Below are 72,089 nucleotides of genomic sequence, written 5' to 3'. Positions count from 1 at the left end.
GCAAGCGGGGGCCACTCTTCATCGCGGTGCGCGGGCCTCTCACTGTCGCGGCCTATCTTGTTGCGGAGCACAGGCTCCAGACGCGCAGGCTCAGTAATTGTGGCTAACGGGCTCAGTTGCTCCGCGGCATGTGGGATCTTCCCAGACCAGGGCTCGAACCCGTGTCCCCTGCATCGGCAGGCAGATTCTCAACCACTGCGCCACCAGGGAAGCCCACTATTTCACCTCTTGAAGTGTTAATTCTTAAGCCTTTGGCCAGCTACCTCATTTGTTTCCAAGTTTATGAATTACCTTTGTTCCTTCTCTCCAAATTGCTCTTAATTTAAAAAATTGAAGTATGCAAAATGATAGATATATCTATAGTACCACAGAATGTCAACTACACTCTCATTTGTACATCATCTACTCAAATGATCTGGTTGACCTTTTTATTAGTGTATATGATCTCACTAAAATTAGGTTAGAAATGATGCCTACTGTTCTCAGGAATTTTTACAGCACTTCAAAATAATAGAAAGTATAGATGCTGGCACAGTGTGCTTCTGACCATAGTTAGTTAATAGTAATCTGTGAAGAATGATTACTGATAGCTTAAAATGTAAAACAAAAGTACTTCATAGAAAATGCCAAGATTTCAAAAACTTCTTTATTGCCTGCAATTAGGCAAGAGTCAACATAGATTTGGATCTAACTTCCAAGAGCTTTCTTTCTTTCTTTTTTTTTTTTATTGTAAATTAAAAAAAAATTTATTGACATATAGTTGATTTACAATGTTGTGTTAATTTCTGCTGTACAGCAAAGTGACACAGTTTATATATATATATATATATATATACACATATATATATATGTATATATATATGTGTGTGTATATATATATATATATATATATATATATATACTTTTTCATATTCTTCTCCATGCTGGTTTATCACAGGATATTGAATATAGTTCCCTGTGTTATACAGTAGGACCTTGTTGCTTATCCATTGTATATATACTAGTTTGCATCTACTAATCTAAACTCCCAATCCTTCTCTTCCCCTCTCCCCTCCCACTTGGCAACCACAAGTCTCTTCTCTATGTCCAAGAGCTTTCTTGAGATGGAACTCAAACTATGGATACATGTGATTTAGATATAAATTTCTCAATGAAATATTATTATTGATTATATATAAATCATGAGGAAATGCTTAACCTTTGGATAGAAGATTAACAACTGAAAGTATTTAATTTCTTCATTTTTAGTTACCATTAGAATGAAATCAGAGACTCTGACAGATGCCAGCTTTGCTTTCCATTTCTGCTATTGCATATGAGAGATGTTAAATCTTTCCACACTATATTACCTTTTTGTATCTGTTTTTCCATTTTTCACCAAATACTTCTAATAAATGATAAAGTTATTGGATCAAGGCAAATTAAATTAAAAACTAATTTATTGTGTATGCATTTATTATCACAATATAATACATGCTTTAGATACCCTGTCACCCTATACACAGCCTAGCAGTTTCAGCATTATATTGAATGATTATCCTACTTTATTCTGGATTTATGATGCTTGAATTTGAAATAAATGACAAAAATCACTGGATTTGTAGTAGACTGATCCTGACTCGTTGAGCCCCCGTTTTCCCAGCTGCAAAGTGGGGCTTTCCTATGTGTATCACAGGATTTTTATGAGAAGAAAATAAGTGCCAAGAATAACTTAAGCTCTAAAGTGCTATGAAAATGTGATGTCACTATTTAAAAGTGAAATGGTAATAAGACAACTTTAACTCCTTGCTCTGTGGCATGTGGGATCTTCCCGGACCAGGGATCAAACCTGTGTACCCTGCGTTGGCAGGCGGATTCTTAACCACTGCGCTACCAGGGAAGTCCCAAAGATCTCACATTTTTAAGAGTAGTTTTATCAAGTTTTCTTTTTTAACCATAACAGTATTTTATAACATAAGTAGGTTCCACCTACACCCCTATATTTATAAATCACATTGATATCATTTTATTATTTAGAAGACCGTGGTAAAGTTTGAGTTGCTAATCAACCATTTCCCTCAGTGCTTGTGAGTACAGTCTCTAGACTCCAAGAGAAGTGTGTTCAAGTTCTAGCTCTGCATTCCTCATCTTTGTAACCTTGGGCAAGTTACTATACCCACCTTGAACCTCAGCTTTTTCATCTGTAAAATAGGACTAATAGTAGGGCCGTTTTATGTCTTGATATCATGCAGGCAAACTAATTCAATACCTGGGTCAAAGTAAGTGCTTCATAAATGTTAGTTACTGATTTTTTTTTTTTTTAACATTTGGATTAACTGGGAGGAAATTTTTGTGTTAAAGATGATGGTCAAGCAAAGGGCCCACTATTTCAAGACTCATATTTCTGTCTTTTTCTGTCTATTCAATACAAATTTTTATTGTTACTTATGAGAGAACTATGGGAGAAAAGATGAATAACTTAATTACTTCAAGGAATAAAATTGCATAAAATTTAATTTGCATTTGATAAACATTAAAAAGCCATCATTCAATTAGTCAATAAATTATTTAATTCAACAGGTATTAAGGGTCTACTATGTGCCATGGATGACTTTAGACACCGGAGACATAGCAGTAGACAAAACAAGTCCCTGCTTTCAAATAACTTGAATCCTAGTGGTGGGATATGACCAGATAAACAAGTAAACATATAGTGAATAAAATGGTAATTACTAGAGAGAAAATTTAAGCAGGGTAAAGGGAAGTTATAGAATGCTTGGGGCTGGGGGAGTGCTGTTTTTGTTTTTAATTGCACTGAGTCCATGCCTCACCAGGAAGGTGAAATTTGAGCAGAGTCCGAAAGGAAGTGAGGAAGCTTATACCTGGGGGAGAGCACTATATTTAGAAGGAACAAGTGCAAAGGTTCTGTGTTGAGAATATTCTGGAACGTTAGAGGAACACAAGGTGACTGGTTGTCCTGGAGTGGACCGAGCAAGGGATACCAGTGTCTTAGCAGGTGAGAATAGAAGAATAGCAAGTATAGACAACTTTTCATGAGATTTGTCATAAAAGGGGGCAGAGAAATGAAGCAATGACTGGTGAGTGAAGTTAGGTCAAAAGAGTTTTTAAGTTATTATAAGAGAAATAATTGAACTTTCCCATGCTGATGGGAATGCTCCAGTGGAGAAGAAACATTGGTGTGAAGAGCGAAGGAAAAACTGTGGCAAGTAAGTTCTTGAGTAAGTAGGGGAAGATGGAGTATAGTGTACAAGGCAAGGAAGCAAAGGTATTTGGAGGTACAAAATATCTCCACGAGTGGGCAAAAGAGGTCACATCCATTCGTAACCTTCTGAACTCTGCTAGTTGCTGGAGGTTCAGGCATGTAGACCGCATCCTGAAAGATGAATAGAAATTTACCTTATGGAGAAACCTTGGAAAGAATATCCTAGGCAAAAGGGACACCATGTGGAAAGACATGGAGACATGAATGAACATTATGTTTTGGAGGAAATACCATCTTTGAACTGTTTAAAGCAAATAGTATGAATGGGAATGTGGTAGGAGATAAAACTATAAGAATAGGCAAGGTCATGACATATAGGAAATTGGACATTTTTGAAAGTTTAAAAAGTACACCCTGCTTGTCTTTTAGCAAAACTCATAATTGAAATAACATAGGTTTCTATTTGTAATGTTATCTTTGGAACTCAGCACATTCTTTCCTGTACCTATCATTGTGTGATTTTATAGCATAGTAAGAGTCTTGGGATCAGATGATAAATATAGGTTTGAACCTAGGTTCTATCACTACCTGTGAGAGCTGTGAGCCTCTATATTTTCTCATCTGTAAAATGAGAAAAATTATAGTTCCAGTATGACCTACTTTATAAACTTATGAGGAATCAATGGGATTATACAGATAAAGTCTGAGGCAGTGCCTGGTCCACAGGAAGTGATATGAATAGTTCTTACTATGTCTAATACCTATACTTCAGTAGCAGTAAACACATCAATTGCATACTTAGCTTCAATGTGGACTCCTTAGGCGCATTTATTTCAGTGGGAGTCACTGTGTTGTTGATTTAAAAAAGAAAAAGAAGGTATTACCATCTAAAGACCAGTAAAGCCAAGTTGCAGTTCTGCAATTACACAAAATGAATGGGACTTAATGTCTGAAGCTATTCATTTAATTCTCAGTTTGTTCATGAGTCATGTACTCTCAGAGTGTAGTGTTATTAACTGGAGTTGTAACCAGATCAATAAAACTGAATTTTCAAGGAACCTGGGTCATCAGGGAAAAAGCTTTATTTTTACTAAAAGTTTCATTTTGATGGTCATCACTGCCATAACTTTCTAGTTGCACTATTTTTGGTATGTTTGATACAGTCAATTCCAGTTGCCTCCAAAACAAATACCAATGATATATGCTATGCTACTGAGAGCTGCCAATGTTGCAAAACTAAATACAGTTGCTAAGACTTGTATTTTGATAATTCATGCATCAAATCTGAGCAAAACTGAATGACAGGAAATAATCAATTAGAAATTATCCACAAAAGAGTGCTTTATTTTTACATATTCTCATTATCTTTTTCATTTTAACCATACTTTGTTTACTCACATGACTTTGCATCTTTGGGTTATAACTTTCTTATAAAATTTATTTCCTCAATTTTCATTGAAGAAAACAAAATTGTTGCTTGACATTGTAGTGTACAGTTAAATAACTTTATATCAAAAAGGATTTAAAGTTGTCAATACTAAAAAACTTACGTTAAATCAATAGCATGATAGGCATATTTCGAAAGCCTACTAAGAAGGAAAATATACTTACATGTATCTTCTGAATAAATGATTAATTTTTTATTAATTTGAATTTTATTGATGGTATTGAATATTATATAATGTTAATTAGACAGTGCTTAACATCAGAGTAAAATATTAAATCTAATGCTTAAATTTAGATGTTTTATTCACTTCTAATACTTTGGTACTCTCATACCATCTCTTTAATAAATCATTCCAGAATCTTTATAACAAATGGTGTCAATATTGCTGGGATAAATTTGGTAGAAAGTACATTTTTCTTCTGGAAAATTAGAATATCATAAGTCTAGAACCTTTCAAAATCTCATTTTCCTTGATTATTCAAATATCACCTACAATAATTAGGCAAACTCATGTATATGTTCTTTCAGTCCCTTGAGATATGATTTGATTAGGCCAAGAGATGCCTTAAGAAGAGCTCTGTACCATCTTACAATCTTTTTAACCATCTTTAATTTTTTTTTCAGAACAAGCAACACTTACCTAAAAAGAGAATACAAAATTAAAATAGAAAGTGGTGTGTTTCTACTTCTACTTGCCTTCCATGAGAACAGTACCATCAGCTCCAAGCAAAGGCATCTTCCTTATTTGGCAAATGAGGTTGTCCCAGTAAATTGTAGAGAGCAAGATTAAAACAAAGGTCAATGCCTTGGGAATATCATTGTTTAAGAAATGGATGAAAAGTCCACAAATAGGATGTAGAGACAAATGAGAGGTAGCAGGGACTGAGAAAGCTTTTGACTTTTTGTCATCAGGGGTCAGAAAAAATTTTTTTCTGTACAGGGCCAGATGGTAAATACTTTACCCTTTGCAGGCCCATATGGTCTCTGCCACAACTATTCAACTGGGCCATTGTAGCCCAAACAAAGTCATGTACGATACCGGAAGAATGGGTATGGCTGTGGGAATAAAACTTCACATACAGGTTGAATTTGGCCCCTGGGCTATCGTTTGCTGACCTCTAAGGTAGACCGTGAATTTGTAGTGATATTAGAGAAAATACTAGTTGTCTCTGAATGTCTCTTTTCACTTTCTTTAGTAGTAGAAACCCTGATTTTTATTTGGCCATGTAGATATCCAGAATAAATACTACATTTTAGACTACTTTGAACTTAGGTTTGGACATATTACTAAGTTTTTGTCAACAATGTGTAAGTAGAAATGTGATGAGCAACTTTCTGGACATGTCCTTAAATGGAGAAGGCACAACCTATTTGCCCGACCTTCTTCCTGCTGGCTGAAGTGCAGACGTAATGGCTAGAGCTTAAGTAGCCATCTTGAATCATGAGGTTGAATTCATGGGTTTAGATTAGGAATGACTACCTCTAGATTTCATTTATATGAGACAAAGATAAACTTGCTTAAGCCACCTTGTTGTTGTCTGGGTCACCTGAAGCTGAACCTAAACCAAACAAAATCAAGAACTATTGATTACTATATATAAAAATTATATTGCATTTTTCTCATAATGCCCAGTATAATGCATTATAAATAGAGAGGGTAAATAGTTGGCTTGTTCCAAGGTTTGCCATGTGTAAAGCAGGCACAGGTGGAGTGTAACAGGACAAGGGAGTTAAAGAGGATATCTTTGTGTGTGTATATATATGTACATATATATACATATTTATATATACGTATATATATGTATGCTGCAAGTCAGAAAATTTTTCTTACATTGTGTTCTTCTTCACAATTTTAACGAACCTTCTTTTTTGCTTCTCAATTCATTCATTTCTATTTTATCTTGATATTAGCTGACATTTTTCTTTTTTAGCTTCCTCTTTCTCTTGTGTATAAGGACCTATAGGACTAGTTTTTATTCTATAAGCATCCCCCACAGAATGTCTTCCTGTTAAGGTTTTTCCATAGAATACTGTTTGGCTTTTAATACCCAAACTGCACGGACTGTATATATTTCTCAATTCAATGTTTTTTTTTCCCCCCCCGGCCACTACTTTTATAGGAAAATCTTATATTTAGGTCACACAAACTCTGTACAATATTTTTAACATCTTTTGAATTGCATTCCAGACATAATTTGTAGAATGTCAGAGTCACATGTCAAAATCTTTAACGCTACACCAAGTGTCAACAAAGGGGATGTGAGTCATGAAAGTTCTTTGTGCAAAGAGAGGCCATGTAACAGTATATACAGCAGCTATTTAAACCGTTTTAATTGTTTGGTAATCAGCAAGTCAGGTTTTAAACATTTCACATACCACATTATAACAGATATTTATGTTTTACCATTTTTAATCACTTTGAAGGAAGTTGGTTAGGAGCTTGGGGTTGATATGAAATACATTATATTGTTTTCCATTTGAAATGATGGAAAATAGTTCCTGGTTAGCATTTTCAGGCCAAATTATTTTTAAGAATAGATTACTGGCATAAAGTAAGAGATGTCTGTACTTGAAGCCTCTTCATATCACAATGGTCCCTTGAATTGGGATTTAGTCTAATCAGTGTTGGATCTCCTTATCCTTCCATTTGCAAACTCACCAGTTACTTCCGGATTTTGTGGTTGAAGTTCCAGTAAATCTGGGTCTTACTACTATAGATCTAGTATTATTTCACCTGAAATTGTCTTTGTCTACATAATGTCCATAAAAACAGTTGAAATGTAGCAAGTTCAGTCAAGCTTCAGTGTGTTGTTCATTACTTTCTAAATAGCTGGTTGACTTTATTTACTTGTTTTTCACTGAAATGAGTATCTGTATAAAACCTAAAATATTTCCAGTGCTGCCAGTGGAACCCATCTCTAAGCTGAGGTGTGGTGTAGTGCAACCAATAACTTCTTGTGACCAAGACAGGAATGGAAGAGATGCTGCTAGTATGTCTACTGTCAGAGCATATGAAACACCACAGTACTGCTACTCAAAGTTCTTGTTTGTGTGAATTACATGAGACAGTGCTAGAAACGGACTCAACTCCCAGTGAAGAATAAAATGAGAAAAAAAAATCTTTCCATTCAATTCTCAGTTCTCTTTGTGTTGGATATCAGATATATAATAAACTAGAGTAAATCTACTAAGGAGAAAATGGCCCTCAAAGTACTATTTTTGTTTTAGCTAAAAAGAGTCTTTCACTTTCTTAGTTCCTTCACACGAGGATCAAATACAAAATAAAAATCCTGGTGTCTTAGGTGACTTTGAAGGCAAAAAGAAAATGCTGGTTCCTAAAAATAATTCAGAGAAATGCAAAAGCATAGAATCAGCAATTAATACAGTATTTAAAGATGATCCTGTCCCACTTTTATGAATATGAGACATAAGTTATCAATTTTGGTGCAGAGACTCCTTGTATCACTAGTTTAGTTCTATAACTACTTGAACACTGTTTCCTTTAAAAAATAATAATAATAATTTCTAAAGCCCAGGTCAGTGTGCAGGCTACTCCAAAACATACAAATTAAATCATTAGAGAAATTCTTATCTGAGAGTCAGGAAATAATTTCAAACTGCCACATGGAGAGCACAGTGTACTTACTGTAGATTTCAATGGCAGTCTCCTTTTTCCAGGTGAGATTAATAGAACTTAATTTCTGTCTTTAAAGGTGTTGTTGTGGTTGTTGTTGTTATTATTATTGAATATGAAGCTACAGCAATTCTTTTTTATCGTTATAACATTTATTCTTTCCCCAGGGAGTAGAAAAATGTCCATGAAGATTTACATATGCTTTTATTTCTATTTTTGTTCCTTTGAGAATCTGGCAGTCTCTAAGGGAATCTTTAGTAGAAAGCCAGAATGTTGTTTAAAATCTTACTATAAAAAAAATCATTGTTATTGGGTTGGTATGTAAATATCTACATAATATCACATCTTATCTTTATGAGGGTTTTTCCTCAGACTTTGTTTTATATTTTCTTAGGTTAGAAAAATGGTAGGCCAAATCAAAATATTTTAGTCAGATTGGTGGACATCCTGAGCATAAACAACCAGTATCATGGCAGTACACCTATTAATAGCCCCAAGAAGAAGTCTGAGGAAGCCATGTAAATTTCTGATCAAGGAGTCAGTGATGTTGATTTTAAAATGTCCCTTCTCTATTCCAACAGATTTTTGGCATTACTGTCTATTGACTTAATATGAAAGGTTAGAGTGGAGGTTAAGAAAGTCAAGAACCCAAGATGACTCCTAGAATACCTCAGGATATTACTTAAGGAAAAAAATATCCACCAGAGCTTATGCTCTGGCTGTGTACACCCTCTCCATTGTTAACACCCTGACTGTGGTCTGTAGTCCATTTTGAATCAGTTTGTGTATATGGTGTGAGGTAGGGTTTGAGGTTTTTTTTTTTTCTTTTGCTATACAGATACCCAGAGGATCCAGCACTACTTACTGAAAAGGCTTCCCTTTCTCCATTGAATTACCTTGGCAACTTTATTAAAATATTTGCATGTACATGGCTGGTTCTAGTTTTGTAACCTCTATTCTGATTCAGTGATTTTTTTTTTTTCCTCTCTCTCTGGACATCACTAACACATTGTCTTGGTTACTGCAGTTTGATAGTAAGTCTTCAAGCTGTATAAGTCCTCCAACTCTTCTTTTTCAAGAATTCTAGGTTATTTTACCTGAATTTCATTCTAACAAAATTTTAGAAGCAACTTGTCAATTTCTATGAAACTTCTGGATTTTGGGGGGGACGGTGGTGGTGTTGAATCTATAGATTAATTTGGGGAGAATTGACCTCTGATTATTTTGAGTTTCCAACACATTGACACATTGTACCCTTTCCAGTTACTTAACTCTTCTTTCTATCTGGTATCAGTTTCAGAGACTGTTAAAGTACTTTTTAGTGCAGGTCTGCTGGTGGTATATTTTTCAGCTATTGCTTATCTGAAAGTGTCTTTAGTCTCAAACATTTTTGAATGATATTTTTTGCTATGTATACAATTATGGATTAACACCGTTTTAGTGTTTTTTTATTGAAATATAGTTGATTTACAATATTGTGTTAGTTTCATGTACAGCATAGTCATTCAATCTTGATACTTTCGCAGATGATATTTCATTATAGTTCGTTACAAGATAATGGGTATATTTCTTTGCGCTATACAGTAAATCCTTGTTGCTTACCTATTTTATAGATAGTAGTTTCTAATAATTACGTACCTCTGATTTGTCCCTCTTCCCTTTGGTAACCACAAGTTTGTTTTCTATGTCCATGAGGGTGTTTCTGTTTTGTATGTACTTTTGTATTTTTTAGATTCCACATATAAGTAATATCATATAGTATTTGTCTTTGTCTGACTTATTTCTCTAAGCATAATATTCTCTAGGTCCATCCACATTGCTGAAAATGGCAGGATTTCATTTTTTTATGGCTGAGTAATATTTCATTTTATATATACCACATCTTAATCCAATCATCTGTTGATGGGCACTTGGGTTGCTTCCATGTCTTGGCTATTGTAAATAGTGCTGCTATGAACATTGGGGTACATGTAAAACTGTTACTATTTGCAGATGACATGATACTATATATAGAGAACCCTAAAGTCTCCACCCGAAAACTATTAGAACTAATAAATGAATTCAGCAAGCTTGCAGAATACAAGATTAACATACAGAAACTTGTTGCATTTCTATACACTAATAACGAAATATCAGAAAGAGAAAGTAAAAAATCCATTTAAAATTGTATCAAGAAAATAAAATGCCTAGGAATAAACTTAAACAAGGAGGGGAAAGATCTATACTCTGAAAACTACAAAACATTGAAGGAAATTGAAGATGCTTCAAAGAAATAGAAAGATATCCCATGTTCTTGGATTGGAAGAATTAGTATTGTTTAAAAGGGCTATACCACTCAAATCAATCTATAGATTTAATGCAATCCCTATCAAAATACCCAGGACATTTTTTATAGAGCTAGAACAAATAATCCTAAAATTTATATGGAACCACAAAGACCTCAATTGCCAAAGCAATCCTGAGAAAAGAGAACAAAGCTGGAGGTATGGCTCTTCCAGACTTCAGACACTATTACAAAGCTACAGCAATCAAAACAGTGTGATACTGGCACAAAAACAGACACATAGAAAAATGGAACAGAATAGAGAGCCCAGAAATAAACCCGTGCACTTATGGTCAATTAATCTACAACAAAGGAGGAAAGAATGTACAAAGGAGAAAAGACAGTCTCTTCAAGTGGTGCTGGGAAAACTGGACAGCCACATGTAAAAAAAAAAAGTTAGAACATTCTCTCACACCATATTAAAAAACAAAACTCAAAGTGGTTTAAAAACCTAAATGTTAAACCTGAAACCATAAAATTCCTAGAAGAGAACATAGGCACAACACTCTTTGACATAAATTGTAGCATGCTTTCTTGGATCAGTATCCTAAGGCAAAAGAAATAAAAGCAAAAATAGGACCTCGGGGAGGGGGTGAATTGGGAGATGGGGATTGACATATATGCACTATTGATACTATGTATAAAACAGGTAACTAATGAAAACCTACTGTAGCACAGGGAACTCTTAATGCTCTATGGTGACCTAAATGGGAAGAAAATCCAAAAAAGAGGGGATATATGTATATGTATAGCTGATTCACTTTGCTGTACAGTAGAAACTAACACAACATTGTAAAGCAATTATACTCCAATAAAAAAATAAAAATAAAAAATAAAATAATAAAATAATTATTAATAATTATTAAATTTAAAAAATTGGACCTAATTAAACTTAAAAGTTTTTGCACAGCAAAGGAAACCACCAACAAAATGAAAAGACAACCTATGGAATGGGAGAGAATATTTGAAAATGATGTGACTGACAAGGTGTTAATATACAAAATATACAAACAGTTCATACAACTCAATAACAAAAACAAAACAAAACAACCCAATAAAAAATGGGCAGAAGCCTTGAATAGACATTTTTCCAAAGAATACAAACAGATGGCTAATAGGTACATGAAAAGATGTTCAACATCTCTAATTATTACAGAAATGCAAATTAAAACTACAATGAAATATCACCTCATACCTGTCAGAGTGGCTATCGTCAAAAAGTCTACAAATAACAAATGTTGGTGAGGATGTAGAGAAAAGGGAACCCTTGTAGACTGTTGGTGGGATTGCAGATTGGTGCAGCCACTGTGGAAAACAGTATGGAGGTTCCTCAAGAAACTAAAAATAGAACTACCATATGATCCAGCAATTCCACTCCTGGGCATATATCCAGAAAAAAAGAAACTACTAACTCAAAAATATAAATACCTTTTTACTTGTAGCATTTAAATATGTCCTTTCTTTTTCCTTTGATATCCTTTAATACGAATGATGATTGAGACATAATTTATATTTTTGTTCCCTGAATGTCTTTTTTCCCTCTGATTGTCTTCAAGTTTTTGTCTTTTACTTTGGTTTTTATCAGTTTGACTACAGTGTGCTTAGGTGTGGTTTTCTTTGTTTTTTATCTTGGTTAAATTTCAGCAAATGTCTTGGATCTGAAAGTAGTTGGATTTTTACCAAATTGTGAATTTTCAACCATTATTTCTTCCAGTAATTTTTCTACCCTTTTTTCTCTTCTTCTCAGTTTGCAATGACATGTGTTACACTGCTTAATATTTTGTGTACAGTTCATAGACTGTCTTTCTTTGCTGTTACTTTTCTTCAAATTTGACAAATTCTGTGGCTTTGTACTCAAGCTACTGACTGTCATTAATGCACTTTTAAAACTTGCTCAATTATCTTTTTAATATTTCAGATATTGAACTTTTCCATTCTAGAATTTATATTTCGCAGTTTTTAAACTGAAGTATAGGTGATTTATAATATATTAGTTTGAGGTGTACAGCATAGTGACTCAATATTTTTTCAGATTATATTACATGTAAAGTGATTATAAAATACTGATTGTATTCCCTGTGCTGTACAATATATCCTTATGTCTTTTTTTATACATAATATTTTGTACCTCTTAATCCCCTACTCCCATCTTGCTCCTCCCTCAGCTAGTAACCACTAGTTTCTCTATATCTGTGAGTCTGTTTCTCATTTGTTATATTCGTTCATTTGTTTCATTTTTTAGATTTTACATGTGAGTGATAACATACAGTATTTGTCTTTCTCTTTCTGACTTATTTCACTAAGCATAATATTCTTGTACCTTTAAAATCTCAATCTGCATTGCATCTGTTTAATGAAGGCCGCTCTTGCCTCTCACATTGACAACTGCAAAGACTATCTGGTCTCCTTGATTTTGTTCTCTCCACTTCCCCATGCTGTATTCCTTGCATAGTGCCCAATAGCCTTTATCATACCCTAGCTTACAAACTTTCAATGGTTTGTTAGCGATCTTAAAATTTCATATGCCTTATCTTGAGCCCTGGACAAATTGTGAGTCTCCAACTTTCCCCTGTACTCATGGTCTATCCACATTGGCTTTTTAAAAAAAATACTTTAGCACAGTTCCAATTTTTGCTTCAGAACTATCTTAAGACTCAGCCAGAAACACACTGTTGGTATCATTGTTTCTTTTACTTTTTCTCTTGAAAAATGTCAAACTTGCAGTAAAGTTTTAAGGCTAGTACAAAGAACTCTTGTATATTAGTTGCCCAGAGACCTTATTCAACTTTTACCATCTGTCCCAATGGTATCATTTACAGGAAAAGGATTCTAAGATCATGAGTTTCACCCAGTTGTTATGGCTTTTTAGTTTCTTTAAATCTAGAACAGCTTATTTCTCAATCTTCCCTTGAGTTTGATCACCTTGATACTTTTAAGGAGTACAGGCCACTCATTTTGTAATATGTCTCTCAGACTGGATTTTCCCACTGTTTTCTTATTCTTAGATTTAGGTTATGCATATTTGGCCAGGGTCTCTGTCATAAAGTTTATTTCTTCTTATTGCAAATAAGGTGGCAAATAATATCTATTTGTCTTATTACTGGTGGTGTTAACTTTTATCATTTGATTAGTCACATCATTAAGATGGAGGATGCCAGTTTTCTCCACTGTAGAGTTAGCTTTCAGTATTTTATGGGTAGATACTTCCAGACCATATAAAATCTCACTTTTTATTAAAATTTTACTCAGTAATTTGAACATTTATTGCTGTTTTATGCTTGAATTATTACTATAATTGTTGCCAGATGTTCATTTTCTAATCCCATTGTTCCTTTTACATTTACTAGTTGTTCACATTGTACTATAAGGAAGAGCTTTTTTCATCTCCATTTCTGTATTCACTTATATTTTTTATCAGTGTGGACTCATGAATTCTATGGGTTATAATTCATCATTATCACTATTTATTATCACTATCACTATAGATCCTAGATTTAGCCAGTCTCTCTTTAAGCTGGCTTTTGACATGTCTTTTTGAAATGCCCATACCTCCAATGACAGCTGTCTGAGACTACCCAAGAGATGACCCCCTGGATTCTACATCTAGTTGGTCATAACCCCCTGTAGTATGCCAACTCATACTACTCTGTACAAGCTGAGAGATTCTCCTCCCAACAGGTTTCCTACCATGTGAGAGTATATATGTGGTTCATTTTCCTATTCTTTGGGGGATATAACAGTGCTGTAACCATGCTTAAATGCACATCTAGAGCATGCTCAAACACTATCCCATTTTGGTACCTTCATTGCAACTGGAACACTTTTCACTCCATTATTTTTTTTTTTTTTTAAGATTAGTCATTCTCTATGTTTACATTTTATAATTTCTGTATATCAACACTTTTATTAAAGTTTTATTACTTTACTCAACATAATACTTGGCATACAAAAAAACAGTTTGAGAGGAGAGGAATTATGCTGTGTAATAAACAGTTCCGAGGACTTAAATTCTTCCTTGATTCTTTTCCAGTAAAAGCTTTAATATGTGTATGTGTGTGTTTTAGAATCCAGTAAGTCACTGAATTACACATGAATAATTACTATTTGAATACAAGTTATATTAAAACATTAACTCCCTAATAAATACATGATTGATGAGGCCTATTAATTCTCCCACTCATTTTTTTTGGTCTGTTACGTTATCCAAAGAAGTTACTACTAACCACCAATTGCTATGGTACAGTAGTGATGTTACTGGTGCTTTCCTAGTACAGAAATTTGTATTGATTCTTCCAGTGCAGAACAAATACTACATATGCTAGAAGACTGTCAAGGTGAAGGGTCTGTTTTTGGCATTCACTCCATTCTTGGCAAGACTATATTATACCCATCTGCCACCTGAGATTCATCAAAAGAAGGAATCCTTGAATCCTATATTTAAAAATAGTCCTTGATATCATACTTATATTAGCACTTTCATTTATTTTATGACCTCAACACAAATTTTAATTGTAACTTATGTGCTTGTTTATTTTCTATTTCCCTCACTATACTATATATTTGGCATAATTAATTACTGAATTGGCTGTGTATTCATTTCTGTATCTCTACCAACTAGCATAGTATCTAAACACATAGGAGGCTCTCAGTAAATATCTATTAAATGAAAAAATTGTAAATTGAGGAAAATAACCCTCAGTTTAATGGGTTGCATAACTAGCAAGTTCATTTAATTTGTTTTATATTCCCATTTATCCTTGGTATCTACTCTGTTACATTACCTAGTAAAAACTCAGTTAAATATTGTTTGACATAGCTTGCATGTCCTTAGAATTGCCACTATTTCAGTTTTAGAACCTCTGTAGGACTAAGGTAATTTATAAAGAACCACATTATGTCTATGTTAAAGACACCATATTCAAAACTCTAAAATGTTTTGTTTCTACAGCTGTATTAGTTTGTTAGGGCTGCCATAAGAAAATACCACAAATAGGTGGTTTAGACAACAGAAATTTCTCACAGTTCTGGAGGCTGGAAATCCAAGACCAAGGTGTTGGCAGGTTTGCTTTCTCTTGAGACCTCTCTCCTTGGTTTGTGGATGGCCACCTCCTCATTGCATCCTCACATGGACTTTTCTCTGTGTGCACGCATCCCCGATATCTCTTCCTCTTCTTATATGGGCACAAGTTACATTGGATTACAGCCCCACTCTTATGACCTCATTTAACCTTAATTATTTCTATAAAGGTCCTATCTCCAAATACAGCCGCATCGGGGATTAGGGCTTCAGCATATGAATTCCTGGGGACACAATTTAGTCCTTAACAGTGGCTGCTTTTGTTTTATGATGTTTTCAATATCATGCCTATGCAGAAAATCATATTGATTTTTCCCAGTTCTTTGGTCAGATGAACACAAAAACCTCCATAACACTCAGGTGGAGATGAAGGAACATTTAAATTTTTTTCAGTATTTTACAATTGGTTGGTGGTTCTTTCTGTTGCTGAATGCAAGGAGAGTCTTCTACCACACCCTCAATTTTTTCAAACATCCCTAAATATAATTAAGGTTCTTTTTTCTGTTTAGTTTATTCATTTAAAAAAATCTGACAAAAGTTCACAGATAATGTTAGCTAGTATTATGACTTTTTTCCTAAGCTGGCCAGATTACTTAAAAAATTATTAAGCCAGTAGGCTCAGCTATTTATCTGAATGACATGCATTAAGAAAATAATTATACACTTTGAGTCTTTGTAAGATGTTTTGACAGGAAATACTTGAGTGACTACTAATGTGTACAGGGTTTCCTTTTGTGTTGGTGAAAATGTTCTAAACTTGGGTTTTGGTAATGGTTGCACAACTTTGTGAATATAGTAAAAACCACTGAATTGCACTTTAAGGGGGTAAATTTGATGATGTGAATTATCTCAGTAAATATGTTTAAAAAGGCAATACCTAAATTAATCTATTTGTTATCATTGTCAACTAGTGACATTTATCTAATATACTGATTCAGATTAGACTTATCTCATTTTATGGAATTATTTTTCCATGTTTTAGATCTTAAGTTTCTCACTTATTCTATATCCAGTCCTCACCCCTTTGTGAACAGAATCTAATAAGGTTTTTTAAATTTTCCATTTACTTTAATTGGGAAAATTAAAATGCAGATCAGTAATCACATCAGAATTTGGAACGCTAGTCATAAGTAATTGAAAATCCAGAGGAAAAGAAAAGCTAACATATGAAGGAGTCTCCAACTTTTTGAAACTAAGAAAACTGATTTTCTTGGCTCAAAAGATATAGACCAAATCCCTAAAGTTCAACCATAACATCTAAAAACATCTTTTTCTGTCAGCTATCCCATGTCAGAAAATGTGCTATGAAAAAAAAGTAACTTTTTATAATAAGCATAGCTTCTAGTACTATCCCTAAATCTATAAGGGATTTGAAATGAGTAACCATTGCTCACTGCTCATGTTTATAATTCAGTATGTGGGTCTCGATCAAGCTTTTTCTATGACAAAAATAATGCTCTTAACTCATGGTGAGATTTAAGCACTAAAATTCAGAGAACAATGAGTTTCAAGTCTGTTTTCTAGAATTTCTTTCACTACTTTAATTGCTTTGTCCTGGTCAAGTAAAACATGTTCTGACATAAGTATTGCACTTTAATATCAAGCTGTGTTTAAAGTTTTAGTTGTAAATGATCTTTGAAAGAAGCATTTTAAATAAAACTAATAGCAACTGATGTTTACCAATAGTCAAAGTTGCCTAAATTGTCTCTTCTTAGTAATGGCGGAAAACCCCAAATCTGGAACTTACAGCTCTGTCTTCCTCTTGAGCAAAGTAGTAAATGCAGCTCATGTGTACTCTCTGAATCCAATAGGTTGATTTTTTTTTTTAATGTTTAACGATTTTCTCAGTAACTTATTTATTCCAAAATATCTACATTTCCTTCTCTTGCCTCATGCAAACAGAGTCTATGATTTCCCATCCAAGTAAGGTTTGGCTATTTTGAATGACCTTGTTTTCACAAACTTGAATTGTAGTCTATTCCTCTTTGTTTTCTCTCTGAATGATACATAAGCTTGGGAAAATGTTGCTGGATTTCTCTGAGCATAAAATGCAGAGATTCCCAGAGTTCTCAGAGCTCGGTAACAATGCCTACTTCAGTCTGGCAGTGTGCCTGAGGGGCTAAGGGCCCAAGGCTGCCTTTGAAAGGAAAGACCTAGAGAAGCCAAGGAAGAAGAGAATCAGTCTATAGTTTAAATGGGGTTCCAGTTTGATCAGTTATGCTAGCCTACTGTGTCTACATGTGGTCACAGAATCTACTGAAAAGCTGATTAATCTAAAATAATAATCAGTTTTTGCCTGGCCAATCACATTAGCCATGAAATAGATCTCATTAAGTCACTATTAAAATGCATCTAATTCAGACCCACTGCAGGTTATCGTGAGGAAAATGGCATTTTAAAAAAAGGTTCTTCAAGCTGCTATGTGAAGGATGGATGGGAGGGGAGAGTGAGGGAGTCTTCTGTCTTTTCCATGGCTGGCCCCATCAGTGAATAGCCTTCTCAGGCTACTTTCTGCAGATGTACTGTTTCACATTCTTCTTTTTTCTACCACAACTAATTAATTATTAATGCAAGTAATAGCTTCACCTCTCAATTCAGCCCTTTAGAGAACCCAGCCTAATGGTCCTGAATATGCAGGGCTCCTTGGTAGGAAATCATATTAATGCCAATTTGGGGCTTGCAGCTTGGAGGATAAATCAGATCCTCTTTGGATTTGTTTACTCCACTTGGATCAATAGCCTGCCTCCTCTCTTGACTGGTAACAATTCCCTGATTTGTATTTAAAGTTTGCTACTCTACCCTAACATAAAGATATTTCTGAAAGTGCAGAAACAGGGTTTCTTTTTTGTCACGTCTCAAGTGCCATTTCCTTTAGCAAATCACAGAATGTTAGGACTGGAAGGAAATCTTAGAAATCACCTATTCCTGCACTGTACAGAAAAAATAAATCTTCAGAGAGAAGGATGGAAAGTTAGGTTGCATCAAGATACGAAGGTCTTGTTTTGTTCATACTCAACAGTTTGTACTTTGTCCTGGAAGTAATCAAAGGTGATTGAGTGTTATAGTGTTTGTTTTGGGGGGGAGTAGGTCAGAGCTCAGAAAGATCATTCTGGCGGGAGTTTCAAGGTTAGTTATTGGGAGAGGGTAAAACTAGAGGCTGAGGGGAGCAGTTAAGGGTCTGTTATACTATTCCTGGTGAAAAATAATGAAGGACTGAGCTAGGTCCAAGTGTCAGTATGAAGACCAGAACATAGATAAGAGCTATTGAAAAGAGAGAATTGGCAGGGTCTTGTGAATGATTGATTGTGGTGGGTGTGGGAGAAAGAGAAGCTGAACGTTATTGATTGATGGGCAAGCTGAGTAGTCATATGAGCCATTCAGTGTGATAAGGACTTACAGGCTGGAGACTTATGAACATGTTTGGCAATGTGGGTAATAATATTAACAGTAATGCTAGTAATGCTAATACCATTGGGAAATGTCTAATAGATGTGGAATTAACAGAGTTCATCAATAACAGATATGTTTGATTTATCCTCTGATCCTATAAATTAGCAAATACATTTGTCTTCTCTGTATGTTCTTTCAATGTGTTTTAAGAGACAGCAGTATTAGGGGCTTCCCTGGTGGCACAGTAGTTGAGGGTCTGCCTGCCAATGCAGGGGACACAGGTTCGAGCCCTGGTCTGGGAAGATCCCACATGCCGTGGAGCAACAAAGTCCATGCGCCACAACTACTGAGCCTGCACTCTAGAACCCGTGAGCCACAACTACTGAGCCCACATGCCACAACTACTGGAGCCCACGCTCCGCAACAAGAGAAGCCACCGCAGTGAGAAATCTGTGCACCACAATGAAGAGTAGCCCCCGCTCACCACAACTAGAGAAAGCACATGCAGCAACGAAGACCCAACGCAGCCAAAAAAAAAGAACAAATCAATGACTTTGGAAAAAAAAAAGAGACAGCAGTATTAGAAAGCTATTTAGTTCCATTTCTGCCATGACCTTTAGCAAGTCATTTCATCTCTCTGAACCTAAGTTCCTCATCTAGACATGGAGATAATAAAACAGGCTTATCTTAACTTAGTGTATGAATCATATAAAACTGATATGGGAAAGTATTTTGAAAACCTAAAAAGTTAGTACACATGCAATAAACTATTTTTTAAGAAGAGAATTGAAGGTTATGTATATTCCTATTATAAAAATTTGACTTTAAGTGATCTCCCCCTTGTATACTCTTTGTGCATTGTGGAAATCCTCAAATATATTCAAAACTCTGGCAAAACATTGGCATTCTTAGGCTCTGTCAGCTGACTGTGAATGTTTCTAAGAAAGAGCATCCCTGCGTTTTCATTGGAGGATTCAGTTATCATCTAGGAAACCACTGTGGGACTGCTTTGACATCCAGGAGTTTCCTTGAGTGATCTCTATGCCAGGGAAGGTATTTGTGCTGAGATAAAGAGGAGGGCATGAAATCTGTAATTTTGTGGGGAAATTGCTTGCAACTATAAATTCTTTTGGTTCAAACTTACACTATCAGGAACCCGAATGGTGGTAAGGCCTCTTCCCCCCACCCCCAAGTCAATAGGCTTGACTGGCATAATTAGGAACTACTCATAAATTTCTCAAAAAAATCTTTCTAGCTGTGGTAGCTTTCATTTTGACCTGCAGTAGGATTAGAATAACATTTAGAAGATGCATCCAGATACTATGTGTTATAGGTTTGCTATGTGTTGGCTTCTATTCCTGTGAACTGTAAGGTGATCACGTGCAAGAAAGACATAAAATCTTAGATTTATAAGAGGAATATCAGAGGCCAAGACTTTAAAAAATTGATATATCTGTACAGAAAAATGAGTCCCTTGGAAATCCTTTTAAATTAGAAGCCCTTTATTTTTACATGAGTTATTTAAATAATGGTCCTAAAGCTAAGATAAAAAGTTCCCTCTCTGCAGAAAGCTTAATTGGAAACAGTGCTGGCCTCAGTGCCACAAACTTGATAAGGTTATACCTGGGATTCCTTCTACCTCTAAAATTCTGAGTCTTACATCTTCTCAGAATTCCTAAAATCCTGTTCATTTTTGATTTTTGTGAAGAGTAGTACGACAAAGTAGACAATTCTCTATAATGAGGTGAGGCTCAGTCCTCGATGAAACTAAAAATTCTCCGTGTTGGCATGGAAGAGAGGAAATAAAACATTTAAAGAGAGCTCATTCTCTGCTACGGACAGGCATTTTCAATAACTACATATTTAGCCATTATTGCTTTCTATGTCTTCTGTCTAGTATTAGGACCAAATAGATAATTCATTTGTCTTCAGGTGGATATTCAGGTGCTATAGATACTTAAAAAACATCTGGGGAGGAAAGCTACGATCATGTAATAAAGATGCCCTGAGCAGTGTTATCATATGGTATTTTTGGCCAAAGGCATAGAGAAGTATAGTGATTGGGCTATAGTGACACAGTCTGGTTTTCTACATTATATTTCTACTTGATTAAAGCATTTCTTTCCAATTTGTTATTTCCAGGTTTGTTTTTGTTCACAAAGAAAGCATAATAAGTTAATAAATAGACTAGCCTCTCTATCTTTCTAGCCTCTGTGGGACACGGCTTCATTAGCTAAGTAAAAAATGTAAAGTAAAAAATAAGAAAAAAAAAGTAAAAAAATATTAATCATCACATTCCTGCTGTGTCTTTCTCCATTACTATATTGTTCTGGTCAGTAGTCGGTGCTCCTGCCTATGTTCATTTTGCATACAGGTATCTCATTTCACCAGCTAATTGTGAAGAAATGTAGGTAAAAAATTTCCCACTAATTAGCCTTTGCCATGTACAACATTGACCTCAGTCCTTCTGTGGCCTATAGTAGTATAGCCCAGGGATGCTGGTTAGAAGTAGGAAAGGACAGTTAGAAAACAATGTGTATGATGTCCGATGACCCAGAAGAAGCAGTTATGCCAGTGTCAGCACTATGTGAATTACGTGTGGCTAACTGTCCAAACAGTCACACTGAAATTGATTCAATGTAGTGTGGATAATGAGAAAGGCACTGCCGTAGGCTCTTCAAGGGATACCAAGAGGTTTAAAGCAAAGTCTGGGTTCTCGTAGAGCTCACAATCTAACAAAAATCAGACAGACAACTATAGGGAAGTGGTCCCCAACCTTTTTGGCACCAGGGACAGGTTTCATGGAAGACAATTTTTCCACGGGGGTGTGGGGGGAATGGTTCAGGCAGTAACGTGAGCGATGGGGAGCAGCAGATGAAACTTCGCGCTTGCCCACCTGCCACTCACCTTCTGCTGTGCGGCCTGGTTCCTAACAGGCCGTGGACTGGTACCAACCTGTCCACAGCCCAGGGGTTGGGGACCCCTGGTCTAGTGAAAGGACATAGGGAAATTAGCTTTGACATGGGTCATATCATTATTCTTCTGTGTGTATTTGACTGATGTCTCTTATGTCCCAACAAAAGTTTTCCCAAGGTAGAGGAATCCACTTCTAGTCAAGGGAATGTGTGCAGCTCCTATGTTGTCCAGGCCTGCTCTCCAGTTTCATCAGTGATCCAAGTTACAGTGAGACAACACAGTTACAAAGGCTTCAATAAAGAACAAATTTAGAGAGTTTTGAGACAAGTATTAAGGGTTGCGAAGAATTTTGACAGGCACGGATAATGACAAAGGGAGAAGGAGATCAATGGGTAAGAATGAATAGCATTAAGAAATGGAGTGTCGCCAGATATTGAAGAATGAGGGAGGGTTCTGGGAATTGCAAGTGATCTAATTTGGCTGCAGCAGCAGGAGATGAGCTTTTGTAGTTAGGGAGTTAACATCATCCGTGAGAGCTTAAACATGAATCCTGGCAGCAGTATAGAAGGTGGATTAGGAGTAAGGAGAACCTAGAGGCATGGAGAGTGAGTGTAATAAGAGAAAAGAAATGCGAGCCTGTGCTGGTACAGGGGCTATGGGAATGGGGATGAGGGGCAGATGTTAAAGGCATGATGAAGGATCTGTGATGACTGGATCCAAGATGCCTTTGAAAGAGAATGTTGAAGACAAAGCTGATTTATTTTGGTGAATTTTGTCATGGACATAATTTTTTTTTTTTTTTGCTTGTTTTGGTTAGTTCTCTTATTGATGTATTTTTCCATTGCCATGGAGATTGTTCTATACTTTTGGAGATTATATAGTGAATTTATACATGTCTATTGTATACATCTAGCTTAATCATAAAATCTTTAAGATATATAAATGTGAAATGTCATTTATATGGACATAAGACTTTCCAGTTAAAAGTAATTCATCTCTTGTCCAACTTTTCTTTTCACCTGACAGAAGGAATGATAGAGGATTTTATAAAGGTGCTATTACAAGGACATAAAAATTGGTGGGATGCTTTGTTCTTATCTTGGTAAATACTAAAATGACTCTGCTTTACATTTCCCAAAGATATGTATGTTATAGTTAATTAGCCTGATCTCATACTTGTTCAAAAGTCTTTAAAGCAGTCATCTAATATGAGATATAAAGGGTCCTGGCTCACAGCCATCTATCTACTCATCAAGACCCAAGTAATGGATGCTATCAGAGAACACTTAGACAATACCATCACTACAGAGTCTCTCTAAAACAAGCACTTAGAGAAATCCCTCAACTTGTACTCATCATCTATTCCTCTGTGTCCATATTTCTCATTTAGAGTAGATGCTCGCACCATCTACCAAATACACAAGTCAGAATCAATGAAGAAATTCCATTCCCTTCACAATCAATGAGTCACCAATTTGTCAAACTTTCTTAATATCTCTAGAATATATCCATACTTTTCCATACCCACTGTTCTTCCTTACTTCTGAATATCATTTTCTGTACAACCTTCACATCCATACTCATCTCGTCCTCTTCTTGTCCCTTCTCTGTATTATATTGATTTCATTTAAAATGCATGTTATTTAAAATAAAATGCTGATTATATAAGAAATAGCTGATTGTTTTTAAGAAATTAGAAAATACAGCAACCTTTCTCAAAGCATTCAGTGAAAGAATTAAGCCCAATAGGAAATGATTGGAATAACTGTTTTCTCAATTTTCCAAGGACAGTACATAGTAACTACCATTCTGGAAGAATAAAAGAAATGTTTTAGAACAGGGCTAGGAAATTGCAGTCTGCAGGCCAAACCTGGCCTGCTGACTGTTTTTGTAAAGTTTTATTAGAACAAGCTATGCCCATTAATTTTATGAGTCTTTATGCCATTGTCTGTGGCTGCTTTCACAATGGCAGAGTTGAGTAATCGTTGTGACAGAGACCATATGACCTGTAAGATCTACAATAATTACTATCTGACCCTTTACTGAAAAAGGTGGCTAACTCCCACTTCAGAAAATTAAGGTTGAATACTCTTTAGTGAGCTGATTGAGAGGAGTTGTCACTCAGGAAACCTTAAAGAGAATATAAAGATCTCACATAATCATACAACCCAAATATAACAACTACTATCATTTTAATACACTTGCAGAAAAGCATTTTTATATGCTCACCTATATAATGCTAACATAGCATTAATAGCATTGAGATCACAGTATTAATCCAATTTTATCAACTTAATAGTATTGTATTTACCATATAACTTAGGGATCATAGTACTTATCAAATTTTATGTAACTATGTTATTAGATATTCTTCAATTATAATTGCTGGATCCTGTTCCATCATAGAATTTAGCAATTCTGTTAATGTTGGGTACTGAAGTGATTTCTATGTTTTTATAAACAGATTGTGTTTTAAAAATTTATATAGGAGACTTTTATCAAATATTTTAAAACTTTGTCAAATGCAGTGTGGTATCCTAAATCGGATCCTGGAAAAAGGATACTAGTGGAAAAACTGATGACATATGAATGCAGTCTGTAATTTAGTTAATAGTGTTATACAAATGTTAATCTTTTAGTTTTGAAAAATATGATTATACAGGAAGTTAACTTTAGGGGAACCTTGGTGAAGAGGATACAGGAACTCTGTGCTATCTATGAATCTTATCTGTAAACCTACAATTATCCTAAAATACAAAACTTAAAATTAAAAATCTTACTTGGTCAAAGCTGTCAACTTTGGGGGGAAATTTTAAGGAAGTATAACTTACAGGAAAGTGCACAAGTCATAAATGTGTAGCTTGATTAATTTTCAAAAATTTAACACATGCATGTAACCACCACCCAGATCAAGAACAACATTAACAGTATCACAAAAGCCCCCCAGTGCTCCCTCCTGGTCACTACCCTCGGCTAATGCTAACACTATCCTGATTTCTAACAGAAAATATCAATTTTGCCAGCTTTGCACTTTATAAAATGGACTCACATAGCATATTTTTGTGTCTGGAATCTTTTGATAAACACTGTGAGACTTGTCCATATCATTGTGTTATAGTTTGTTCATTCTTATTGCTATATAGTATTCCATTGTATAAATACAGTGCAATTTATTTATATGTCGAACTATTAAAATGCATTTGAGTAAGTTGCAGTTTTGGGCTATTAAAAATACTGCTATGAATATCCATGTACAAATGTCTTTTGGTTAACATATGTACATGTTTTGTAGGGTATCCATGTAGAACTAGTACTGCTGGGTCAGAGAGTATGCATTTGTTTGTCTTCAGTGGCTATCTTTAATGAATAACGAAAAATAGCTTTCTAAAGTACTTGTACCACGTAATCATAATGGCATCAGAATTTTCTATGACAATACTGTGCTATAGAAGACAACTGAAAATGCCCTAATACTTCCAAGGTTAAGTACTTCTAACCTGGAATTGTCTACTTAGCCAAACACTCACACAAATGTGAAGGTAGATTTAATCCATTTTCAAATGTACACATCTCAAATAATTTCATTTCACAGACCCTTTGTCAGGAAATTTCTAGAAAGTGTACTTCTCTGAAAGTAGAGATTAAACCAAGAATGAAGAATATATCAAAAAAATTAAAGAATATATCAGAGCCAACATGAGAGAGAATGGGTGATGTTGAATGAGAATCCTATAATGAGAGCTGTGCACCAGGCCTCAGAAAAAGTAACTCAGAGTGGAGCAGGTGGATGTCATTCTCCAGGAGAGAGATGGCCCCCCCCCAAAAAAGTTCACTTAATTGATTACCTGATATATTTACCCTTATTGAGAAGAATTTTTATAGTGTAGTTAAAAATTGGGGGGGATAGTTTCATAGAAAATTACAAAGTAAAATAAGGCAATTATAAACTCTAAAAGAAAATTATAACAAAAAGCAATCAGTGTACCTTGTGAGTGTGCCATAAACAATACTTACATAGTTCTAATATAAATGCTGAATATTGTCTTGATAAAAATGTGATATATTTATCACAGGAAAAGAAAGTTTTAGTGTGTGACTATGGTGAAAGAAAACAAAATCCTTAATTTTCCTAATAGGACAAAAAATAGGAAGTGTTTACAATTGGTGAGAAACAACAGTGTGTGCATATTATTTAGATATATGAAGAAAATAATACAAGAAAGAGCTAAGAGTTGATAAAATTCTGTGAGCGGTGGGGCAGTATGGCTGGTAACTACTATTTTAATTTTAAGCGTATGCTTTGTGTAAAGCCCTATTAACTTGGGATTAATTTATGTGTAATGATTTTTACTTTTATTTAATAGTTTAGAAGTTGTGTAAAGGATATAAAAATAACTCTTAAAAGTCAGTATTAAGACAAAAACCTCAATAGAAAAAGAGTGCAAAAACATGAACAAATCCTTCACAAAATAATATATACAGATGGCCAATGAGCACATGAAATGATGCTGAATATTTATCTCTAGTGAAATAGAACTTTACTCTGAGATACATTTGTACATCTACTTGAATGTCTAAAGCTGGAAAGACTGAAAATACCTCAGAAAGGATGCTGAGCAACTGGAGCTTGCTCGAGTTAATTGTGTTAGTGAAAAATGGTACAACTCTTTTGGAAAATAGTTGGCAAGTTCTTATAAAGTTAACACATTTTTGACTGGAGACATATTACGGCCACAGGTGCTGGTTTCTGCAAAAATCCCCCAGTCAATAATGTGTTAACATATACCTACCTATGACCCAGAAATTCATCTCCTAAGTATTTACCAAAACGAAATGAATAAATGTTCACATAAAAACTCGTACACAAATATGCATAGGATTATTCATAATCCAAAAGAAAAAAAAAAAGAGGTCCTCAACAGGAGAATGGATATATTGTGGTAAATTCACACAAAGGAATGCTACTTCAATAAAAAGCAGTGAACTATTGATACCTGGAATAATGGTGATAAACCTCAGAAATGTCACTTTGAGTGAGAGAATCCAAACACACAAAGATACATACTGTAAGATTCTATTTACGTGAAGTACAAGAAACCAGAAAGCAGTTGCCTGGTTGTAGAGATGTGAATCAAACTGAAAGGGGGGCCAGGGAATTTTGGGAGTAATTGAAATGTTCTATTTCGTGTCTTGGGTGTTGGTTATATAGGCAGATATAATTGACAAAAGATATTATACTTCATGTAAGACCTATACTTTTTTTGTATATAAATTACATTTTGGGGAGGAGATCAGATGGTGGAATAGGAGGCCATGGAACTCACCTCCTCCCACAAAGACATCAAAAATACATCTATATGTAGAATAATTTTCACTGAAAACTAACAGGAAATTGTCAGACTCCTGTACAAGCAAGACTGTGAGAAAGATCCACATGGAATCGGGTACAAAGAAAGAGAAGTGATCAGGTCAGTACCTGTGCCCCTAGGAGAAGACTCAGAGGAAAAGGGAGATTATATGGGCAGAGGCTCACCCTGGGGAGTGAGCAGTTCGAGCCACCTACTGGAAGCTACAGCCATGGGGTCTTACATAGGGAAGACAAACCCGCTTGGCTGGCTGGAGGGTTGGTGGGATTACCAGGAGAGCTGTGGGAAGCCTGGACTTCACTCCTGAGGGGTGCATGCATGCTTGCTCCTGAAGCACGGTGTAGAGGGCAGGCAGATTGAAAACTGCTCAAGTGGTAGGCCAGTTTAGACCATCCCAGCATGTGCCACAGCCTGATCCGTGTGAGTGTTCCAGCCCAGCTTGCATCACAAAGCAGCTCCACACTGGGCAATGGCTTGTCTGAGACACAGAGGTGGCTCAGACCCAAAGTGGCATCAGAGCAGGGTCAGGGGTCAGGGCAGCCATTACCACTGCTTATACATGCTGCACATCAGAAGCAGTCCTGACCACTATCTGAGGTTGGACCATCAGAGCTCACACCAATCACTAGTAGTGAAATTGAATTTGTAAAAAAAAAAAAAAAAAAGACACCCAGCAACCAAAAGTTCAGGACCACATGGCTTTACAGGGGAATTCTACCAAACATATAAAGAAAAGCTAATACCTATCTTTCTCAAACTATTCCAAAAAATTTGAAGAGGAGGAAATATTACCAAATTCATTCTACGAGGCCACCATTACCCTGACACCAAAACCAGACAAAGACTCTACCAAAAAAAGAAAATTAAAGGTGAATATCTCTGGATAAAGATGCAAAAATACAAAATATTAGTAAACGAAATTCATCAATATATAAAAAGGATCAGTCACCTTTGATCAAGTGTGATTTATTCCAGGGATCCAAGGATGGTTCAAATTTGCAAGTCAATGTGATATACCACATGAACAAAAGGAAGCATAAAAATCACATGATCATCTCAATAGATACAGAAAAAGCATTTGATGAAATAGAACATCCATTCATGATAAACTCATGAAAGTGGGTATAGAGGGAACTTCTCAACATAATAAAAGCCATTTATGATAAACCCACAGCTAACATATTCAACAGTGAAAAGCTGAAAGCCTTAACTCTAAATTCAGGAAGAATGATGCCCACTCTTGCCACTTCTATTTAACATAGCATTGGAAGCCCTAGCCACAGCAATCAGACAAATTGCAAGGAGAGAAGTAAAACTGTCACTATTTGTAGATAACATGATACTATATGTAGAAAATCCTAAAGTCTCCACCAAAAACTTATTAGAATTAATAAATGAATTCAGTAAAATTGTAGGATGCAAGATTTAATATACAGAAATCCGTTGTTTCTATACACTAATGAGTTATCAGAAAGAGAAAGTAAAAAAAAAAAAAAAAACCCATTTAAAATTACATCAAAACGAATTAAATACCTAAGAATAAACTTAACCAAGGAGGTGAAAGACCTGTGATGCAGGGACAACTTCCCCAGGAGAACACACGGCGAACCTCAGGCTGTTGCAACGACACTCTGGCCTCTGCTGCTGAAAGCTCGCCCCACATTTCGTACCCCTCCCTCCCCCCGGCCTGAGGGAGGCAGAGCCCCCTAATGAGCTGCTACTTTAACCCCGTCCTGGCTGAGGGGTGAACAGATGCCCTCAGGCGACCTACATACAGAGGCAGGGCCAAATCCAAAGCTGAACCCCAGGAGCTGTGCGAACAAAGAAGAGAAAGGGAAATTTCTCCGTGCAGCCTCAGAAGCAGCGGATTAAATCTCCACAAACAATTTGATGTACCCTGCATCTGTGGAATACCTGAATAGACAACAAATCACCCCAAATTGAGGCAGTGGGCTTGGGAGCAACTGTAGACTTGGGGTTTGTTGGTATGCGACTGACTAGTTTCTGATTTATATGTTTATCTTAGTTTAGTTTTTAGCACTTGTTATTATTGGTAGAATTCTTTATTCGTTTGCTCTCTTTTTAAAATTTTTTTAATAGTTTTAAAATTTTTTTATTTTAATACCTTTATTAGTTTTTTTTCCTTCTTTTTTTTTTTTCTCCCTTTTCTTCTGAGGTGTGTGGCTGACAGGGCCTTGGTGCTCTGGCTGAGGCCTGAGCCTTGGAGGTGGGAGAGCTGAGTTCAGGACATTGGACCACCAGAGACCTCCTGGCCCCACATAATATCAATCGGCGAGAGCTCTCCTAGAGATCACCGTCTCAGTACTAAGACCCAGCTCCACCCAAAGGCCAGCAAGCTCCAGTGCTGGGCACCCCATGCCAAACATCTAGCAAGACAGGAACACAACCCCACCCATTAGCAGAGAGGCTGCTTAAAATCATAATAAGTTCACAGACACACCAAAACACACCACTGGACTCAGTCCTGCACAGCAGAAAAACAGGATCCAGCCTCACCCACCAGAACACAGGCATAAGTTCCCTCCACCAGGAAGCCTACACAACCCACTGAATCAACCTTACCCACTGGGGGCAGACACCAAAAAACAGCAGGAACTATGAAACTGCAGCCTGCAAAAAGAAGAACCCAAACACAGTAACTTAAATAAAATGAGACGACAGAAAAATATGCAGCAGATGAAGGTGCAAGGTAAAAACCCACCAAACGAAGCAAATGAAGAGGAAATAGGTAGTCTACCTGAAAAAGAATTCAGAGTAATAATAGTAAAGATGAGCCAAAATCTTGGAAATAGAATGGAGAAAATACAAGAAACATTTAAAAAGGACCTAGAAGAACTAAAGAGCAAACAAACAATGATGAACAACACAATAAATGAAATTAAAAATTCTCTAGAAGGAATCAATAGCAGAATAACTGATGCAGAAGAAAGGATAAGTGATCTGGAAGATAAAACAGTGGAAATAACTACTGCAGGGAAGAATAAAGAAAAAAGAATGAAAAGAATTCAGGACAGTCTTAGAGACCTCTGGGACAACATTAAACGCACCAACATTTGAATTATAGGGGTCCCAGAAGAAGAGGAGAAAGAGAAAGGGACTGAGAAAATATTTGAAGAGATTATAGTTGAAAACTTCCCCAGTGTGGGAAAGGAAATAGTCAATCAAGTCCAGGAAACAGAGAGTCCCATACAGGATAAATCCAAGGAGAAACATGCCAAGACACATATTAATCAAACTATCAAAAATGAAAATAAATAATGAAACACAAGCTTTAAATGACATGTTAAACAAGACGGACTTGATATTTATAGGATATTCCATCCAGAAACAACAGAATACACTTTCTTCTCAAGTGCTCATGGAACATTCTCCAGGATAGATCATATCTTGGGTCCCAGATGAAGCCTTGGTAAATTTAAGAAAATTGAAATTTTATCAAGTATCTTTTCTGACCACAACGCTATGAGACTAGATATCAAGTACAGGAAAAAAACTGTAAAAAAACCAAACACATGGACGCTAACCAATACACTACTAAATAACCAAGAGATCACTGAAGAAATAAAAGGGGAAATCAAAAAATACCTAGAAACAAATGACAATGAAAACACGATGACCCAACACCAATGGAATGCAGCAAAAGCAGTTCTAAGAGGGAAGTTTATAGTAATACAATCCTACCTCAAGAAACAAGAAACATCTCAAATAAACAACCTAGCCTTACACCTAAAGCAATTAGAGAAAGAAGAACAACAACAAAAAAAAAACCCCAAAGTTAGCAGAAGGAAAGAAAGCATAAAGAGCAGATCAGAAATACATGAAAAAGCAATGAAGCAAATGGTAGCAAAGATCAACAAAACTAAAAGCTGGTTCTTTGAGAAGATAAACAAAATTGATAAACCATTAGCCAGACTCATCAAGAATAAAAGGGAGAAGACTCAAATCAACAGAATTAGAAATGAAAACAGAGAACAACTGGCACTGCAGAAATGCAAAGGATCATGAGAAACCACTACAAGCAACTATATGCCAATAAAATGGACAACCTGGAAGAAATGGACAAATACGTAGAAAAGCACAACCTTCTCAGACTGAACCAGGAAGATAGAAAATATAAACAGACCAATCACAAGCACTGAAATTGAAACTGTGATTAAAACTTCCAACAAACGAAAGCCCAGGACCAGATGGCTTCACAGGTGAATTCTATCAAACGTTTAGAGAAGAGCTAACACCTATCTGTCTCAAACTCTTCCAAAATATGGCAGAGAGAGGAACACTCCCAAACTCATTCTACAAGGCCACCATCGTCCTGATACCAAAACCAGACAAAGATGTCACAAAAAAAGAAAACTATAGGCCAGTATCACTTTTGAACACAGACACAAAACTCCTCAACAAAATGCTAGCAAACAGAATCCAGCAACACATTAAAAGGATCATACACCATGATCAAGTGGGGTTTATCCCAGGAATGCAAAGATTCTTCAGTATACGCCAATCAGTCAGTGTGATACACATATTAGCAAACTGAAGGATAAAAACCATACTGTAATCTCAATAGATGCCGAAAAAGCTTTTGACAAAATTCAACACCCATTTATGATAAAAACTCTCCAGAAAGTGGGCATAGAGGGAACCTACCTCAACCTAATAAAGGCCATATATGACAAACCCACAGCCAACATCGTTCTCAATGTTGAAAAACTGAAACCATTTCCACTAAGATCAGCAACAAGACAAGGCTGTCCACTCTCACCACTGTTATTCAACATAGTTTTGGAAGTTTTAGCCACAGCAGTCAGAGACAAAAAAGAAATAAGAGGAATCCAAATTGGAAAAGAGGTAAAACTGTCACTGTTTGCAGATGACATGGTACTATACATAGAGAATCCTAAAGATGCTACCAGAAAACTACTAGAGCTAATCAATGAATTTGGTAAAGTAGCAGGATACAAAATTAATGCACAGAGATCTCTTGCATTCCTATACACTAATGATGAAAAATCTGAAAGAGAAATTAAGGAAACACTCCCATTTACCACTGCAACAGAAAGAATAAAATACCTAGGAATAAACCTAACTAAGGAGACAAAATACCTATATGCAGAAAACTATAAGACACTGATGAAAGAAATTAAATATGATATAAGCAGATGGAGAGAGATACCATGTTCTTGATTGGAAGAATGAATATTGTGAAAATGACTATACTACCTAAAGCAATCTACAGATTCAATGCAATCCCTATCAAACTACCAATGGCATTTTTCACAGAACTAGAACAAAAAATTTCACAGTGTGTATGGAAACACAAAAGACCCCAAACAGCCAACGCAATTTTGAGAAAGAAAAATGGAGCTGGAGGAATCAGGCTCCCTGACTTCAGACTATACTACAAAGCTACAGTAATCAGGATAGTATGGTACTGGCACAAAACCAGAAATATAGATCAATGGAACAGGATAGAAAGCCCAGAGATAAACCTACACACATATGGTCACCTTATCTTTGATAAAGGAGGGAAGAATATACAATGGAGAAAAGCCAGCCTCTTCAATACGTGGTGCTGGGAAAACTGGACAGCTACATGTAAAAGAATGAAATTAGAATACTCCCTAACACCATACACAAAAATAAACTCAAAATGGATTAAAGACCTAAACGTAAGGCCAGACACTCTAAAACTCTTAGAGGAAAACATAGGCAGAGCACTCTGACATAAATCACAGCAAGATCCTGTTTGACCCACCTCCTAGAGAAAGGGAAATAAGAACAAAAATAAACAAATGGGACTTAATGAAACTTGAAAGCTTTTGCACAGCAAAGGAAACCATAAACAAGACGAAAAGACAACCCTCAGAATGGGAGAAAATATTTGCAAACAAAGCAACTGACAATCAATCTCCAAAATATACAAGCAGCCCATGGAGCTCAATATCAAAAGAACAAACAACCCAATCCAAAAATGGGCAGAAGAGCTAAATAGACATTTCTCCAAAGAAGATATACAGATGGCCAAGAGGCACATGAAAAGCTGCTCAACATCACTAATTATTAGAGAAATGCAAATCAAAACTACAATGAGGTATCACCTCACACCCATCAGAATGGCCATCATTAAAATATCTACAAACAATACATGCTGGAGAGGGTGTGGAGAAAAGGGAACCCTCTTGCACTGTTGGTGGGAATGTAAACTGATACAGCCACTATGGAGAACAGTATGGAGGTTCCTTAAGAAACTAAAAATACAACTACCATATGACCCAGCAATCCCACTACTGGGCATATACCCTGAGAACACCATAATTCAAAAAGAGTCACGTACCCCAATGTTCATTTCAGCTCTGTTTACAATAGCCAGGACATGGAAGCCACTTAAGTGTCCATCGACAGATGAATGGATAAAGAAGATGTGGCCATATATAGAATGGAATATTGCTCAGCCATAAAAAGAAACGCAATTAAGGTATTTGTAGTGAGGTGGATGGACCTAGAGTCTATTATACAGAGTGAAATAAGTCAGAAAGAGAAAAACAATTACCATATGCTAACACATATATATGGAATCTAAAAAAAAATGGTTCTGATGAACCTAGGGGCAGGACAGGAATAAAGACGCAGACGTAGAGAATGGACTTGAGGACATGGGGAGGGGGAAGGGTAAGATGGGAAGAAGTGAGAGAGTAGCATTGACATATATACACTACCAAATGTAAAATAGATAGCTAGTGGGAAGCAGCCGCATAGCACAGGGAGATCAGCTCGGTGCTTTGTGACCACCTAGAGGGGTGCGATAGGGAAGTTAGGGAGACACAAGAGGGAGGGTATATGGGGATATATGTGTACGTATAGCTGATTCACTTTGTTATACAGCAGCAACTAACACAACAATGTAAAGCAATTATACTCCAATAAAGATGTTAAAGAAAAAAGAAATAATGCCATTTGCAGCAACATGAATGAACCTAGAGATTATCATACTATGTGAAGTAAATAGGACAGAGCAAGACAAATACTCTATTACAACGTATATGTGGGATCTAAAAAATCAAACAAATGAATATATGTAACAAAACACAAACAGACTCACAGATATAGAGAACTATCTAGTGGTTATCAGTGGGACTAGGGAAGGGGGAGAGGGGCAAGGTAGTTGTATGGGATTAGGAGAGACAAGCTGCTATGTATAAAATAAGCAACAAGGATATATTGTACAGCACAGGGAAATACAGTCATTATTTTGTAATATCTTTAAATGAATTATAACCTATAAAAATATTGAATCACTGTGTTGTACACTGAAACTAATATAATGTTATAAATCAACTATACCTCTATAAAAATTATATTTCATTTGTTAAAGAAATTTTTATGTACCATTTCTGTTTTTGTGCTACTATCACAAGTATCTTGGATTTTACTAATGTTGAATATTTAGGTTATTTATATTTCTTTTTTTCTATTTGAAGCAGTACTTGATGAAAAATCTTTTTACTTAACTTTGAATGTTATTCTGAGGGCACAGTCCTATCTAGGACAGAACTGCCTGTTTACTCATAATGCACATTTTAAAGATTTTAAAAAACATGTTAGAAACTTATACTCCAGAAGATTTGAAGCCATTTTCTCTAACATATACGAGCATGCCAACAGTGATATTATTTGTTCTTATATTTGCTAAGTTCAAGAGGGCAACTGTTTTATTTTTCTACGGAATAATTCTGGTCTTTATGTCAGCTGGATCTGAATTTGAATCTTAGCTCTGCTGCTTATTTATTCCGTGTCCATGGGCAAGTTAGTTAAACACTCTAAGTTCAAGTTTCCCCATTTGTAAAATGGGACCAGTAGTGGTAGCTAACTCTTAAGTATGCTTGTGAGGATTGACTGAGATCACAGAAGTAAAAAACCGAGTACAGGGCCAGGGGCCCAGTAACTACGTAAAGTAGCTGGGTAACGTCATATAGAATAAATTCCTTGATAATCAATTTACTAAATGAGTAATTCCCTGCAAAGTAGAAGACAAGTAACTGAAACCTGACCTACATTGGTTCACTACAGGCTTTACATTACCAGAAGGAGGAAGGCCCAAGTTCACAAAAAAGACTGTCTTTTGGGAAGAAAAGAGAGGCATAAGTGAAGTCATGGGCAGGGGAGATATGGCGACAGAGTCAAGAGGGAAAGGTCACTGCATTTAGCCTGCTACTGCCAAATACAACAGCAAGAGGCAGGGCCAGGAGAAGTTAGAACTTTATAATTTGGCAAATTTGTCTTCTGTTAGACTGGATTTCAATGAATTGCCTTCCAGCAAATGGGCCTGCTCCCAGGACTCAATGACTGTATACTATTTGTGCTTAAATTTGCATTTAGTGATGTGGAAATTTAAACTTCAACTACAATTTTTCTCAAATTGCAAATGAGTGTGCTTATTATAACATATGAAACCACATACTCCATCTATATGGCCCCACCCCCAAACCCATGGTCACTGCTCTACTTTTCTCCATGTTCATATGGATATACACACGTATACTTGTATACACACAACACTCATAGGCATATACACATTTTGTTTTTTATCATTCTATGCTTTAAACATGGGATCATATATTAATATGTTTCTTTCTGTCTTTGTTTTTCTTACTTAGCAAAACTTCACAAAATTCCACCGAGTCAACTTTTAAAAATTATGCGTAGCAGTCCATGGTATTAGTGTATGCTAAATCATTTAGTTATTTCCCTCATTTAGAGAGTGGAAGGTCATTCCCAGCTTTGCAATCCCATGAGAAAAGCTGCAGTAAATGGCTTTGTGTATTTATTTAGGTACCGGAACCTTTATTTCTGTGTAACAGGGTGATTAACATCTTTGCTATGTTTTTTCACTAGATACAAGTATGTATTCTTTTGTAATTTGCAAAACACCTAAAAAGATAGGCTTTTATTTTAAAATGTTACTCATCATCATGAGTGTGTTAGATGGGGCTCCTGAGAAACGGACTCCAGGAGGGAAATTTGCATTTGGGAGGTTGACTGGGGAGGATATACAGTGGGAAACAGCACCTGTGAGGGAGGAAGGGTGGGGGCGGGATTGCGCAGAGGGAAAAGGTGAGTCGTGATGCAGTTGTAAGAGATTCCTCATCTGACCCGACAAGCAGCTCTGATGCTGAGATGGCCCTTCACAGTGGTCCAAAATTGAGGCTAGGGGCCAGGGCCTTTGTAGTTCTGTACTGCTCCGTCATTGGATGCTGACTGCCCTTGGGGAAGAGATTCAGCCTTGAGTGAGGCAGCTCTTTTAGACCAAGGGCAATGCTCAGAGAGGATTGCAGCTGTGAGCCATCTGCAGCCAACACTCCTGGAAGCTGGGGAAATAAGTTCCTTGGTCCTGAAGAGGTATCTAGGCAGTGCACCACGGTATTCCCCACAGCCAGTAATTAAAAGTTCAAATGAAAACAAATAATACTTAACATTCACTGAATGCTAGATGGAGACCAATTAGTCAAAAATCAATTGGCTGGAAGCCAATGTTTTTAAATGACCAATTCACTAAATTATGGGGGATTGCTGGGTCAAAGAGTAGGTATCTTTTTATTTGAAAGATGATGCCTGGTTTCTCAAACAGGTGTATGACTTGTGTTTCCATCCACAAGGTGAGAGACCCAGAACCAGTTTATCTTGCTTCGCTGCCAGCATTTCGGTTAACTGTTTTGTAGAGTCCGGTGTAAGGCAGCAGGGAATGGCCTAACCTCTGTTAGACTGAGCATGTTAGACATGCTCAACTTAAAGATCTTGAAATTCAGTTCTTTAAAAACTACTATGTTGGCCAAATAAAACATCTGCAGGATTTGACACAAGAGCTGCTAGATTTGACCTCCGTGGTTTAAAAGGAATATATATTGTGGAACAGAAAACTGCATAGCCAAGTGAACAGAGACTTTCCTGTTTACTAACAAGGGAGAGCAAGACTGAGTCATGCAATCACCTGTGATGCTGGTTTTGATGTGGGGCAGGATTAGAGTTTGGAGAGTGTTGAGATCTTATGAATAACCAGTATTTTATTTTTTAAAAAAAAGGTTTTCCCCCAAATCTATGGAGCAGATATGTTATGATAGAACAGACACTTTCTGTTTAAATGCATTCAAATTATGCCTTTAGTAGCACTCTTCAATTAGAAAATTCTGTAGTAGAAGCACAGCTTTTCTGCCCCCCACCACTGTCTTTTTAAAATGGAAATTCACTTACCATACTTACTGAATGCTTACTGTATGTTAAGTGCCATGCTAGGACTTGGAGTTCAGTAGTGAACTAGAGGCAAAGACCTTGTATATAGTGGGGGAGACAAAAAATCAAAACAGAATAAAAAAGCAATTACAAGTTGGAATAAGTGCTATGAAGGAAACAGGCAAAATATTAAGAGACAACATTGAAAAGTTAGCATGTCACATTCTGCTATGGAGGATGGGCAGAGCAAGTAATAATGCCAGGGAGAGAGAGAGAGAATGGCTTGGTAATAAGAACATAGGTTCTGGAGTCCATCTCGATTTTGTCATTGACTGGCTTCATGAACTTGGACAAGCCATTTAACAGCTTCCTGGCTTGATTTTCTTATTTGTAAAGTGGTGTTACCAGTGTATACCTCAGAGAGTTGCGAGAATTAAATGTTTCCAAATGTAAAGATCTTAGGATGCTGCCAGGCACATAGTAAGAGTTCAGTAATTATAATTTAGAGTTGCTTGTATGAATTAACTCACCAACCAAGAATGAAATTGTAAAATGCAATGCAAAGCAAGGCAACATTTGAAAGAGGTTTGCATGTATTTATTGTACAGGGATGGTGCTTCCTGCTGTCCCATTTATCATTGTCCTCCTTGTACTTCTTGCTATAGAAATAACGAACTAAAATTTCTAGGACACACAATGCTGTTTCAAGCCTCTATGATGTTCCCCGAGCCTGGAGTGCCTTTCTTGCTCCATTTTTCTTACCTCTAACCTTGTGAGTCTTCTTTCAAATTCAAGGTCAGCTATCACCTTTTCCAGGAAGCCATAGCTGCCTCTCTTTCCTCCCACATAGTCTATCATACCTTCTTCTGTATGAGGCCTGAGCATTGCAGAGAGTGGAATTCTATGCTCTGACACTGATCTGTTTCCATGGCTCTCTCCCATAAGAAGCCACGGGCGTCTCAAAGACAGGAACTTTGTGTCACACCCATCTCCCTATCTTCACAGTTTAACACAGTGACTAATGCATATAGGCTTTCAATAATTATTTGTTGAATGAATGAGTGGATAAATGAATATTTTCATTGGCATCTTTCATAACCGTTTTTGGTTGACTTTCAGCAATTACACAGATGAGTAGGTGAATTAGTACTGCAGTAAAGAGAGAAGAAGGCAATCAAATTGCCTATGAGAAATAGTAGTACCTAATGTTGATTGCTAGCTCTTTTACATACCATGTTTAATCTGCTTAACAACCCTATTACATAATTTTGATTATGATCCATGTTTTCAGAAATAGAAAATGAGGCTTGAAGAAGTTAAGCTCCTGTCCCAGATCATAAGCTAATAAGTGGTGGAGCCAAATACCTCTCCCAGATTATTTCTTCCTTTATTACACTATTTGAGCTTTTGCTAGCTACAGTAACATTGTTTCAGAATCATGATATTTGAAATTTATTATGATAAATACAACGATAGAAATATTAAAGTTTTTACGGTAAAATAAATTTGAGAATACTACAGCTTCCCCTTGAGGTGTACAATATACTTTAGCATGTTAAAAACTCTAAAAAGTCCTGTAATAAAGGACTTAACTGCTTTCTTACACAGCTTCAATTGATGACATTTTTTTCAGGAGAACACTAAAACGGGGTTCTGGTCACCAATTCCACTGTTGGGGATGTCCCGACACATCCAACAAGCAATTCTTTGACACCAGCAGGGTGTCCTACAGTTTAACTTAATTCTGACACTACCCAAAGATAGCATCATATCCCACAAGTTAAGAGCTCAGTCCTACAAGGCCAACCTCCCTTTCAGATGCCAGTGGAAAGCATAGGTTATCATCTGTGTTTCTGACCAACTGGCCATAAATCAGAGGTTCCCTCTTCGATTTCAATTATTTTGCTACAGTGGCTCACGGAACTCAGAAAGATTTTACTTACTAGATCACCAGTTGAGTATAAAAAGATATAACTCAGGAACAGCCAGACAGGAAGAGATGTGTAGGACAAGGCATGAGGAAGGAGCGTGAGGCTTGCATGCCATCTCTAGATGCAACCTTCTCCCAGCACCTCCATATGGGCACCATCATATAAGCTCTCTGAACCAGGTCTGTTTGGATTTTTATGAAGGCTTCATTACCTAAGCGTGATTGATTAAATCATTGACCATTGGTAGTTGATTCAACCTCCAGCACACACACCCCCGGAAATCAGAGGGTGCACTTAAATTTCCACCCTCCATTCATGGTTGGTTCCCCTGGCACCCAGCCCCCATCCTCAGGTGCTTTCCAAAAGTCACCTCATTAACATAAACCCAGTAGTGGGGGGAAGGAGCTGTTGTAAATAACAAGACACCCTTTTCACATTCATGGCTCTGAAGCATTTGCAGGAGCTGAGAACAAGAGGCCAGATGTTATAACAAAAGATGCTCCCATTGCTCTTATCGCTCAGGAAATTCCAAGGGTTTTGGGAGCTGTGAGCCAGGAACTGTAGACAAAGACCAACTATGTATGAGAAATATATGATCAAAAGATGTATTTCTTATAATATTGCAAATACCAATTGATATTCAACAAAGCTAGGATTCTGAGGAATACACTTTGGGAAGTGCTCCCTAATCTACAGAAATAAAGCACAGAGTTTAGTCTCAGAGGGTCGTGTATAAAATACGCTGAGTCTGTTTAGTTCCTAAACTCTTCTAGAGTCAAGAATGTTCCTGCTAAATGGAATCCTTTAAATAAGAATAACACAGGAATAAGATCACGCTGTATGCAAAGAGGAGATGACACTTGACATAAACCCAATTTTTGTGTTCAGTGCTATCTGCAGAACTTTATCTGCAAAGAGAAAAACGATGCTTACCACATCATGTGATTGGTGACGGTGATAAGAGCTCACTGATGTTTTTAGTATTCATTAGTATCTGTTATTCTTTAAATTGGAATACTGGTCTATATCTCCACAAAGAACTACGTAGTTTATCTTAGGCTGCATGTACATGGGACAAATGAGAGTTAAAAATCACTTAGAAAAATTCCATTAATGAAGAGAGTGAATCAGTGAAAATTTTGTAATTTGGAGACCTCTGAATTTCCTGATGAACTATCTTTTAATTGAATATTGCCACATGATGTCAGGGCCTGTGTTTAGTTTTGTAATTGTGTTGGCTCCAAGTACTACTACTTAGCCTTGAACTAGTGAGGAAACGTTAGGTGTGGGTTTCATATCTAAGTGATGTATTTGCACCAGTGAAGGCCAAATTATGCAATGACATGTTGTACAAAGTGAGTTGAAAATGGCTTGACAATAGAAAAATGATGGGAAGAATTGTGACATCATACAATCCTTGGTATCATAGGTATTACAAAGCTCAAAGACGTGAGCCATGACAGTCAGTATCATTATATGTGTTTTGCAGAGTGCTTTTGTTTCCATAGATATTATGATTTTGTTGTCATTTAATTATAAATTTTACTTTGTTTTATACTACTGTGTGTTATCAAAACAAGTTTGTACTTAGCTTTGTTTATATACATTTAAGTAACATTATTATAAAAAAAAAGGTCAGCACTGAGAATCTGATCTAAAGTAATTGATTACTGTCTTCTAAATAGAAGATGGTGAACGATGTGAATTCTGTAACTCAGTGGTCCTCAAGTGGGACCACTGAGTTACAGAATTTAGAAATGTGTGGAGGCATTGTGATTGTCATAAAGACTGGGGGCTAAAAAAAAAAAAAAAAAAAGACTGGGGGCTGCTACAATCAACTACTCTATGACTTAGAGGACAGTGGCTAAATGTCCTGCAAGTGCACAGAATAGACTTGAAAGACACAAGATTGTCATGTCAAAAATGTCAATAGTGCTGTTATTTAACTCTTACCCCCTTTTGGTCACTGTGTTGTTAGAGATAAATCTTAGCCCAGCTCTAGCAATTGCACTGGACCATATGGTCTATAAATAGTAATTCGTATATCAGGACCCTCAACATGGAGGACACCTAAGTGGTCCTGTCCACATCACAAATTTAAAGCCAAATCAGCCTGTGCTTACTGGAAACACCTGTCTAGGGAAACCTAACATACACCAATCACAATCTTCCAATTCAGTTTTAGCTAGTTCAACTTACCCTAGAAAACAGGACCAACTAGCCTTGTAAGGAAATCCCAACCTCCTAGCCAATCATGCCCTGTTTCCATGTTGCCTTTTCTAACGCTCTGTAAAACTAGCTCTTGGCTCAAATCCCTCCCAAACAGTGCTCCACTGTTTGTGAGGCACTGTACTCCCCAGAACCACGGATTATTTTCCCTTGAATAAAGAACATCAAATCTGTTACTCATTTGCATTATTTTTGTCATTTGACACTATCTATGCCAATCTGCTTCCTTGCTTTAATATCCTCCCATTCCTTTTTCCTCTTCATTCACAATTATTTATGTATACCCACCTCATTACATAAAGGACCTGAGTGTGTTAGTGTATGTGTGTGTGCATGCACCTGGTTGACTAAGCAGTTGCCTAAATTGGGCTGGAATTTTTTGGTTTATATCTCTAGAACTATTATTTCATTCTTTTATACTATAGGTCTTTGTGTCTATATTTGTATATAAATGTCATAATATATTTTGTCTAATAGATTATAACATTTTTCGATCCTTCACAGCACATAGCCCAGGGCTCTTTTTATTCCCATTTTATTTCCATATAGTATAAATGTCTTAATCTTTCTTTGCCTCAATTTTATCATCTATAAAATGGAAAAGGGCACATACCTCTTAGGTTTGTTGTAAGGATTAAATGAGAAATAAGTGAGTACATAGTTTAGGTCAGTGACTACCGCATAATAAGTGGTTAATAAGATTTAGCTATATAAAGCTGTATATATTTTTTTCCAGTGAATGTATTTGGATTTTGATAGTCCCATTAAAAAAAAAATAACTGACATTTTAAAGCACAACAGGAAAATAGAGCTATTGCTGTAGTAGAAGAAAAGGAAGTCCAGAGAAGGGTGTCACCAGTGTCCAATATGAGACACTGACTAGTGAGTCCATTCATTTTCACTTGAATGTTTTCCCACTTTCCCACCCTTCCACCCTGGAGGTTGATAAAAGAGTTAAGGATTGGGAAGATGGCAGAGCTAACCATCTTTGAAACTATTTTTTACATGTATTTAACATTTAAACAAGAGTTGGGGAAAGCAGGATAAGAGACCATTTATTTAGAAGTAAAACCACATTTTATCAATATAGAAATAAACCACATTTGTTTTCTCAAAATCAAGATAAAAATTTGTTTAAATAGCCACTGTAATGTGAAGAGTAGCATGTCAATTGCAAGAAAACATTTTTTTTTAAACATCTTTATTGGAGTATAATTGCTTTATAATGGTGTGTTAGTTTCTGCTTTATAACAAAGTGAATCAGCTATACATACACATATATCCCCATATCCGAGAACACATTTTGATTATCCAACTCAGTGGCAGCTTCGGCTAAGAAAATATTTTATGTAGATCTTTTAAAGGCATTTTTCCCCTCCCTCAGAGGCATATTGAAATTTATCATTAATCTATAAGAAGAATTATGTTATTCTTGATTTAATATGCTGCTTAGCTCATTAGGCCATACTTTAAATTTATAAAGGCTGGTGGTACTTACACATCCAAGTAAGCAGAATGCTCACTTTCATGTTTTATAAATTACCTGTGGAAAACTGTGTTTCTCCTTGACATTGCCTTTTTTTGATAGACCAATTGCATAGGCCCCATAACCAGGACATTTTCAGCCCTGAAATCCCTGACCTCCCTCCTCTTGCTGAATCTCTTTTGCCTTGGGAATGTTTAACCTACATCATGCTGCCCAGCTTATCTTTGTTTCAACACTGTCATTAAGAAATATCAACTCTTTAGATTAACTAGAACTCTTCAAAAAGATTTACTGTCACTTCTGTGGTTTTTCTCCTTTGATAGGAAGGCAAATAAGATAAAGGCAAGGAAGAAAAGTGAGATCCCTATACAAAACAATACCTTAGCTTTTTTTTCTCATTTTCATTTTTCTCTGAGATGTATTTACAGTTCGTATTTCTGGAAAGCCTTTTTCATTACATGCTGCATAAACATGAAGAATGTAGAGTGATATCCATGCTGTTTGTGGTTGGTTTGCTCTTTATGCTTATGTTTTCTTGCCCTTGGCAAGAAATAAAAAGTGATTTTGCAGTTTTCTTCACTGCCTTTTTATGAGTATAAAAAAGTACTTGTTCTTAATATTTTTCATAGATCTTTTAGTAGTGCAGTTGTCAAATAAAACCTCTCCTCTCTGGGTTGTTGATTTTATGGTCCCAACCAGAAGGTGGGTAATTTCAATCACCGGATAGCGTATTAAGATTAAAGCAGAAAGGATCTTTGCATGTTTTCCAGTGTGCATTTTACATGAAACAAAGCAGAATGGATGCAAGCCTTGATCAATTCCTGGTGTTTTCCTTGTCCACCAAAACTTCTGTTAGAGCTCTTAAGGAGTTTAAAAAAAAATCTAGGCACAGAGGCTGTCATCTGCTATTGCCATAGAACAGGCAGCCCAAAGCAAATGCCAAGAGTTTTATTGGGTTCTTTTTCTCAATTTGTTATTGCATCTGGTCTTGTGCATTGCACTACATGTCAGCTGATGCAGAGAGAGGTGATTGAAACATCTAGGTTCCAAATGGCAAAGTGGGAGGCTATCCGAAAGCATTTTATGTGTTTGTATTTGTTTCCTGAAGTTTAATGAACACAAAAGGAAGCAAGGGTTGACATAAAGCAGGCTGCAGTATGGGCTGCTGGGGAACGCTTACTGCTCTGTTTTATTAGTACCAAGTGGCAGGACCACCAGAGAGACGATGCCCATCTTTCCAACAAGTTGAAATATAATTGAGTGCCTTCTGCTGCTATATATTTCCTTTGTACTATCTTGAATTCTGCTTGGGTCCTCATCTTTGTTTATGCGATTAGAATTCATTGTCACTCACTGTTCTTCAAACTTTGCAGTTCAGTGGTTGCCTCCACCTCAGACTAGGGGATGCCCAAGGGATGCCCAATAAAGAAGGAGGATGAGTCGTCTCTACAGCATAAAGGGACAAGACTATATCAGAGTTATGCTATAGACCATATAATTGCCCACGTATACCAGGGATGGGGTGGGGTTAGAAGTGATGTACAAAAACTGAAGCTCTGGGGAAAATGGGCATAATGATCCTTTATCTGCCTGAATGAGGTGGACACCCAGTGGTTACATTCTTGATGATTCACATTGCGTGTTGTGGATTCCATGTGAAAATTCTCCAGGGACAATTGGCATGTGTTTCCAATGTTTAATTCAAATTTTACTCTGATACTTCTGTGGTAAGAGGGGCTGTATTGGGTATATTGCTTATGATCCTGGAAAACTTGAAGAGGGTGAAGACTAGGCCAACCACAATCCTATTCTTGAGGATTATCATAAAATGCACTGAGTGACTCCCCCCAAAACGCCATAGTGTAAATAGTGATGGCAGAACAATCCCCAGCAACGAGGCAGGGGAAGGGTAGTCCTTCATCCCAGGTCACCGGCGAGCAGGGGATGGAGAGCAGGGTAGCAAGCACCTGTTACTTATCAGATGGTTGGGGCAGACGTCAGTATCTTTTTGTGGGCTCAGCTCTAAGTGGTTATTTTAAAAGATGCTCCAGGAAAATCAAAGCAGGAATTTGGGGCAGTAATCCTAAACTCAGATCCTTATCTAAATGTCCAGACTTTGGGTGTGAGCAGGGTTGTCATACTGTAAAATGCCTAGGCAGCAACTCAAAATAACCCTTTTCTCATCACAGTGATGGATGTGTTAATTAACTTGATTGTGATAATCATCTCACGATATATAGGATATCAAATCATCACATTGTATACCTTAAATATATACAATATTTATGTATTATATTTTATATTTTTTATAATATATATTTTATATATTATATAATTATGTCTCAATAAAATCAGAAAATAATTTCAGCTCATATTTAGTGATTTTTAACCTTAAAGTGAAAAATAATGGTGAATTATGATGTTAACTGTAACCTCTCTATAATTTAATGACAAATTTTGCCGAATATTGTTTTATTTTTATTTTCTCCTAAAAATAATTAAACATCTTCTGTGCCTCAATATACACAGTACTTCATTTAATCCTATAAGCCAGTCACTTTTATTTAGATTCAGAGAGGTCAAATAACTTTAAATATTTTTCAGATTTCTGTCTTACATATTAATGTCTACATGAACATATGAATTTCTGGGTGCTGGGTTGAGTTCTCTGATCAATCAGCATTCTTCCCAGAAGTACCAGATACATCAAGAACAATGAGCCATCAGAACAGAGATGGCCAAACCCGGGACCTGTTTGCATTAGGGTTCAGGGTCTCTTATCTATGTTTCATATCAGGTGGTTTTGCTTTTTCCTATTTTAGATATTAGGGCTCAACGTATATTTTGAAAAAAATATCTAACTAATTGTTGCTTAAGATCCATAATGCCTCTCATCTCCAGAAACATAGCAAGGGGTTGCTGAAACCTGTGCTTAGTAGTATTTGCATTTACCCCTGGCTAGGGTTTTAGGGTATAGTTTTAAGCCAAACCTTATTAATGTGTAGCCTAAGTCATTTCAGGTATGAAGATCAAAGGCTCAAAAGAGCAAAGACCTAGGCAGGCACTGCAGGTTCATTTGGAATAAATTGCTTTATACATCATTTTATTTGCACCATTTCAGTCCTCATAGTTACATTGTATAGAGCTGTCTAGTTTAGCCAAAATATTTCAAAACTCAGTATTGAAGAATGAGCTCATGAATCTGTATTTTTTTTTTTTGTATCCTGAGATTGGCTATAAAGAGCTTAGTACTTTTTAATCACTTATTTCTTTGTGGGAACAAGTGTCAATTTGGACTATAAACGGGATCCGTACCTTATGACTTGGCAGATTTGCTGAAAGGTTGTGCATATTTATCTGAGGGCTCAGCATGGCAAGAACTCATCTTCCAGATGATATTTAAGAGATTTAAATTACTTATAAATTACAACATGCCTAATTCTAAAAGGATTAAGATACAATATGAAAATATTTCTTGATAAACGCAGTTAAAATGCAAAAAAATAAGAGTACGCGCAAATACAAATTCATATACATGTGAGAACCTATTTTAAAAGAGGTCAGAGAGAATTAGGTTGGAATCTGGAATGAATGAAGTATAGAAACTGAGCAATCAATTTAGCAGCCCAAACAAGAAGCAGGACCCACTGGATAATATTGTGTGATTTTCTGGTGAAAAGAAGCAAAGCTACCCAAACACCTGTTTTCTTGGCACTGAATTCTAAGAAGGACATATAGGGGGATCCTTATCTTCAGATTCAGTTTTTAAATAAATACAGGCACACTCTTCAAATGGATACATCTCAGATGGATTCTCCAGAAATGCTGAATGTCACATCAAATCAGATTTCAGTGGCGTCATCTCTGTGGACAACAAGGCAAACTTGTCCAGGTGCAAATACGGCTGATGGAACAACATGAGACCAGTGCTTAGAGTATCTGGAGGAGGGAGTCCATGAGATCTTCTGGTACTTTCTCTCGTGCTATGAGCCAAGGGTTCAAATTTAAGTTTGTCTTGATTAATAAGGAAGGAAGGATGGGGGAGGGAACAAAAATCCATTAAGCCGTACAGGATAAGAGAAATGGAAACTCTGCATTTCTGTCCCAAGGGTCAATATTTCTCTATAAACCTTGAGGCCCTAAGCCTTGAAGGGTCTGTTGGGGTCCAGGGTAGGCCACCCCAAAATGTGCCTCAACGACATATTGATTATTTTGAATTAAAGTTACTTAATAAACAGCCAATGCAGGAGAGGCACTCTGACCTGCTTTATGTCTTCCTGAAATCAGGAAATAAATCTCTCATGAAAGGTGCTCTCCCTGCATCTGGAGGTAGAAGGACACCCTTATCACCAAAGATAGGGAATTGGGGCCAAGAAACCTATATGTACAAACCTTGTGACTTCTTTAATTGACTACCCCAAGCCCAAACTCTGTTTAGAGTTTTCACTAATAAGGTACCCAAACCTAAGTTTCTTGGTCCTGTCAATTCCTCACAATTGTATTCTTTTCTTGTCTAAAAAGTATAAAAGCTGCCTACTTTGGCCACTTCTGAGGTCCCAAATGGGCCCTCCATATGCATGAATTAAAATTTGTTTTGCCTTACATCAATTTTACTGTTAGTCCAGCCACAAGAACTCAAGAGAGGGAAGGGGGAAATTTCCTCCCTGACAGATCCCAGAGATGGGTTTGACTGTAGTTTGGGGACAAAAAGCCCTCTTCCGGCAGAGAATGGGAACAAGGGTGATTTGCAAAGCAGCATTAAGGATTGAAGCTGAGATTAAGAACCAAACAGACAGTAGACTAGAAACATTAATCCAAAAGGACTGTGCAGAGAGTCATTAACTAGTGAAAGTTGACTAGATAAACACATGGTAGGTCAGAGAAGAACAATCAGGTGCAGAACAGAGTGTGCTAGGCATTCTCTGGAAATATTGCTAGGCAAGCTTGCAAATTTACATGGAGTTCACTGGTATTTCCCATATATGGGCCACCGACTCAAAGAGAATCAATTTGGTTCATATACCACGCATTAAAAATACACAGTAGTTTAACTGTATATTTCCCCTTCTAGACTGCGAACTCCATGAGGAAAGAGACAGCTTGTCTAATTTACTACTAAACGTCCATTAGGAGGCACGTGGCTTGACATTTAGAAGATAACAAAAATGTTTGAAGGACAGAATTAACGTGCCTATGTTTTCTCAGTTAATAATGGCTATTTATAAGGGAGAGGTGGCATTATCCCTATGTTATGGATGAGGATGTAAGACTGAAAGTTGAGATAACTTACACATCCTACAGCTCTTTATCCACTTAATAAGTAGCAGTGCCATCATTTGAACGCAGGTCTGCTTTATGTCAAAGCCCATTAAGCAACACTGTCTCCTTACCAAGCAAACATTTACAGACTAGACACAGGGCACTGATTGCAATGTTAGATATTGGAGATGCTGCAGAGAAAAGTAAGATGTGGTCCTCAGCTTCCCAAACAGAAAAGCAGAGAGTCATACAAAAGTAAAACACAGAGCTTTTTTTAAGATCTAAAGATACGAAAAAATCACAATAGATGACAGCACAAACATTTAACCCTCATGAGAGAGGATCAGAGTTTTTGATGAGATGCTTACAAGATAGACATTAGAAGAATTTAAGGAGTCTGATAGCCCATGTGGATATGGGAGGTGTGGTAGGCAAAATTTTGGCCCCTGTGACCTTCTCTCTCTCTTCTTTCTCACGAATATGTTGAGTTGCATGCCAAAATGGACTTTGCAGATGTAATTAACATTCTTATCAGTGACTTTAAAATAGGGAATTTATCCTGGATCATCTGGCCAGGCCCAGTAATAAGTATATGAGCTCACTTTTTGATCTCCATTTTGTTTTTCTGATTATGTTAGCTATATTGGTGAGTAATGCATAAATATATTTCTTATTTGTCTTTACAAAGAATCAGCTTTCGTTTTATTAATTCTCTCATATTTTGTTTTCTGTCTCATTTGTTTTGCCCTTAATTGTATTTTAAACCTTATTCTTTTCAGATTTACTCTGTTGATATTTTTTTCAAGCTTAATTAGTTGAATGGTTTTAAAATTTTTTCCACATAGTCTAATAAAAATATTCAAAACTGTAAATTTCTCTGTAAGTTGTGCTTTAGATATATTCCACAGTTTTGACAGATACTACTTCTATTGTTCTTAAGGTCAAAGGATCTCATCATTTACATTAGAATTTATTAGTTAATGCATGGTTTATTTGGTGTATTTTTCCTCAAGACACAGAAGATTTTTATCACTCCTTTATTATTATTTATTATTATTCTAAAATTTTTTTTTGTTTTAGTTATGTATTGCTACATAAAACAACCATTTTTATTATGTTGAAGATTGCTGTGGGACATCAGTTTAGACAAGTCACAGGAGGAATGGTTTGTCTCTGTTCCACAATATTTGAGGCCTCAGATTGGAAGACTCAAAAGACTGGGGCTGGGACGGTAGACTGTAGTGACTACACATGGACTCTCTATTTGGCTTAGGCTTCTCACATCATGATAGCTGGGTTCCAAGAGGAAGTACCCAGAGAGCGAGTATTCTAAGGGACCTAGAGACTCAGAATCTGCTTGACTTTTTTATGACTCAGTCAGAAGGCATACAGAGTGGCAGCCATGGGACTCTATTTGCTGAAGCCATCCCAATCTAGCCCAGATTCAAGGAGAGGGGAAATAGCACTCACCTCTCAAATGAAGGAGTCCCTTATAATCTGTGGTCATGTTTAAAACCTGCCTCAGTCGTACCATGTTCAAAGAACCTGTTTCTGTGTGCTGTTAAATCTTGTGGTTTATATGTGCCTCATTTATTTCCCCATATGTTTATTTACAACAGTTTTCTATTTTCAAGTATATCTTTTAAAAAGCAGGATATCTTTGGTATTTTTTGTTTATTCAATATTAGAGACTCTTTTGATTGCCCCACATTAATATAGCAGGTACAGATCCATGTGTCCAGGCTTGAACACTCTTTGGGTTGTGCTTTTATTTATTTCATTGCTTTTTCCATATGTATTTTGTTTTATGAGGGCTCTGTGTGGTCTCAGACTAGTGCCAGGACAGTAACTAGACATCTAGGTTCATAAGTGCAATTGAGAGGTGCCTCCCAGCTCCAAGTCTGACTTAGCCCACCTTGATCACATGGATATCTTGGGGCTCTCCAGGACAATGTGAAGGAAATTAGTGGCTACAAAGGGAATCATTTACCCCAGCTTATCCCCCTGCCTTGGGTTCTTTACCCTCTCCAATTTCCATTAGTCATTTCCCCTCCATTCTTAGACCCAAACACTTTCTATATGTCTCTAAGGAGTTCTCACACATTTGTTTCAGGTGTGGAGTGTAGGATTGTGTTCTGTCAATATCTTGACTTCTTCGTTGCCTCTTTGGTTGGGTTTGGAGAGGAAGCCCATGTTAGTTTGACATCTTGTCTCAAAGTTTTTGGTTTCGTAAAAGTATATTCATCTGATGTTTTAAAAACATACATAAATGCAATGGTATATTATACATTTGCTCTTTAGCTTAGAAAATCTAGTCATTATAAATAAGGGGAACTCTCCCTTGTGCATAGCACTTCGTGGATTTTATAGCATCATCATCTTCATTATTTCAATACTCAGAACAACACTATGGCATAGTTATAGACGAATAAACTGAGGAGTTAAGTGACTTGCCTATAAATGTAGCTAATAAGAAACATGGATGAAGTTCAAATTCAGATCCTCTGACTCCACAAATTTCTTTCTACTATACCCTCTCAATACTAAGTTTAAGATCATTTCTCTGAGTCACAAAAACAGAGGCACAGATAGATTGCATGTTGAGTGAAGACATTTTTAAAATAATTTTTAAAATATTTAATGTAAGTATAGCTATTATGCGTGACAGAAAAGACCAGCTTAAAACGATGGATTGACTATGTAGGTTTAGAAAACCAATGACAAAATAGGCATCCATCTGGTGTGCACATTTATTTTTTTAATTGAGATTTTTTGTTCAACTTTATTTTTACACAATTTCAAATTTATGGAAAGTTGCAAGTATAGTACTAGGAATTTCCTTTATTCTTCACCAGATTCACCAATATTTCATCACATTTTCTTGCTTTCACTCATTCATTCATTTGTTTTCTTTCTCTCTCTCTCTTTCTGTGTAAATAATACATATAGTATGTAAATATATAGTATTTATTCCCCCAAAACCATTTAAGGGATAAGTCACATATATTATGCATCATTACCTTAAATCCCTAAATACCTTAGGAGGTATTTCCTAGAACAATAAACCACAGTAATACCAAAATTGGGAGATTTAACTTTGATATAATACTATTCTCTAATTTAGGAATCTGCAAACCCTAGGTCTCAGGTCAAACATGGACAACTGCTGGTTGTTGTGAATAAAGTTTTACTGGAACACAACCACATTTTGTCTATGACTGTTTCTGGCCTACAACAATACAATTGAATAGTTACAACAGGTACCATATGACCCACAAGTCTACAAATATTTAATATTTGATCCTTTACAGAAAAAGTTTTCTGATCCTTCTAAAATCCCTTGTCAAATTTGACCTTGTCTAAATAATAACCTTCATAGTTGCATTTCCTCATTCACGACCCACCTAAGATCATTCATTGCATTTAGTTATGTTTCTTTAATCTCCTTCAGTCTACAACAGTTCCTCATCCTTTCTTTGTATTTAATGACATTGAAATTTTTGAAGAATAAAGACCACTTATTTTGTAGACTATCTCTTTATGTTGGTTTATCTGATATTTCCTCACGATAGATTTAAGTTATACATTTTTGACAGGAATAACACTGAAAAGATGCTGTGTTCTTCTTAGTGCACCCTATCAGTAGGTATATTAGATGTCAATTTCTCTTTTGTTAGTGATATTCATTTTAGTCACTTAAGTTGGTGTTTGCTAAGTTCTTCCAACATGAAGTTACTATTTTGCCATATTGACACATAATTTTTTGGAGGATCAGCTGAGACTTTATAAATATCTCATTCTGAACGAATTATCACTATGATGGTTAAAAAGTGATTTTTAAAAGTCCCATATGCATATTTTAATATCTTGGTAGGATGGTGAGGCTCAGGCCTATGCCCACAAAGTGCAGGAGAAATGTTTAAGGCCAATACTCACTAGAAGCCAGGATTCACACGGAATGCTGAGCCTTATCTTCAGTGCCTTTTTGAGTCTGAATAATGGATGTGGTACTGAAAACAGGGAACATTGTTTGGCTGACAGAATATTTATGGAGTAAAGTACTACAGGAGTGCTCAGGATAAGTTCTGAATAATATTTTTTCAGAAAATGCAGTATACAGATTCAAATGCAAAACTATGAGATGAATAAGAAATTTCCATCAATTCAAAATGGTTCAATATAAGGCATAACTGTCTGCATGCCAGAAAGAAACAGGCCACAACATACAGGTTTGGGTGACAGTGATTTGTAGCAGCTGTCCACAGCCAAATATTTCACTTATGTGGGGCTGTGAGAAACAAGTCCACTGGGCTGAGCTTAGACACAGTCGCCATGCCCTTGGTTAAGGGCAATCACTTAGACTGCCACTTTCAAAATGACTTTCTCAAGTAGTGGTAGCTGACATACCAAATGTATGAAACTTCTGATTTGACTCGAGATAAAGTCAAAACGAAGGTCATATCATGGTCCTCAAAGTCAGACTTTGTTCAGGAAGTAATTAGGAGAAGGATGATTAGGGAAGCAAGAACAGAACATTTTCTTCCAAGTGTTATTGACTTAGCATTGATTGATGTTTTCGTTCCATCCACTCTCCGATTTTAAAAAAAGGATGAGTTGAAGGACTAATTTTGAGTATACTCATTTTCAGTTTCCTTTCAGTATTGGCTTGGAACAGAGCAAATAGTGAAATGATAATGGTAAAGACAAGAAGGGTAGCAAATGTTTTTCTAGATGGTACCAGAGGGATTTCCCAATATAGCACAAAGGAAGTAGTAGGAAAGAAATCTCACAACATATTTTATGTGATTGAAGTATCAGTCTCTAGGTCTCCCCATTTAGATATTTACATAAAACATTGCAAATAGTCTTGTAAATACTGGTTTTTAGGCAATCCTATGTGTAATTTTAAGAAATTTTATTTTTAGAGTATGTCAGGAAGCTATAATTTTGGGGTAGTAATAATGATAGAATAAGTTGGCTTCAGTTATAGTATCCTAAAAAGGCATCGAATAATCACACTCTCATTATAATGTACAAATACAAGCCCTCTAAGAGAACAAAGATTAAGTGAAAGAAAAAAAAATTATACCAGTGTTGAACCTTACCATATCTTGTCATACACATGAAGATAAGAGCTAATGTTTGCTGAGTTGTTACTCGTATTCAACTGAATCCCATGTGTGAACTGATTTATAAATCTGTACATTCAATGGTAGGTTCTTTTCTACTGCTATTCACCACAAAAATCTTCGTTTAGCTTCTCTGCAAAGTTGTTGATGTTTTGAAGGATATATTACCTATATACATCTGGATCATTAGCTTCATAATTCTCCAAGATGGAGATTTGATAGGAAGTTAATTTTAAGTGGCAAAGTGTCTAAATTATTTTAAGACTGGAAATATCTCTCCACTTCCGATCATTGAAAGTTTGCTTTTCACAATGCAATAATATATTCATTCAAAATATGTTTGAGAGCTTACTATGGAACAGAAATTTTTCTTAAAAGCTGGGGAATATATTGTATGTATTGAGGGTATTCAGGGAAGGTTTTAGGGTCACATAGTCTGAAGTGAGAAGTGGTGAGAAAGGAAGGTTTTAAAACTAATTCAACAACTGCTATTTGGTATTAAGATTTCCATGAAAGAGCTACTTATGATGACACTTTAAAAGAAATAGTCTTCCTGTGGAAAAACAGTTAGGTTTCCAAAATGTAGATATTAATAGTTTATGAAGACTCAAGGGTATTGTATATTGCTATTTATCTTGATTTGTACCAGGATGACATAAATAGGCACCAAGTCCCAGCCAGAATTTTCCATGGGAAAAGGGAAACACAGGAAGTGCTATAGATTACTTTTTAAATTATGGTGATTTAAAGGACTGTATCTGCAGACAGATTGCCTGAATTCCAATCCTGGCTCTGCCATCCACTACTTGTGTGATCTTGGGTAAATATGAGAAAACGTAAAACCTCTGTGCAGTTTCCTACTCAATAAGGTTATTGGAGGATTAAATAAATGTATGTAAAGTATTGGGTTGGCCAAACCCGAACAAACTTTTGGCCAACCCAATATTTATAAAAGTGGCACATAATAAGTACTTAGGTACTAATATTACTATTAAATAAGGGCAAACTGTACATATGAGAAAATCCAGACTAAAGAAGTTTCATCATTAAAGAAGAATGAATGAAAATAAGTGAACTGAATATGCAATTCAAAAAGTTAAAAATACAAACAGAACAAAAGGAACCATGAGAAATGAATTGTTAAATTTAGCAACATAAATTATTGGATTGAAAATATAGATTAAAATCAATCCAAGCCTTGGCACATGGTAAAGATAATCAAAATGGATAATTTGATTATGAATCAGAGAAAACACAAAATATGCTATCAGAAATTTGGAAGGAAATAAAATTATTCATAATGGTGGTGATAACTGATAACGAAAAATCATCTTGTCAGTTGCCTCTGGAAAAAGTAGTTTCTTTGTTAGGAGACCAAAACCAAGTAAAAAGACTAAGTCATGTAGTTGAATCATGGTTGCCGTGTATTTCTCTGAGGGGATGGTGATGTGAGCAGCCGGCTGACACTTGGTGAAGAAGATGGCAAAGAGGTGAGGGAGTAGGAAGCAAAGTTCAAGTGACAGTACTTGGAATAGAAACTTGGACTTGGCAAGCTTGGCAAGTTTTTGCTTCCTAACATATTCTAATGTATTTCCTCCCTGAATTCTGAAAAAAAATATTACTTTTCAAAATGCCAGCCTGGCTCAGCTAGATTAAGGGGAAAAAAGGAATAGGGTTGCACCAGAGATTGAGGGGCAGAATCACTCTTCTGGGAAATGGATATGATGGCAGAGCCCTTGTGTCCTGTTGGTAGGACTATAAATTAGTGCAGCCAATATGGAAAACAATATGAAGGTTTCTCAAAAAATTAACAATAGAATTACTATATGATCCAGCAATTCTATTTCAGGATATATACACAAAAGGATCTGTAATCAGTCTTGAAGATACATTTGTATACCCATGCTCATAGCAGCAGTATTCACAATGGGCAAATGATGGAAGCAACCCAAGTAGTTACTGATAGATAAATGGTTAAAAATCTGGTCTATACATGCAATGGGATATTATTTAGCCTTAAAAAAAGGAAGGAAATTCTGACACATTCTTACAGCATGGATGAACCTTGAGGGCATTATACTAAATGAATAAGTCAGTCACAAAAAGACAAATATTGTATGATTCCATTTATATGAGGTGGCTAGAGTTGCTAAATTCATAGACAGAAAGTTGAATGGAGGGAGGGGGATTGAGGAGTTGTTTAATGGGTATAGAGTTTCAGTTTTGCAAGGTGAAAACAGTTTTGAGATTGCTTGCATAAATGGATTTAATATTACTGAAATGCACACTTAAAAATGGTTAAGATGACAAATTTTGTTATGTGTATTTTACCACAATTAAAACTAAAAAGCAGGAATGACTATATTAGTATCAGGTAAAGTAGACATCATAGCAAAGAGAGCTACTAAGGGCAAAGAGGAATATTACATTATTATAAAAGCATCAATCCACCACAAAGATATAACTATCCTGAATATGTATCAACCAAACAGCAGAGTTTCCAAATACACAAAGCAAAAACTGACAGAGCTGAAAGAAGACATTGACTAAGCCACAGTTATACTTGGACTTCAAACACCTAACACTCAGCAACTGATAGAACCACTAGGCAGAAAGTCAGCAAAGAGTGAATAACTGAACAAAACAATGACCAACAGGATCTAATTTATATATAGAAGAGTCAAAAACAACAGAGTACACACTTGTTTCAAGAGTCTACAGAACATATATTGATACCAAGATAATGTATATCCAGGGCCATAAAATAAGCCTCAACAAATTTAAGAGATTGAAATCCTACAGAACATATTTTCTGAGCATAATGGAATCAAACTAGAAATATGTAAATATGAAAGACAACAGGAAAATCTCTAAACAATTGGAAATTAAACACACTTATAAATAATCCATGGGTCAAGGACCAAGTCTCAAGGAAAATTTTTTTTAAAAGACATTGAACTGAATGAAAATGAAAAGACATATCAAAATATGTGGAATGCAGCTAACGTACCACTAAGAGAGCAATTTATAGCATTAAATGCTTACATTAGAAAGAAGGAAAGGTCTCAAATCAGAGACCTAAGTTCTTACCTAAAGAAGATAGGAGAAAAAGAAGAAAATAAACCCAAGTAAATAATAAAGAGCAGAAATCAACAAAATTGAAAGGAAGAATAAAATAGTGTTTCCCCATTGATTTTCTCTATTTCTTCAAAAAAAATCAATGAAATTGACAAAACTTTGGGAAGACTGACAAAGAGAAAATTAGAGAAAACAACGACAAATATCAGGGATGAAACAGGGACTATCATCACAGATCCTGCAGTCAGTTAAATGTATAATAAGTGGATACTGTTGTTAACTCATAAATTTGAAAAATTAGAAGAAATGAATCAATTCTTTGAAATACCACAAGTTACCACCCCCCCCCAACAAGGTTATATAGGCAATGTAATTAGTCCTATAACCAATAAAGAGATTGAATTTGTAGTTTAAGTTCTGAAAAAAAAAAATACCCATGTCCACATGATTTCACTGGAAAATTCTACCAAACAGTTAGAGATTGTACATTGACATTTACTCTTTATCACAAAATCAAAGAGGGTGAGGACATTTCACATCTCATTTATGAAGCCAGGATTACCCTGATAACAAAACTACAAAGAGAGTACAAGAATAAAGTGGAAAGAGTCACCCTACCTGGTATTAAGGTTTACTATGCAGTCACAATAATGAAGACAGCATGGTGTTTGCTGAGGGATGACATATATCAATGGAACAGAATAAAGAACCCAGAAATAGACTCAAACCAATATTCCTAACTATTTTTGACAAAACTGAAAAAGCAATTCAAGGAGTAAGAGTACCCTTTTTAACAAATTGTCCTGGAGCAATCGGACATCCATAGTTTAAAAACAAAACAAAATAACAACAAAAAAACCTTGGCCCAAATCTCATACCTTATACAGAAACGGAAAAAAATCACACATTGAAATGTAAAACTATATAATCTTAGAGAAGATGTTTGGTACCTAAGACCAGGTAAAAAGTCCTTAGACACCAAAAGCGTGATCCATAAAAGGAAAAAATTGATAAACTGGACCTCATGAAAAGTATGACTTTTGTTTTGTGAAACATGCTATAATGATGATGAAACACATTACCTGACAAAGGACTTGTATCTGAAACGTATAAAGAGCTCTTGACATTCAACAGTGAAAAAATTTAAAAATCCAATTAGAAAATGGGCTATAGCAGTGGCCCACAATAAGCAGATGGGTCGGACCTGTATGGTTCCTTTATTCCTGGGGTTATCATTTCATTGCTAAAACTGACAGAAACAGAAACCAGACTGAAAAACTCCTAATAAGAGTACAAGAACTGGAGAAGGAGATGCAATGGGTTAAAAAGGAACAGGCCGACAACAACAAGAATTCAAATATTAGAGAAAATTCTTCAGGAACTGGAAATGCTAAGTGTGTTCTTTTTTTTTTTAATTTCAGTGCTCATGACCAAAGACATGCAACCCTAACATTAGTCTGTCTGGTCTGGACTAGGGATACCAAGGCTTTGCCAGTCAGGAGAACACAATACAACTGAACAGAAACTGAGGCTTAACCAAGACTAGGCTAGGAGAAAACAGGCAGACCTCCAACCCTCACTGATGTGGGTGAACAAACGAAGACATTAAATGACTTTGGACAGGTGATTTCTGTTGACCTTTGTTTTTACTTTCCAAGGGGCAGGGATTCAGAGGATTTTAATTTGAAAGAGGTCAACGATGCTGCTAAAGAGATTGATTATGCCCACATTTCCAATCAGGTGCTCCTTCCAGACTTCTCTATACTGGCCTGGGCCCCTGTAGAACCCAGCTTCAGTGCTAGGTTCAGCTATCATGAGCAGACTTACTGTCATTTTCCCCTTGTGCTGATTTAGATATTGTAACCATGAATTATACAGCTCAGAAATAGGACGACACGTAAGATTTCAGGAACTTGTGTAAAATACATGTAGCCAGCAGAGTGATTAATTTTCAGTGGACTACTCTCTCTGCTCAAGTACAGCTAGGAGTCCAGAGCCTGGGGGAGGGGAAAGGACAAGAACCTTTCTAGTTATGTCAATGTGAAGTGATTGGCCAGGTGTTCCTTTATCGTCAAGTCTGCTGTATGATGGCTGTCCTTTTTCTGATTGGCCAAGGAATGGAGAAGCCAGAGATTATTGATAAATCTGCTGAACATACAGAAATATCCCCAGAAACCTCAATATGGTATGGCTGTAGAATTTTCTCTTGTCTTATATGACTTTAAGTTTGAAAATATCAACTGGATCTAGGATTGGGAGGTTCAGGAGTTCAGTGCTACCCACCACCGACAGCTATAGGCTAAATACACTGTTAAAACTTACATGTTGTATAGTATACTAGAAGGACCGGACTCTGTTGCTGTACCCTGTGGGAAAGGACCAAAAATGGATGGAGTGATAGAATAAAGAAAAGTTAGTAACTCTGTCATAATGCAGACCATTGCATTTGTAGTAGGAGTGGAAATGTACACTATAAACCCCTAATAGATCATCCTAAATGTCAAGTATAGGAATCCTGTTGCAACATCTTGTAAGTAGGGGATGCGTCGAGCATCCACGTTTATTTCATGAAGAGGAAACAAGAAGCCTAAAGGGACTGTAATGACACACAGAGGAAGAAAATATTATTTATAGAAGACAACAAAGAGGCTCTGTGTTTATACAGAAACTAAAACATCATTTAACCACAGAAGAAACTCACCAGGGTCTAGGAGGCAACAACCAGCTAGTGGCAGGTGGGTGTAGAAAGGAAATAATATACATGCTATATATATAATTGCAAGAAGTCCTAGAAATTCAGATGATCAGCTCTTAAAAAAAGCCCATAAGGTCATAGTAAGGAAGGTCTTGTTGCTTAAATAAGAAACAATTTGTTCTTTTATCCCTGTCCTAAAAGATTGAGATTTTTAAAAAGCAGTCGTAAAATGGAGATGTATTTCTGTGCACCTGGAAACCTGTGCCTTGTGTTCAAATTCATGAAAGCCTGATTTTGCCAGTGTTTAAAAAAAAAATAGGCTATAGACATGAATAGAAATCTCAGTGAAGAGGATATACAGATGGCAAATGAGCACATAAAAAGATGTCCAACATTTACCATCAGGGAAATGCAAATGAAAAGTTCAATGAGATATCACTATACATGAACCAGAATCACTTAAAACAATTTTTTAAATGATAACACCAAATGCTGGTGAGAGTGCAAAAGAACTGGTGGGACTGTAAACTAGTATAGCCACTCTGGAGAGAAGTATGGAACTTTCTTACAAAACTGAACATGCCATTACCATATGACCCAGCAATTGCACTCGTGGGCATTTATCTCAGAGAAATGAAAACTTTAAGTTCATAGAAAAACTTATACAGGAACGATCATATCAGCCTTATTCGTAATAGTCAAAAAATAAAAACAACGAAAATGTCCTTCAATAAATGAATGGTTAAACTGTGGTACATCCATACCATAGAATATTACTCACCAATAAAGAAAGCAAAAAAGAAAAACTGATACACACAACCACTTGAATATATCTCAAGGGATTTATGCTGAATGTAAAAAGCCAATCACAAAAGGTTATATGTTGAATGATTCTATTTATTTAACATTCTAATGGCAGCATTATAGACATGAAGAACAAATTACTGATTCCAGGGGTCATGGAGGGAGGGAGATAGTTGTGATTATAAATGAGTAGCATGACAGATCCTTGTGATGGAAACTTTCTATATCTTGACTGTAGTGGTGATAATCACAGGAAACTACACAGGTGATAAAATTGCATAGAACCATACACACACATACCCAGACTTGTACATGTAAAACTGGTGAAATTGAATATGGTAAGTGGATCAAAACAATTTCAATTTCCTGATTGTGATATTGTACTATAGATATGCGAGATGTTACCACTGAGAGAAACTAGGTTAAGGGTATAATGTATCTTTCTATTTCTTATGACTGCACATGGCTTTACAATGATCTTAATTTTTAAATAAAATTAAAGCAAGTTTGTGGCATCATTTAAATGCCACTACACTCTCAACAAAATAACAATCTTAATATTAAAAAGAAATGTAATATTGACGTACACAAGAACATTGACTCTCTATGCTGAGTAACAGAAGCTGGATAAAAATGGGTACATACTGATTCCATTTATATAAAATGCTAGAAGATGTAATCTATGGAGACAGCAAGCAAATCAGTGGTTATCTGAGGATGGGGGTGCAGAGAGGGGCAAGAGGAAGCAATTGTCAGGGGGTAAAGGGAAACTTATGGGGGTGATGGGTATTTTCACACTTATAATTTTGGTGATGGTTTAACAAGTATACACATGACCAAACTCATTAAGCGGTCACTTTAAGCATGTGCAATTTATTATATGTCAATTATACTTCAATAAAACCACTTAAAAGGATAGTCTCTTCAGAGAAAAAACAACAACTTTGGAATGAATAAAGATAAAAGATATTTGGAGAGGAGATTATGTTGTTTTAGAATTCTCTGTAGACAGTTGCCTGTACTGAAAGCAGACAGCTCTTACTTCCCTGCCCTTGGGAAGCCACTGCTCCACCTTAAGTTTCTTTAGAAAGTGGGCTGATCAGTGTTAAGTTTGTGGCTTCCAGTCACCATTATTTTAGTCCTCAGGGTGCTTTCAATAACTTTTAGTAGAGTGAGATTTTTGGCCCTCTGGAGTACCTTTAGTCGCTGACATCGTAGGGTGAGATGTAACAAACACTTCTATGAAGTAGGTGGCCTGGAAGTGATTTGTCTATTTCTTGGGATGATACTGCCATCTACACACCTCAAACCACATAGGTTCTGGCAATGTACACTTTGTCGTGCCCCTCGTCCAGCCTCCTACCCCAAAGACAGAAATGCCAAGCCCCTTTCCACCTTGCCTGTGGGTTCAAGTGTTAAGTAGGAAATTTATCTTCATCACTCAGTCCTGACCCATTCCTTATCCCCACTGTCTGGTTAACTGTGGTTCTGTTGGTCCACCCCTAACCTTGCAGGACTCAATGTCCCTCCCTCCTCACACACCTGCCTCTTCCCTTCCTTCCCTGCTCCCACCATGAGAGAACTCGCAGAAACACACGGAAATTTTCACAAGTTGATTATTATTTAATTAGCATCAGTGTACCCTGATGCTGTAAAATTCAATGTCTACGCAGTTGGCCATTTCTCAGACCTCAGACTTGGCAGATATTTCTGAGGTCTCTGGCCTCACCCTGAAGTTTACTGGCTCGCCAGGGCTTCGCTTGGAGGCGTGTTGCTGCACAGCACTTGCTTCTGCACGGCCTCTTGGTTCTGCTCTGCATTATTTTGATTTTGATTCAGTGTCTCATCCAGCCTGTGATAAGAGCTGAAGAGTGTTGGTCCTGTAGCTTTCTTAGGCTGTCTTGTAGGGTTGACAGCTTTTTCAGAGGCTTTTTTACTCAGATTCCTTTGAAGGGGTTTTCTTACCGTCGTGGCTGTCTTCAGCACCTGGAAGGACAACAGAGTGAGGTCAAAGGGACATTGGATTAGGGAGATGAAGATGGGATATTGATGGAAAGGGAGACTTCATGAGAAGGGGTCAGGGCTGAGGAGGGGGTTTGTGCCAGGCAGGGAGAGGGTAGGATTCTTGGGGGAGAGGGAATCCATGAAGAAAACAGCTTGGGTAGGGTCATCTTATGTTGCCACCATCTCTGGACCTGAGTTCATAGGGAGCCTCATTCATCTTCCCCTGTTTGGAACTTGAGGGTTTTGGGTCCATATCTGTATTAGGCTCTGGTAGTTTCCTGCACACCTCAGCTGTATTGAAGCCTACCAGTGGTCTACCCCAGGCCTACTGACCATGCTATATATATAGCTCCCCAGGACAATGAAGGGGCCGTACGGACAATGAAGGGGCCGTACCCTTAGCCAACGGTGGCTAAGGAGGGACTTAGCCATCACAAAGCACCACTTATGACACGTCTGTGGATGTAGCTCAGACATTTCAAAGAACCATTCCTGACACCTGGGGCGGGGTGGGGGGGATGATGAGGAGGCTAGAGAGTTAGAGAGAAGAGCCTTCCCAAGCTGAACTGCCACCCCTCCTCATATCCCTATGTTCAACTGTGGTGGTGCACATGGTAGAGAACAAACCTTTCCTCCAAGCTATTCTCCAAGGCCACCCCTACTCAGTGGTTTATTCTGATATCTCCCACCCTGAATTATCAGCTAGTGTTTTGGATATCTTACTTAAAATCCCTCCAAAAGCTATATGGCTGAATTTAAATATTGGTGGAGATATGAATCATCTTACAAACTAACAAAAAGACAGCTCCCATGAATAAACATCTCCCTACCTAGAACATCTGGCATTAAAGCCTGCTGATTTTGATTAAATTATCTTCTGCCAGCTCTGCAACTTAAAGGCAGGGATTAGAATTAACTGCCCACTCATGAAGGTTGCTTTTATTTTTTCTTTTATTCTATTCTTGGACTCTGGCCATATTGTCATCATTGAGTTTGACAAGGTTCTTTCTCTTACATTTTTTCTATTTTTCTTTCATCCTAGAGCCCAACACTCATTTCCTTCCCACAATTAGGCACCTACTCGGATGTGTTTGAATCATGCCTCATATATGTTTGTACTCTTGTGAAACTTATAGCCTTATGAAATGTGTGTGTGTGTGAATATGGTGCATTGTGCCATAGACCTCGTTCTGTTTCTTACCTTATGCTTTTAAGTTCAACTTATGTAGCTATATGTACCTCTAGCTAATTGTTTCTAATGCTGCATCATATTCCATTAGAACGAATATCCCAAGTATTACTTGTCCATTCCTTCCTCTTTTGAGGGACACCTATGTTGGCTCAACACTCCACTGCCGCAAACATTGCTATGAGGAGCATTCTCATTCATGTCTCCCTACGGACTTCTGCATATATTTTTCGGTAATATACGCTCAGGAATAGAAGTTCTAGGTCATAGATATCCTTAGTCTGTTTGAGCTGCTAGAACAGAATACCATAGACTGGTGGCTTAAACAACAAACATTTACTTCTCACAGTTCTGGTGGCTGAAAGACCAAGATTAGGATGCCAGCATGGTTGGGTTCTGGTGAGGGCCCTCTTCCTGCTTATGTCCCCACATGGCCTAGCTCAGTGTGTACACACAAAGAGAGAGACAACTATCTCCCGTGTCTTCCTCTTTTTCTAAGGGCATTAATCCCATCATAAGGCCCCCATCCTCATGACCCAATCCAACTTTAATTTTCTCCCAAAAGCCCCACCTCCAAATACCATCACATCTAGAGGACTAGAGTTTCAGCATATGGATTTTGGAGGGACACAAACATTGTCTATAAGCAATATTTTTTTCTAAATATTGCCAGGTTGCTCTCCAGAGTGACAGTACCAGTCTATCTTCCCAATAGAATTATATTATTACTTGTTTCCCTACATACTCATCAATACACAGTGTGGAAGCAACTTCTGATATGACTCCCAATAATCCCAGCCTCCTGACGTTCACATGTTTGTGTAATCCACTCTCCTTGAGTGTGGGCTGTACCTAGTGTCTTGCTTCTAATGAGTTGAATCAATAGAAGCCGGAAAAAGTAATAGGATGTGATTAACATGATTAACTTTCCTCTTGCTAGAACTTTGTTGCTGACAGTCTCTCTTGCTCCCTCGTTTTCTCATTCTAATGAAAGCATATTGTGTGGTGCTCAGTGAAGAGGCTCACATATCAAGGAACAGCTCCTGAGGACCTGAGCTTTCAGTGCAACAAACCACAAGGAGCTGCATGCTACCAACACCCAATTAGGGAAGCAGATCCTTCCCAACTGAGACTTGAGATGAGGTAGCCTTATAAGATACGCAGAGCCAGAGGACTAGCTAAGCTGCACCCGGATTCTTGATCCATAGAAACTCTGAGATAATAGATTCTGTTGTTTCAAGCCACTAAGTTTTGGGGTAATTTTTTACACAGCAAGTGATAACAAAGACACTTAGTATTACCTGACTTTTGATTAAAAAAAAAAATCTGATTGGTAAATAGTGTAATCTCCTTTCACTTCTATGATTACTAGTGATTCAGCTATTTAGATTTTCTATTCTTTAAATTGTTTTTTGGTTAATAATGTTTCTCATCCTATTGGATTTCTTCTCTTTTTCATGTTGGTTTTACCATTCTTTTGTATTTTATGGATACTAATTCTTTGTTAGTGAACTTTGATATGCTTTGGATAAATATCAAGGATTTATGTTCAATACTTGTGTTATCCTCCACATAGAGTTCCTGCACCACGTGGTATGTGGTGATATCTTTATCATATACCTTTTATTTTTAAGGTGTATTATTTCATTGATCATGGCCTCTAGTACTAGGTTGAATGTAGAGGCAATATCAGACATGGATATCCTGAAATTTATGTGCCTAATGTGTTATAGTAGTTAGGAGGACGTTTTCTGGGTTTTATTTTGTTTTATTTGCTACAGAGACTGCATCATGTTAAAGAAGTTTCCTGCTATTCTTAGGTTTTAGAAAGCACTTTGTAAAAAATCATGTGTCTTTACCAAATGCTTTTGCTCTCCCCATTGAGATGATTATTTAAATTAAATGTTTTCCTTATCTTCTTAGGGTGGGGAATCACACAGACATATTTTCCTATCTTAAATCAGTCTTCTATTCCTAAGACAAATCTTACTTGATTATGATGCATTATCCTATTATCATATTATTATTTTACAGTTTTGTATCTATGTTCATAAGGGAGATAGCCTTTAAGTTTCAATGTATGATCTGTTCTATCTCAGCTATGAAATCAAAGTTATACGAGCCTTATAAGACGGGTTGGTAAGGTTTCTCTCATTTTTTATATTCTGAAACAGCTTGTGTGAGAGGTGGAATTACCTGTTCCTTGAGCATTTTGTACAATATATCTCTAAAGCCATATAGATCTAGGGCTTTCCTGTATGTGGAGCAGTGGACAAGTGTGAGTCTGATGACTATTTTATCTCTGTAATAGTTACAGGCATTTGGATTTGTGAGATGGGCTAATTAATAATACCCATTTCTTCCCTTTCTGAGTTTGGAACCTATTGGTAGATACGTATGCATCAGAGAGATATAGATAAAGCTGACTGCAAGTTGTGACTTTAGATCTCTAGCCAAGCAGACTTGCTAATAATTCACCCCTGAATTTGCTCGACTCCTTACTACATGACAGGTCAGAATTCATTATTCAGCTGGTAGGCTGATCCTGTGAAAAGTGAGTGGATCAGAAGGGGCTGGGTGAAGCATGCCCCACTGCTTCTTACAATTTTACCAAAGAAATCCCTGTCTCTTCCTGACGAGAAGTGACTGAGGCTCAATGTGTTTAAAAGTTAGACCAGAGAGAATTCCCTGGTGGTCCAGTGGTTAGGACTCCATGCGTCCATGGCAGGGGGCACGGGTTCGATCCCTGGTTGGGGACCTAAGATCCCACGTGCCACACAGCGCTGCCAAAAAGAAAAGAAAAGTAAAGAAAAAGTTATACTAGAACAAGTAAGAGTCTCCCAAACAATTGGCCTTTTCAGGTTTTTCTCTGCAAAATTTAGCCATTTATATTGTTTCCCCCAGCAATATGCTCATTTCTTCTTGGGCTTCAAGCTTATTGGCATACACTAATTCATAATATTATTTCATTACTTTTTAAATTGCTATAGTATTTTTACTTTTCTCATTCATATTTTGCTTTAGTCTTGGCTCTTTTTTTCCTGATGTCTCCCTGTGGTTTATCTTATAAATCTTTTAAAGTAATCATTTCTTGATTTTATAATTATTCTTTATTTTTGGTCTGTATTTCCTCATTTGTTTATTTATATCTATTTCCTCCTTTATGGTTTCTTTCACATTTAGTCTGTTGCCCTTCATCTTAGCTTGTTAAATTGAACACAAAGCTTATTTTTCTTCAATATACTTTTTTGAATTCTGATAAACGTATTTAGAGCAGCAATTTTCTCACAGAGTTCTGTGTTAGCTACAAGTCACAAATCTTCTACTGCTAATTCATGTTAGGAGTATCTCATTTTTATTATTTCTTCTTTAATCCAAGGATTATTAGGTAGTATGATTTTAGTTTCTAAGCATGTTAGGTGTTTAAGCTATCCTTTAAAAAACCTAATTTTATTATAGTCAAACAACACAGTCTGTAGGATATTAACTCATTAAAGTTTTTTGAGACTTTCTTTGTAAACTTGTACATGGTCAACTTTTGAGACTATTCCTTGAGTGCTTGAAAATAATGTATATCCTCTACTTGTGGAGGGTAAGTTTTCTATATACCAGTTTGTACTTATTAATTCTATTATTCAGATCCTCTATCTTTGCTTTTTCTCTCCTTCTCTTTTGGTTTCTTGTTGCCTGGCATAATGATTTCCATCTCTTCCCCTTCACCCACCATAATTCTGATGAGGACCACACTTGGTCAGCAGTCAGTACCTCCTCCACTGACTAATCTAGTAGGACAGTTGCCTGAGCCTAAAAACTTTTCCAGGTGTCCATCTGATGGCCCTAGGCTGAACCTTCATTGCGAAGTCCCAGAACATCTGCAAGAATTAGAAAAATGTATAGGTCTCTGGACCCCTAGTGAGTGGAGGGGAAATCCCCCTCCATTTGTACTTGTGGGGAGTAGAACTGAAGCATTTGAGATTTCCCCCAGCTGGGAAATTTTTAATCACAGTTGATTTTGATCTTTCACACCTTTACTTTTATTATTATAATGTGAGATTTTAGTGAACAGAAAGTGGGAGGCTTTGCTCTCTGTTCAGGCAGTGGACATGTAACAACGGCTCAGTAAATGCTTGGATGAGTGAGTGAATGATCACATGAATAAACAAATAGGCACCCGTGAGAATACTGTTACTGGGAAGCACTAAATGTCAATTTTCACATCATCATCTATGATTATTGTGTTGAATAATCCTCATTTTGTTTAAATAAGCATTTCATTAACAGTAATACATGTTTATACATGCCAGTAAGCCATTGGTGTTTCTTTTCTCTAATGTCCTTATTCATGTCCCTTTCCTTTGGCCTCTTTGTCCTTAATTTCTCTATTTGTATAAAGTAATTACTCTTTACTTGTGTGAAGGTCATACTATATTATGTAAAATTACCCTTTGTTTGTCAAATGTATCTGTCTAAAATGGTACCCAAATTCCCATTTGTCTTTTGAGAAATGTGTTCATCATCTTTTTGACATATAGACATTCTTAATTTTTTCTAGTAAGCTATATTTTTTTCTTTATGGCTTATAGTTGATATGGTTTTTTAAATATATTATTGTTTGGAGCAAGTATTAGGGATTTGAAGACACTGAGGCTTATTGTTCTCTTTTGTAAAATCTTTAGCAAGCTCTTCTGGTATTTCTGATATCTTTAAGTACTTTTTGTCTTATATACATATGTCTTTTATGACATTTTTCACAAGTTTTAATATTTTATTGTTAGTGTCTGTCTTTCATGCTAAAAATAGGTAGGGAAATGACATTTCTACAACCACCATAATGCATATATGAAAGCATAGCTAATTGATGGTGCCATAATTTTCTGCTGCAGCCTCAGAATCCACTTAAAAACAGCATTTTATCCAGTCCTTACAAGTGGACAGGCATTGACAAAAAACGTGTAACCTATCTGTTGTCCTGATGCCAGATCAATAGCTAGCAAAATGATGGCCAGTATACCAAATTCAGCTTGGCTGCCTGATTAGGCCAAAACAAAACAAAGAAAACAGTCATATACACATTCATGTTTCTATTTTCTATGGCTAATTTCATGCTATGAAGGCAGAGTTGAGTAGTTGTGATGGAGACCATATGGTACACAAAGCCAAATTTATTTACTTTCTGGCTCAAGAGAAAAAATTGTCCACCCCTGTGCTCAATTCATGAGCTCTTTGAAGGCAGGACCTAGGTTTAATTTATCTGTCTTCCTGCAGATGACAGCATATAGTTGATCCTTGTCAACTGAAGAACAAAAGCAAACAAACAAAAAAAGAAACTCAGAACTTTAGAGCTGTGAGTTGAGTTTATTCAGTGTCTTACTGAGGACTACAGTCTGAGAGACAGCCTCTCAGAAAGCTCTGAGAAACTGTTCCAAAGAGGTAGGGGGAGAAGTCAGTATATATGTGATTTTGGCAAAGGGGGTACGTGCAGTCAAGCACACATCTTGGTAGAAGGTTGCTGCTAGTCATGAGGAGCAGAGGTCTCAGGTAATGATTTCAGTGCTTCTCTTAAGTATGGGAAGATGCAAGAATTCAGGTTCATACAAATTTTCTCCTAAAAATATCTAACTATCTGAGTGCCCTTTCAGCCAGTTTTCCCAGAGCACGGAGTGCCTTGTTCCTGATCTTCACCCTGAATGCCTTTCAGGGTGTGTTGAAGGTCAGTGAATACAGTGGCTAATGACTTAATTCTTGTAGAATTAGGTGATGATCGACACTCTTTAGCTGGTATCCTTAATATACTTAGAAACAATAAGTAAGTTGAAAATAAGTAAAATAAGAAAACATTTCCAATGAAGGCATCACTGTTGAAGACTAACAACTATATCATTCTCTCAAATAGCATGCTAATTCAAACATCTACAACATTACCACTGTACTTTTCCTTCAGGTGTTATTCTAATTTCTCAAAGTAAGAACACTATTAAAAAGGAGATGAGGACTAAGGGTAGAATTCCATCACTCTTGAGGCTAGGTTTCCTGTCCCAGCTGTGACTTTGGGTCATGAAATTGAAAGCTTATTTAGGTTGTCTTTGTGCTATATTTTTAGGAAAGTCAGTTAGTTATTTCCACAATGAGGATGACTTATTCATCAGTGCCAGTTCCATATGTATTATAAAGCAGTAAAATGGATTCTAAATGCAAATTCAAAGGAAGCCAAATAAAGTTTAGAAAGGTTCTCAGACAGGATTTATCGTCACTCTTACACAGGTAAAATACAAATATCTTGCTATATTTCTATATGATCTGGTTAAATTTTTTTCTAACATTTCCTCATGTTCTTTTGTTTTATAATTTTTTAATCATCATTCAAACTAAGCACATAGTAGGCACTCAGTAAATGTTTATTGCATAGAGAAAAGAATTATTTTGTGACATGAGATACTTCTCATAGATTTCATGATAAATAATGTTTTAAAAACCAGTGTGCAGGGCTTCCCTGGTGGCACAGTGGTTAAGAATCTGCCTGCCAATGCAGGGAACACGGGTTCGATCCCTGGTCCGGGAAGATCCCACATGCTGCGGAGCAACTAAGCCCATGCACCACAGCTACTGAGCCTGCGCTCTAGAGCCCACAAGCCACAACTACTGAGCCCATGCACCACAACTACTGAAGCCCACGTGCCTAGAGCCCGTGCTCTGCAACAAGAGAAGCCTGTGCACAGCAACAAAGAGTAGTCCCTGCTCGCCGCAACTAGAGGAAGCCCGTGCACAGCAATGAAGACCCAACGCAGCCAAAAATAAATAAATAAAGTTTTTAAAAAAAAGTGTGCGATGGCATGACTACAAAGGAGGAATATTTTTAAATGTTGATCTTTACCTAACTCAATATTTACAATTAGGTCTTTCTGGAACCTGAACTAACTTTTCAAACCCAGAAGAACTTCTAATAGTAAAATATTAATGAGTAAAATATCCTTTTTGCATAGAGTACCAAGAAATAGTCAATATAGGACTGGACTGTCAGTAATGACCTGATTAATATTTCTTATTACTGGTAAAAAATATATATATATGCTCTCTCCCTGATAAAGCAATTTTAGGATATGAGAAGTCTATCTTTCTAAATATAAATCCAAGACTGACAAATAATTTTGAAAAATATATTTTTTAAAAATCAAATGTTTTCTATAATATTGTACTTCCACATTTTACCTTATTTGCATCACAATTAAATCATTTTGGGGGTTGTATTGATGGGCCAGATTGTCAGAGCTTTGCCTTTCCATTGTAAACAACGTTTAGAGTGAAATCTCCTTTATTATATTTTTAATAAGGACCAAATGAGATTTATAGAATGCATTTAATAATTTTATATTTTGGTCAGTTATTCTGCTTTTCTTTCCTTTTTTTGAAATTTAATATGTGAAAATTGGTATTTTATAATCTTAAAGAAATCTATTAGACTGCACTTTTCAAACTTATTATCTTAGAGTGGCTTATAGTAATCCTTCACTTTAAAGTCTCTTTTGTGGGTGTTTAATATGTTGGGATATTTTACATTCTTGCTTGAGTTCTTTCTTGATGACGATTATTGAAAAAAACAAATATATATATATATATATATATATATATATATATATAGTCACTGTGATTTAGGGGCCAGAAAACCAGTGTCCATGTGGGGGTAAATATAGACCACAGCTGCTTATTTTTACAAATAAAACTTTGTTGGAACATAGCTGTACACATTTACTTACATAGGGTCTGTGGTTGCTTTTGTGCTAACACGACAGAAACCTATATAGCCTACAAAGCCTAAAGTATTTACTACCTGACCCCTTATAGAAAATGTTTACTGACCCAGTATTTTATAGATCATAACAGTGAATCTCAGAGAAGTCCAGTAACCTGCCCAAATTCACACTACTATGTAACTGACAGAGCTGAGACTTAGATCCAGTCTCCCAGATTCTAGGACCCCTGCTTATAATGTATATATCATAATTCCTCATTATTGTATTGGGCTATTATTACCCTCCTATTCTTACCAATGGTCACAGCTTTTATCTTTTTTCCCCAAAATATTGGATATTTCATTTTATTTTCACTTTTTATAAGTCAAATCTCCAGTCAACACAACTGGTATTTGCAAACCTGTGCAACTTTTAGTTAGTTGCCACATGAAGTCTTAAAAAAATCTTCTAGATTTACCATAAAAAAGGAGCCTGCTAAGGAGATTGGCAATAGCAGAAACCAGAGTATATGAAGGCTCTGTCATACATGCATTTTTAAAATATGGCATTACCTAGAGTTTTTTTAAAATATATATATAGCTAGAGTTTTAATGAAGTGTACAGTAGGAAAATAAATGAACACATAAAATGCTGTTAGAGAAATTTGAATCTCACATTGAAAAATCGATTCCATTTTACAAAAACTAGCTCTTCCCACAAGACATTGTGGTTTACAGAGGCTAAATTTTAAAATCTGCTGTCTATATCCATAAATCTATGTATCTATCCAGTGATATATATACATCTTGGCATGGATGTCCATGGAGTGATCTGAAGAGTAAATGAGCTGCATAATCATGTGCATAGTGTATTCTAATGTTTATAGGAAAATAAAATAAACACCCCATACAGGGCATTATAGTGGAATTTCTCTCCCTCCCCCCACCCGACCCTCGCCTTC

At 36.4% G+C, this 72,089-nt stretch overlaps 1 pseudogene across 1 annotated transcript; it reads left to right on the top strand.

The window, feature by feature from the left end:
• Window positions 1-21,621: 21,621 nt before the first annotated feature.
• Window positions 21,622-62,582, top strand: LOC309652752 (tRNA pseudouridine(38/39) synthase pseudogene; annotated as a pseudogene). Its single transcript has 2 exons — window positions 21,622-21,741; window positions 58,261-62,582. The product of its transcript is annotated as a tRNA pseudouridine(38/39) synthase pseudogene (transcript).
• The last annotated feature ends 9,507 nt before the right edge of the window (window positions 62,583-72,089 follow it).

The sequence above is a fragment of the Balaenoptera physalus genome (genome assembly GCF_965194825.1).
Source record: "Balaenoptera physalus genome assembly, chromosome: X".
In the NCBI taxonomy this organism is placed as follows: Eukaryota; Metazoa; Chordata; class Mammalia; order Artiodactyla; family Balaenopteridae; genus Balaenoptera; species Balaenoptera physalus.
The sequence above is the reverse complement of the archived record's forward strand: the minus strand, read 5'-3'. Positions and strand labels throughout refer to the sequence as shown.